This window comes from Dermacentor andersoni, chromosome 7 (assembly GCF_023375885.2).
Source record: "Dermacentor andersoni chromosome 7, qqDerAnde1_hic_scaffold, whole genome shotgun sequence".
In the NCBI taxonomy this organism is placed as follows: domain Eukaryota; kingdom Metazoa; phylum Arthropoda; class Arachnida; order Ixodida; family Ixodidae; genus Dermacentor; species Dermacentor andersoni.
In genome coordinates, this window is record NC_092820.1 from 128,147,176 (window position 1) to 128,219,264 (window position 72,089).

At 44.3% G+C, this 72,089-nt stretch overlaps 1 protein-coding gene across 1 annotated transcript; it reads right to left on the bottom strand.

Annotated features, from left to right (window-relative positions):
• Positions 1–7,514: 7,514 nt before the first annotated feature.
• On the bottom strand, positions 7,515–38,452 carry LOC129385371 (uncharacterized). Its single transcript, XM_055072009.2, has 7 exons — positions 38,220–38,452; positions 28,359–28,497; positions 24,841–24,864; positions 23,246–23,344; positions 13,626–13,727; positions 10,730–10,868; positions 7,515–7,627 (listed from the first exon to the last, which is right to left on the bottom strand). The coding sequence occupies exons 2-6, from the start codon at positions 28,444–28,446 to the stop codon at positions 10,774–10,776; spliced, it is 408 nt and encodes a 135-aa protein (XP_054927984.1). The 5' UTR covers positions 28,447–28,497; positions 38,220–38,452; the 3' UTR covers positions 7,515–7,627; positions 10,730–10,773.
• Between the last annotated feature and the right edge of the window lie 33,637 nt (positions 38,453–72,089).

A 72,089-nucleotide genomic window follows, 5' to 3' on the forward strand; every position in this document is an offset into this window, starting at 1 on the left:
CTTTGGGCGCTATGATTTCACACTCTTGACACTAAGCAAATGGTTATGCGCAGTACTGCGTTATTACCAATTAATATCAGGTATATCAGTTAATCGGCTCATTCGCGACTCACGTAAAGCCACGTCGCGCCGTACACCGGCGCTGGAGTTTTGTTCCCTGAGAATTTGGCCCCTTTCATTCTTAGGTAAACCATACATACTTTGTCATCTTTTTGTAAAAAAAACTAAAATATTGGCTCCTTCTTGGAATATGTTATCCTATCGCTTTCTATATCTTGTCGCATGTCCGCAACAATCCCCGTCGTCCTTGGGCCAGCACAGCACCAGATACGTCGACTTGCTCTATTAATCAAATCAAATGAAATTCAATGAACAGGTATCAGAATAGTAAAGGGAAAATATGAAGACTATGTAAAAAACGTTCGGCACTACAATTCTGGGATCCGACCTAGGCAAGTCTCTGGGGCGCAGTTTTCGTACGGTCACAATTTCTAAGCACTGGCAGTGTAACATGTGAAGATGGCTTTGCTGTCATACTTCCTCGGATCATTACTGAACCCAGGACCGTTTTTATTTTATTAGTTCTAATTAGGAAATATACATATATGCAGAAAATACAATGGCGCATCACTTGTTTTCGTCAGAACCGTAAGTTTCCTATAAGGTAGCCTGAGTATAGTGCATGCTGCGGCTGTTTTGACATAACAGTGCATAGAGAAAATGCACTTGCCTGTTTTTTTTGCTCGCAGAGAAGGTGGTGAAGACGTATAGTGCTGGACAATAAAATGCAATCTGTTTCATTGTTGCGACTTTGGAGGAGATGCACACCGAACGGATTCTTTGGAGATGCTGCAAAGTGTGCATTCTTATAACACAATAAAAAGTGCAATACCTATTCGGGCTTATGCACAGGTGCCTAAAATGTGCACCGTAGGAGATTCTAGGCTTGTGAAAAAAATGAACAAAAATCTGTGCTTGGCCGTTACGTTAGTAAGTATTATCAGTCTGAAACAATTATTGTATACATTACACCAGGCTAGTCAGCTTGGTGGGCTAGTCAGCTCATACTTGCAATATTTAACAATCGCATACCTGGGATAGGACCAATAAAGGTGGACACAAAATAAGTGCTAATTTCGAACAAAGAGGTATCGAGTTGCGAGTTAGCACTCATCTTGTGTCCACCCCCGTCTTTCCTACTAATGTGCGCGATTGCTTAATCTGTAAGTATGCAACGAATGTTTACACTATGTTCGCGTAGAAATAGTAATAGTAGGCACACAATGAAGCCGAGAACTGAACAGCCGGCACTAAAGCAGTAGACATATACACGCAAGTATTTTCATCATCCTCATCATCATGGTTACGCCCACTGCAGGACAAAGGCTTCTCTCATACTTCTCCAAATACCCCGGTCACGTACTAATTGTGGCCATGTTGTCCCTGTAAACTTCTTAATCTCAGCCGCCCACCTAACTTTCTGCCGCCCCTTGCTAGGCTTCCCTTCCCTTGTAATCCAGTCGGTAACTCTTAATGGCCATCGGTTATCTTCCCTCCTCATTACATGTCCTGCCCATGCCCATTTCGTTTTCTTGATTTCAACTAAGATGTCATTAACTCGCGTTTGCTCCCTCACCCAATCTGCTATTTTCTTATCCCTTAATGTTACACCCATCATTCTTCTTTCCATAGCTCGTTGCGTTGTCCTCAATTTAAGTAGAGCCCTTTTCGTAAGCCTCCAGGTTTCTGCCCCGCGCGTGAGTACTAGTAAGACACAGCTGTTATACACTTTTCCATTGAGGTATATTGGGAGCCTGCTGTTCATGATCTGAGAATGCCTGCCAAACGCACCTCAGCCAATTCTTATTCTTTTGATTATTTCCGTCTCATGAAATATGACTCTTTTAGATCATAGAAAAGAGAGAAAATACGTATGTCACGTTAAGTTCACTGCTCAAATGACAAGTTTTTTTCGGTTAAAATGTTCTGTCATCATCCTGCACATGTGTATACAACTTCTACCGTATTGCTCTTATTGCACTAAAGATTCGACTTGGTCAGACCTTGTACAATGGTAATTTCAAATGCATAATAATAACAAACTTACCTGAGATTTTGAAGGACATGTAGAACCTTGCGGAGTAAGTGGACGGGCTCTTTAGATGGTTTGTTTTATACTGCCGGGTACGTATTACTGTGTCTATGCGCAAGTGCGTGCTGACAACGGTGAGACGGTGCGGAGGTAGAAGAACGAGAAGGATACGATAAGGCTTTCTGTCGTTGGGTAAATTTGTTTTATTCGCGCAGCACGCCGGCGTTTCAATTGTCTCCCGCTACGTTGCGACCAACGTACAGCTGCGGTGTCCGTATTGCAAAACTGTAACTGAGACGCTATGAAATTTGCAGTCACAACCTCTACTGCACTAGGTCTTCATGGAGAGATGTCCGCGCCGCGTTGTTTAAGCATTGGGGTAAGATGGCGTTAGCGCTTGTGAGGTTGAGTTATCGAGTAATTTCGCGATGTATTTCGCCGACAAAGATGAAGCAAAAGACGAGTCGCATGTGGACTTGTACGCCATCTTGTTCCCGCTTATATTCCGAACCTGCTATCTTTTGTAAATATCGGCAAATTTGCCTTTTTTTTCTCATAACATTGTTGGTAGAGCTACGGCGTACGTGGCCTTTCTCTTCAAGTGAACATGGTGCTCTTAAGTTGTGCTGCGTTGGGCGTTACAACACGAAGTTACTTATTTTGTAGTTTATTCCAACCGGCGGACATCAAATTGACGTAACCGTCTACACATGCGCGGTCGGTGACAGACTGCGTTCTTTCAAGAGCGCAATAAAACGCTCTCTCGATTAGAGGAGCTGAGTGTTACTTTCGAAGTGAATAGGAATGCCTACCGCGACAAGTTATCCTTATCTAGTTAGCTGAGTAGAGGCGAGATGTGCGCAGAAAATGAGGTTTTGGCGGGGTCGAACTAGCGCATTGAATGTAGATAACAAGTTAAGAAAAGGTGAGACGGTGCCTGCGATTGGCCCGCTTCTTCATGCTTCATGCTAAAACGGATCCTCAGCGAGAAAAGTTGGCAGAGCGATGTCGTGTACCTGCCGAAAGGGCCCAACAACGTTATACTGCCACGGGAAATTCTTTATTACAGGCAAACAAATCCATTATGCCTGGCAGCTCCAAGTAGACCATGTCAGAGCATTCGGCGAGCAGCAATTTTCTAATAATTTCGACACGAAGCTCCGGCGTACCAGACATTCTTCAATATTCCATGCTGACATGCAGTCTTAATAACTTGAAATGGCCCACAAAATTTTGAATTTGAAGGCACAGCTCCTTTCCTTACAAGGACATAGTCTCCAGGCTGTACGTCTGGTATCTCGCTACTGTGCCTTTTATCAAAGTTTCGCTTCATGCGGCGCTTGCAGACCTCCTGTTCTTTGACAGTTTTCCTTCGGCGAGTTCGAGGTTCTCTAGGAGACGTAGCTCACGATCTGCAGGAAGTATGGGCGCTGTACTCGAAGTTACAAAATGAGGACTGCAGCCTAAAGCCGTGGTGTATGATCTGTTGTGATGTTTCCCAGCGGCCTCGAGACAGAACTTCCAGCCACCGGCAAAGTCTGGATACATCTTCAGATACTGTTTGATGTCTCGTATGGCACGTTCCGCTAGGCCGTTTGCTGTCGGGTGGTATGGAGAAGAATACTTTATCATTATGCCGTGCTCCTGTGCCCACTTTGATAATTTGGCACTCCGGAAAGCCGGCCTGTCGTCGCAGACGAGCGTCTTTGTGTGTTTACAGCATTCAGCTTTGAGGAGATCTATTACGCTGTTTGCGTCTTCTTTGCCAGCTTTAGCCGCAACCGTCCTTTGCACTCATCTATGCAGAGCAAGAAAGCTTGCGTTCGCTGGACTCCTTCCCCCTTCTTTTTGAGCTCCGCGAAGTCCAAATGAATTACTTCGAACGGGACGCTTGAATATTCAGGGTTTGTCATAACATCTGTCGATTGCTTGAATGTAACTTTGTTCACCTGGCAGAGGTGGCATGTGCGGATGTAATGGCTGATGTCGTTTTTCATGCCCGGCCATGTGAATCTCATGAGCAATTTCTTATAACTGCACCAGAAGCCATCATGTCCACCCGATCCAGGGGTGTCGTGGTATACATGAAGAATCCTTGGAATCATAGTTCGTGGTACGTGATACTTTCCATTGATAAACTGGAGCTCTTCTGTACCTTCCCATAGCTTAATATGATTGATTGTCTCTGGATTATTGCTTGATTCCTGTACAAGTAATCTTGATAGTGCGTAAGTGTCAGTGAGGAGTTGGCCAGGACGGTGCGAAATTACGAAATCAAATTGTTGCAGATAGTTCACCCATCTAGCAATGCGACCTCTTGGCTGGGCCATGCTCAGAAGTTGAGTCAGTGCTTGATGGTCCGTGAAAAGTATGAATTTGGCACCTTCCAGGTAAGTACGAAAGTACTGCACAGCTTTTAAGACGGCCAGAGCTTCCTTTTCTGTGGTAGAGTAATTTATTTCGGCGGGTTTCAGGGTATAGCTGTAGTACAGCACAACGTAGTGTTTGGTCTGATCAGCTTGTTTGGATAGCTTCTGGTATAGAACTGCACCGGTAGCATAATGTGATGCGTCCGTGTCCAGCACGAAAGGCAGAGAACAATCCGGTATTCGCAAGATGAGGTCCGACGATATTAGTTTTACAAGCTGACGATAGACAGGTTCGCACTTCTCGTCCCAATGAAAAGGCACGTCTTTCTGAGTTAAACGTGTGAGGCACCTTGTTCTCAGTGCATAGTCTTTGATAAACGCCTGGAAGTGTCTTGCAAGGCCAAGAAAAACGCGCAGGGAGTGCACATCATAAGGCTTTACCAGCTTGGAAATTCTCTCTACCGATTCTTGCTTAGTGCTCTTAGTCTGTCCATCAAACACCCTGCCAAGAAATACTACGGTATCTTGAAAGAACGCACTTTTCTTGAACTTGACTTTGAGTTGGGCAAGTCTGAGGGCATGAAGAACTTTTGAAAGATGACTACGATGTTCTTCCTTTGTCTTTGAGTAGATGATGATGTCGTCGATGTACGCATTGCAAAATATGCCCAGGTAAGGTTTCAGAATGTCCGTCATAATCTTCTGAAACAACGCAGGGGAGTTTTTCCAACCAAATGGTAGGCGGTTGTACTCAAACAAGTCAAATGGGGTTATGAACGCGGTGTACTTCTTCGTTTCTTCACTTAGTGGAATCTGCCAAAAGCCCTTGCAGAGATCTATTCGGGAAAAACAATGGCAACCATCAGTTTCGTCAATGATGTCGTCGATTCTCGGCATTGGATAAGGTATCAATTCAGTTTGACGATTGAGAGCCCAGTAGTCTGTGCAGAGGCGGAATGTCCCGTCTTCTTCAGGTGCGATAGTTATAGGAGAAGCAAATGGGGATACAGAAGGCCGGATGATATCTGCGTATAACATTTCTTGGAACTCTTTTTTCAGCTACACCTTTTTATCTCTGGACATATTATAGGGGATTCTACGAACCACTGTTTTATCTGCGAGCTCGAAAGGAACGACATGTGATTTCATTGCTGGAGGGTAGCTTCCCATGCATATAAGCTCTGGGTACTTAGTCTTGATGTCTTCCTGGTGAAAAATTAGCCTTGATAGACTAGGTTCTTCACCAGGACCTTCTGTTGTTATCGTGTCTTCGGCCATTACCTTGTCATCCCAATAGAGGTTTATCTTAAGTTTTTTCATGTCTGGACGGGACAAAAGAGAATCGTAGGTGACATTGGGAATTGCCAATACGTCACTGGTAATAGCATTTCCTTGAAATTCAATAGCCAGGGTTACCCATTCGCTATGCATGGTCACTGACCCATCGTAGGCTTGGACACGCATTGTTCTGCCAGCGTGCAGACGACTGGCATCCACTCGTGTCTTGTTGATAATTGATACCGAAGCTCCACAGTCATCGAGAGCCTTCACTTCAATGCCATCTACCTTAATGGGGGCGTACAATAAGCTTGACGACATCAAATACACTGTCTCACTGAAGCTCTTTTTCTGGGGCTTGTGATGCACGGTAGACAGATTATGTGGAAGTAGGTTGCCATGAACTGCGGTAATTGGTTCTTCACCATCCTCCCAGTCATGATTTACGCTTCCCAGAGATTTGCTTATGAAGCTGACGGCAACGACTCTAGATGCTCACTCAGCTTACGAGAATCGAGTTGCTCTGTTCTACCATCTGGCTGTCTTCTCGATGTTTTTCTTGGCACTGAGGTCTGAAGAAAGTTCAAGGTCATCGAACGTTCTTGGACCTTTGAGCTGGACATGACTACGGATCTCGATACACAACCCTTGCGTTATCAAAGCTACAACAGCAGAAGACGACAGCTTCGGTTCTGCAGAATACAATAGGCGACGCTTCTCAAGACAGTACTCAAGCAGAGAGCCACCTGTATAACTGAACCGTAGTGCCGCATCCCATCTGTGTACTGCGTTGCCTTCGAAAGCCGCTAAAAAGTTGCTTTTCCACAGTTCCCAACATGTTCCATGATCCATGAGTTGCACGTCATACCATTTCCTGGCTATACCGGCCAAATGGCGGCGCATATTCAAAATCTTTGTGTCGTCGGAGTGCCACATATTCTTGTCACAGGCGTACTCGAAAAACCACAGCCAGTAGTGTGCACTTTGCGAGTTTCCTTCAAAAACGTCTGGTTCAACAATGCTTCGTGCTGACTGCTCTCGACTAAGCGCTTGGACGAAAGTTCTCATTATTTCGATCTGTTGTATAATGTTCCTTTGCAGTTCCATAACACTCAAGTCTAGGCTCACCTTCCCGGCAGGCGTTTCCTCTTTGAGGGTGCCACGTCGTATGGGTTCCAGAACGAGTTCGCTCAGTGTCTGCAGTTGTAGATTCACTGTCACCGATCCTGTTTGCACGAGGGCTTGGCGGCTGATTGCAGCTTGTTGCAGCACCACGTTGATCAGCGCGGTAGAACTAACTTCAAGAGGAAGGTCCGTCGCTGGCACACCGTGCACTTGGTATCGGGTGAACACAACTGACTCCGATGACGCCTGGTCGACGAAAAACGTCCCCCGCATGGCTGGTCTTCGAAAACTGTCGGCTGTGCCAAAATGTAGCGTTCCTAGCTAGAACGGCACAGAAATCACATAATCTAAGTGAGACGGGTGTCGTCCGACATTTTATTCTAACTTCTTCCTTCTCACTTCTCTCCTAGCCCCTTTCTTCGTCTTCTGTCATGCGTCCAGCGGAGACCGCTTCATGTTATATTTTCGCAACGTCGCCACTTTCAACCCCGCAATGATACGTTGGAAAATGTAGGGAAAACTTGTCTTTTTGACAAGTGGCTGTGTCTATGATCACGGAGCTTAGGTATAGCAAACAATTTTTAAGAGTCGTCTTGAAACAGATCAAGATATAGACGTCTTGGCAAGTAAGGCACGAAAGACGTTTGACATGCGCTTGGAGACAATAGGTGGGGTTGTCGCCAATCCTTTATTGCGTGCTCATTTATGCGATGGCATCACTGCTTACCATCACCTCTGTCTCGTGATTTCTCGTCCGGTAAAACTGCAGTGAAAAAGCAAAGAAATAGTTTGGTTACTGAAACCAATATTTTAGAGGCCTGCGTCATACAATTTCAATGCGGATGACAAACATAATCATGGAACTGCTGTTACGGGAGCGAAACAGTCACAGCACATGGACCGATACAACTATAGATGGTAAGGACAGTAATTATGTCAGTATTTCCGTATGTTAGTAATTACGACACTAGTTATGTCAATTACCAGTCATTGATGCATCGCCTAATCAATGAGTATACAGGAGGCATACGTGGGCATCTGGAAAATATCTGCAAAGATTTAGCAGCCACCTTGGTTCTTTAGAAGAAAAGCATAACATTACCTATAAAGAAAGGGTCAGACAAGGAGAGACATTCTCTTTGATGCTATTCACTGCATGCTTACAAGTGTTCAAGCTATTAGACATGAAAGACCTAGGAGCGAGGATCAACAGCGAATATCTCAGCAACCTTCGGTTTCCAGATGACATTGTCCCGTTCAGCAACACTGGAGATGAATTGCAACAAATGATTGAGGACCTTAACCGAGAAAGTGCACGAGTGGGGTTGAAGAATAATATGCAGATTACAAAGGCACTGTTTAACCATCTGGCAAGGAATCAACAATTCATGATCGCCAACCAGTCTCCAGAGTAATAATAATAATAATAATATTTGGGGTTTTACGTGCCAAAACCACTTTCTGATTATGAGGCACGCCGTAGTGGAGGACTCCGGAAATTTTGACCACCTGGGGTTCTTTAACGTGCACCTAAATCTAAGCACATGGGTGTTTTCGCATTTCGCCCCCATCGAAATGCGGCCGCCGTGGCCGGGATTCGATCCCGCGACCTCGTGCTCAGCAGCCCAACACCATAGCCACTGAGCAACCACGGCGGGTAGTCTCCAGAGTCGGTAGATGGTTACACTTACCTAGATCGATTACTCGCAAGCCACCCTGACCACGCGAAGAAAATTTACAAAAAGATAATAATGGGTTGGAGTGCCTACGGCAAGCATTACCAAATACTGACGGCGAGCTTACCAATGTTGTTGAGAAAATAAATATAAAGTGCACATTCATATCTTTCCACTGGTGCTAACATATCAGGAACTAACTTGGAGATTTCACAAAGAAGCTCCAGAAGAAGTGAAGGATCTCGCAAAGAGCGATAGAGCGAAAAATGTTAGGCGTAACGATAAGAGACAAGAAGAGAGCGGAGTGGATCAGAGAGCAAACGGGGATAGCGGATATTATGTAAAAAAACCGGAGCTGGGCCGGCCATGTGATGTGTAGAGTTAATATCTGGTGGACCATTTGAGTTACAGAATGGGTGCCAAGTGAAGGGAAGGGCACTCTAGGACGCAGAAACTTAGGTGGCATGAGGAAATTAGGAAATATCCAGGTGCAAGTTGGAATCAGCTAGCGCAAGACAGCGGTAATTGTAAGTCGCTGGGGACAGGCCTTCGTCGTGCAGTGGGGATAAATATAGGCTAATGATGATCATGATGATGATGAACCGAGGTATTTAGAGACCTGGATTGGGAACAATCGGGGATAAAAGATAATGGAGAATGCCTTAGTAACTTGCGACTCGCTGATGATATTGCCTTGCTTAGTAACTCAGGCGACCAATTGCAATGCATGCTCACTGACCTGGAGAGGCAAAGCAGAAGAGTGGGTCTAAAAATTAATCTGCAGAAAACTAAAGTTATGTTTAACAGTCTCGGAAGAGAACAGAAATTTACAATAGGTAGCGAGGCACTGGAAGTGGTACGGGAATACATCTACTTAGGGCTGGCAGTGACGGCGGATCCGGATCATGAAACGGAAATAATCAGAAGAATAAGAATCGGCTGGGGTGCGTTTGGCAGGCATTCTCAGATCATGAACAGCAGGTTGCCATTATCCCTCAAGAGAAAAGTGTATAATAGCTGTGTCTTACCAGTACTCACCTACGGGGCAGAAACCTGGAGGCTTACGAAAAGGGTTCTACTTAAATTGAGGACGACGCAACGAGCTATGGAAAGAAGAATGAAGGGTGCAACGTTAAGGGATAAGAAAAGAGCAGATTGGGTGAGGGAACAAACGCGAGTTAATGACATCTTAGTTGAAATCAAGAAAAGGAAATGGGCATGGGCAGGACATGTAATGACGAGGGAAGATAACCGATGCTCATTAAGGGTTACGGACTGGATTCCAAGGGAAGGGAAGCGTAGCAGGGGGCGGCAGAAAGTTAGGTGGGCGGATGAGATAAAGAAGTTTGCAGGTACGACATGGCCACATTTAGTACATGACCGGGGTTGTTGGAGAAGTAGGGGAGAGGCCTTTGCCATGCAGTGGGCGTAACCAGGCTGATGATGATGATGATGAATGATGATCATGATGATGAAGACGTCAATATAATTGGGTTCTTAAGGAGTTGATAAGTCGACCAGTCGACCATTTAAAGTGCGATGTATTCAAGTGGCACAGATGTATCCTCTGATAAGGAACAATAAGGAGCCCTGAGAGCTCTTGTATTGTTCTAGTTGGTTTTGGGCCGAATAAATGACGGATGGATGTTAGTGCATTTACGTATTTTTCAAGCTTGCTTCTTACGTTCAACGCTTTCAGCAAGGAACAAGTGCATAAAGAAGTGTTTATTGCTGCGTAATTGGAAAACTTTATACTGAATAATATAGCAGATTCATATGTCATATCCCACGGTAATCTATGCGTTTACAGTAATGACATTCCTTACGCAATTACCCTGCCAAACGTTTCGTCACGCTATCCCTCAACTGGAAGCAAATACTATAGCCGAAATACCGACGACACAAAGCGATGACATGGCTTCCAGGTTAAACTTCATTCACGCCACGCAACGGCTTGTCGAAGTTGGTTAGCAGCACGTTAGTAAAGTTTAGGTACGTGGTATCAAGTGGGCATTGTTTGGGTCGGTGATGTCAGAAAATATACCACAATGTCCCCAAAATGCCTGTGTAATATTGAATGAAAGGGACCCACCATAACAAAAAGAAAAAAAAATACTAGAGAAGCCACACACGTATAGTAATTCTCATGTTATAGAGGGAAAAATAGCATTGTTACAAATTTCACTTACTTGCATCCTGAAGCCTTTTTAAATATCTGATGCACTGTCCCTTATTAGTCGGCAGACGCCAAGAGTTGTCGGGGATCTTTGACAGGTGATACAGAGCGAGAATGTCTCCATAGTGTGTCAAAATATCCTTGTTGTTGTCCTGGAGAAGAAAAAAAGAAAGAAACGTAAAGGTCGTACAACTGATGTATGTCCCTGCATGATATGCCGAATTCATTACACAGCTAAGAAACGTCATTTCTGAGGCCGAATTGAATTGAGTGGTTACGGCATGCGCGGCGAGGAAAGTAACTTAACCAATTCGGCTTCATAAGAGAGCAGTACAGTTGCTTAAATTAATAATAATAATAACAATAATAATAATAATAATATTTTATGTCCATTACAGGAAGAAGACCTCACCCTGCGATCTCATGTTACCCCTGTCCTGCGAACAACCGGTTCCAACTAGCGCCAGCAAATTTCCTAATTTCATCGCCCCACCTAGTCGTCTGCCGTCCTCGACTGTGCTTCCTTTCACATGGCACCCATTCTGCAACCCTAATGGCCACCGCTTATCGAACCTACATACTATATGACCTGCCCAGCTCTACTTTTTTATTATAATGTCGATTAGAATATCGGCTATATCCGTTTGTTCTCTGACCCAAACCGCTTTCTTTCTCATTATTAACGTGATGCCTAGTGTTCTTCGTTCCATCGCTCTTTGCGCGGTCTAACTTGTTCCCAAAGCTCCCTTGTCAGGCTCCAAGCTGCTGCCCCGTATGTCAGCACCGGTAAAATACGTTGATTTTACACCTTCCTTTTCAATGATAATGGTAAGCTTCCAGTCAGGAGCTGATAATGTCTTCCGTATGCACTCCAACCCATTTTTATTCTTCTGTGGATTTCCTTCTCATGATTATGAGCAAAATGAAAACAAGGTAAAAACTGGAGCCAACGTTTCTACCAGTGGACTTGTCTTTTTCACGGCGACAAATGCTTTCCTCGACAGTGGTGAATTTCCATCTCCCGCCTTCCCCGTGTTTTCTCTGGACTGCCCACGGTCAAGGTCCTCTGTAATTGACCTATGTAAACGTACTCCTTCAAAAACTCTAGAGGCTTGCAGGCGATCCTGAACTCTTAAATGAAAATAAATCGAATCCGGCCATGTCACTTGTTCTTGACAACGAAAGGGAACATATTGACACGTGTACTTATCTGTATCGGGTAACCACGTTTCGCCGCCTAACAAATGTTATCGCACAGCGCGGGACGCGCCTACATGTATCCGAAGTTTCTGGAAAGTTATCGATGCTTCTATCAGCTGTCTGTTGTCGCCGAACCTTGTATTATCTGAGTTCATCGCGTGCCGCGAATGGTGTAGAACTTTGTGGAAGGCACGCGGGTCCGAACGATTAGTCTGGAACATTCAACAACTGCTCTATAAAAGCCGACGCGCTTGACCCGCTGATCAGATTTCCGACGATCGCCGACTGTGTTCGCCGCTTTCGTTGTGCTATAAGTGTAGCCTGTTTTGTGGGCACAAGTTCGCCCAATAAAAGTTAGTTTTCTCGTTCACAGTATTGCTACTGTGTTCTTCTACGTCACCACCACGTGACAATATGTAGGGCGCTTTCTTATTTGCAAATTTTGCAGTGGAAGCGAACAGGATAGCTGAACCAGGTAGCTCAATGGTTGATGCACTACCATATGTTGATTTAAAAAAATAATTGATGCATTTTAGTTTTTTTTGCAGCCTCAAAAACCTCAGGTAGTGAAGCAGAGAATTCCACTTTTTCGCTGTTGTTTGTTGCACCTGTAGCATTGCCAGGCTGCAGCTAAACATGTTTTTCTAGGTTGCTTTTTTCTAATATGCAATATTACGGGCGGAAAAAAAAAACTGCTTTGTCTAAATGATGGACCAAAAGCGAAATCCAAGGTCCTCAACATGGCGTTCCTCATAGCCACTGCCTTGCTTTGGTATGGTAAAGGTCACCAAAAAGAATGTGAAGAGAACATTCATACTTAGTCATTTTCCTCTGGTGTCCTAGTGAAATTCGCCAGTGACTCCGCGCTGTTCTTGGTACATGACTATTTAGTTAAGTCTAAGATCATGCCAGTGCCTTGACGTGGTCGCACTTGCTAGGACGAGTACGAGCTCTGACAAAGTTTTTTCGCATTTGTAGGTCCTTCATTCCCTTCAACCTTTAATTCACCTTCAAACACCTTCAATCTTTTTCTTCTTATAATGATTCTTAAGGCTATGCTTTTGCAAGCACTTAGGCTGTGCTGACAGATTGCTTCCAATAACTTTAACACTTGAAATGTGCTTGCTTCTATTCAGCAGTTATAGCGTGGCTTCTAAACTGCTAAATTGGTAGGTGGACTCTTCTGTTTTGCTAAGTTTTCTTGATACGCTGCACCAATATCTTTATGAGATTCTTTAAGTCAAGAATAAATGCACGAGTTTGATACGGTTTCTTTTGCTTGTTCATACACCACGTATATACGCATATCTGGCCTAAAATAACAGCTGTTTTTTAGCAGTCAATATACGTCTATGAAACTTCTAAAACTAGTATTTCGTAACAATTCCGAATGACTACAGCTAAAACAAAACTTTCGCGGGAAAGGAAAAAAAGGGACCTACAATGACTTCGCAGATATTTTATCGCAACTGAACAGTGAATCACACTAGGAATGCATATATCGCCATCCTTGTAGGGATTTAAAAAAAATATGTATTCAACAAATGATTAGCATTTGCGGGTTAAATTATGCTAAACACTCATACGGAATAAACAAATATGAGCGAGTATTTACAACGAGCGGGCGAACTATAGGTACGACCATTCAAACCTGAATACAGATTTCCGTCGTAAGTTGTACCGGCCTACGTATTATACCACCCACTTACCACAGCTGCATAAGCATTCAGTAATGTCGTCTTTGCAGATGGGGACTTCAGGTTGCTTGCAGTAGCTTTTCCAGACGTCCTTACATCTGGCTCGGGCATGTACTAAAACATAAGATAGAAATGTATTGAATCACCTTAAAAGGTGATACAGGACTTCCATGAATTCTATCTATTTCCTCAGCCGTTTGTCACTAAATGCATGGTGTAGCATTCATCCACAAACATGAGAGGACTGATCCTTCTGACATACTCTGCGCAGCTGCATTTGAAATAAACATCTACTTGTGTGATTGAATTCTATGTAACTGAGCCCATTTCTCTGAGCTCGCAGGCTGATTCAAACGTTTTTTTCCCGATTGTCGAAGCCACGGTCTTAGAGTTGCTGAACTGCTATTTTACTCGAATGAGATCAGCTCTTTTCTACTCCACACTACCACTGCCGTTATACCGTATAGACTTGTGTGAGCGCCGCACTTTTTTTCCCCACAATATTTAAGAGGTATGGCCTTTATGTAGGAACGGATCATTTGTTCAAAATGGCACGAATGTGCCATTGCATCATAGGTCAATGTGTAGTTCTAGCCATCTAGTAGGGGAACGCGGAAGTGCGCTGCGCGCGAAAACTCGCCGATGCGTGCGCGCGACCTGGGGGCACCAAACGCGATTGCTTCTCGGATGTAAATTTTCTTTTCCAAATTGTGGGCTACCACATTGGGGGTGCTGCTCACACACTCATGCGGTCCTCACACGATTCTATACAGTACATTGTACCGGCTCGTGGAACTGTGTAGCATGGCGTAGTTACCGTGCTGTTCTTGTAGCTGACTCCCCCCCTCCCCCCTCCCAATTTGGTTGAGATATTCAGATCTGATTTCCCCAACGTCTTGGTTCAGCGAAGGTGCAGCAGCATTAATCAGTTGTGAACTGATTCCAAGAAAACAAAGCCATGATCCGACATGCACCTACTGCTGGTTAAGTCTTAGACAGTGGTGTACCTAAATAATTTCGTCTTACTGGATAGAATATCAATCAGTTTCAACGCTCCTCAAATTACGCGAAAATATACCTCAGCCGTAAGATGTTGTTACAAAGATGAAGCCCGATGCACAAATGTATTCCCAACTATTTGCATCGGGAAAAGTTACTGGTAATCTGGCAGGCTGGCACGAAGGTCACAGCTTCAGGAAACAGTCTGCCACTTCCTCTTCGTCTTCCTCTTGCGCGTACGGTCCTGTCCAAATGCACCGTAACCTAACCGCCGGGGGATGGAGCGCTCTCCCAGCGCTTCTTAGAATTACAGCGAACTAGGCAAACAGTACGGTTTTAAGCGGGACACGTGGACGACGTCAGTTCGTAGCTGGGACGAGGAGGGCGCGTATTCAACAGGCGCGATAATTAACCTAATCGTCGAAATACTCGGTAGGGCTCGGTATAGCGAGAAAGCAGTTTTTCTGATAGGCCGACATTGGGACTTTGAGTCCACAGCACAACGAGATTTCCGGGAGAGAACTCAAGGTTCTGGTGGCGACTGTCGTAGCTACTCTTTTGTGACGTGTGAGCCGCTGTAAGTCGATCAAAGGCAATCTGGCGAGCCCTCCTAGCCCGTCAAGCGCTCAATCTCGACCGGAGAGAGTCGTCCTTTCGCTGCTCAATAACAATGTCGCGAAAGTCAAAACTGGGCACTCATGAGCGTATTCCGTGGTATGTCGCGACACCGAAGGTTAGCAAGGTGTCAAAAGGCAGAGTGGGATAGCGACTAAACAAGAGGTAGAAAGGCAGAGAAAAACCCATGGTACCATGACGTGACATATTGTACGCAAATGTCACGCAGGGCAAAGTGCTGTCGCAATCGCGATGATCTGCTGAAACGCATATAGACATCTCTGTAAGGGTGCGATTTAGTCATTCAGTCAGATTGTTCCTTTTGTGGGCGATATGCGGTTGCGAGTTTAGTTCAGTGGAGAAGGAACGAAGTATGTCTTCGACAACTTGGGACAGGAAGTAGCGGCCGCGAGCTGTCAGTAGCTGCCTTGGCGCGCCATGGTGAAGAACCACGTCTTGAAGTAAACAGTTTGCTACATCTGTAGTACTGCTGGTGGGCAGGGCACGTCGCTTAGTCTGTGGCAACGGCTATCCATTTGTTTACTTTTAGGGATGTGGGGAAGGGGCCAAGAAGGTCCATGCCGACGCGGAAGAAAGGCTCCGTGGGGACATCGATTGGATGAAAGTGGCGAGCAAGTTGCGTGCATGGCCTCTTTCGACGCTGGCAGGAATCACAAGCCGTAACCTAACGTTGCACAGAGCGGTAAAAGTCTGGTGAGAAGAAACGACGTCGAACTATGTCGTAAGTGCGGGAGGTGCCAAGGTGTCCGGCAGTGCGTGCGTCGTGGATCTCAGCAAGAACAGTAGAACGGAGATGACGACGGACAAATAGCAGTAAATTTGGTCCATCAGAGCTGAGGTTGCGTCGATAAAGAATGTCGTCATGGAGCACAAACATTCTGGTTGAGCAATGTGATTGTTCTAAGTCAAGCGCTCACTGATCGACCGGAGAGAGCCGTCCTTTCACTATTCAGTAACGATGTCCCGAATATCAGAAATGGCTAGAAAAGAAGTGTCGACATCCTGTTGGTCGTTTTCAGGAGGATCGACGGGATGACGAGACAAGCAGTGGGTGTCCAGATGTAAGCCGCCGGACTTGTACATCACAACGAAAGTATGCTCCTTAAGTTTGAGTGCCGGGCGACCAAGGCGGCCAGTCGGGTCCTTTAGTGACGATACCCAGCACAGGGCATGGTCTTCGGAGATGACAAAAAATGGGCGAGTGAACAAGGGCGAAGTTTAGCCACTGGCCGCACAAGAGCGATGCATTCACGCTCGGTGATAGGAAAATTGCGCTCTGAAGGGGACAAGAGGCGACTGGTGTAGGCAATGACGTGCTCGACTCCATTTTGCTGATGGGCGAGGAGAGCACCTGTGCCATGGCCACTACGTCTGTGCGAACGTGAATTGGGGCAGATGGATCAAAGTGTCCTAATATAGAAGGCGTTGTTAACGGGCGGATGAGGGTGTCGAAGGTGTCGGCTTGTTCGCGGCCCTAAAAGAACGCCGTTATCTTCTTGAGAAGGTCAGTCAGTGGCCGGACGAAACACGCAAAATTTTCAAGAAACTGACGAAAATAGGAGCATAAGCCCACGAATCTGTGCACGCTTTGCTGCGCAAGGTACAGAAAAGTTCCTGACTGCGTGAATCTTATCAGCATCGGCATGTATACCGGCAGCACCATTTTGTCATCACTGGTGGGTATCCACACCATATCATATAGGTATAAGGTAATCACTTTTGAACCCTGCCATGATTCTTATATATTTAACACTTACAGATGTTGTTTTCTAACGCTTTAAAAGCTCTAACAGGTATGTTAGAAACATGGCAAAATTTGACATTACATGAAAGTAAAATGTCAGCAGTTTGAAGTGGAAGAAACATGAGCACTCATAAAATAACACTCATTTCTGCTCAGCAGGAATACAAAATCATTTATTATATACAGCTTGACAGTCTGTTCTGTGCAGAAGAACACATTATTAGTGAAAGTGCACATGCAACTCAGTGTCAGGGAAAAATTGGTACAGTAACGTTTGTGTGAATGCACTTACTGCTTTGGTAAAAATTATTGCTTCAAGCATGCAGGACCCAGATGAGCATGATTTTCGTGAAGCAGAACAGAAAGATATCAATAGGCAGTCTACTGGAGAATGGTAGGATGTAGGGTATATTATTCGACATTGATGAGAGAAAGAAAGCATTTTAGTTACAAACCATACCGTGGAAAGAAAACTGCGTAAAAAACACCAAATTACAACAGTTTAAAATTTTTGCTTTACTTTTGTGGCAGACAACTTGTTGTTTGCTTTTTGCACAAGTTTTTTAGGAGGTTGTTTGCTGCTGCACTAAAAGATGTAATGCGTGACTAGTTGAGGAGCTTGCCTATTAACGCAAGCATCCATGTCAAGAATATCATTGAGGATGCCATACAGAAGAGTCACTAATACTTCTTTCTGCTTAGGAAGTGCAAAGAACTGCGTGGCAAAGCGTGGACTTCCAAGCTTGTCGAGCACTATTGCTGTGGTAAGCAGGACATTTATGACAACTTCACGTGGTAACTTCAGCCCACTCCTGGTGATGCTCGTAATAAGAATATTTCTCGCAATGTCTGTCTCTGGATCATCAATTATCAGATTTTTTTTTTATAATTGGCACAGCCATTCCATTAGAGATGCGTGAGCGCAGCGAAACGCAACATATGCCACAGCAAGAAGCCCTGCCGTTTTCTTCTCAATATCGCTGTCGCTAACTGTGGCATAAAACTGACTTAGCTGCGAGTCTTAACGTTGACAATATTCCGCCATGTTAGCAGATCGTTGATGTATTGAGCTGTGCTATCAGCATGCTGACGGTTGCTATTATGAAGTGCTGCCACAGTTGATGCAGATTCTCATTGCCAACTTGACCGTTTGCCTCTCCATGTTAGAAGTATTTAAGGCTTTCAATGACTATGTCGGAGCAATCCTCAAAATCTCATTTGGTTCAGACTTATGCAGCTCACATAGCGTTGAATGATACTGTCAGAATTTTGGGTTAGAGTCTACTTTTTGGACCTGGGAACTACATGCACCTTCCTGCATTGCGTTGATTTAACCAGTTATTTCTGACACATTTCAACAAGTGGACAGGGCCCACGACAAAAAAAGAAACAAAGGTCGTGATTGGTCAGCTGGATATTGATAAGCTATATTTAGTCTCGAGGGTCTTGAAAACAACGACATTCACCTCATGTTGATCGAATTCTTGTGAAAGATATATCAATCACTTTAAACACAGTATGCTCAAGCTTGACAACTAGCATTCTCAAAAAATTATTCCAGCATTTTGCATCAATTGTAGCCACTGGTAAAATATGCACAACGTCCTTGTGATTAGAAAGACACACGCATAAAGACACATACTGTTTTTGCCAAGCTTGCAGTATTGACTGCTGTACCTGTTACTGATTCAGCTTTGAAATCAAAGAATGACTAAATATGGATTTCATCCAACATTAAAGTTACTACCTTTTCATGTTCTTTTATTGTGGTAGCAACTTTCTTATGATATCACAGAAAACAGGAGTTTTGCTGTTTTGTGGCTGGGCTAACTTGTTGAGCAGAGCAGAGACGACTAATTGTTTCAGGATGAGACTACTTTACCTTCAATGAACCTCTCAGGAATCGGTATGCGCGCCGCAAAAGGTTGTCCAGGAGAATTCAAAATACCAGCAGGGCTAACGAGTAGCGTGATTTTTGTTAAGGATGTGCTTCACTTGGAATTTTATGAACATCAAAATTTCCAGGTGCCATTTGTGTAACTGATGTTGCTGATCATTACATATGAACTCCTCCAACAGTACCACCATAGTTGCAAGCAGTTGATGAGCCCACTGAACATTGTTGAAATAATGAAAAGTACACAGAAACTCAACATGATGAAGTATGTCACTTAGTTGCCGCAAGTCCTGCAACTGTGCAAGTACAGTCACGCCATCAAGGTACACAATCCGCGTTTCCCCAAAATACACTTCCTGAAATGCTGTCTCGAACTATCACTGATGAACGCAGAGGCGCCCTGATCAACAGTAAAATCCAGGAATAGAACCTTCGAGTCCATGTTGATCACAGACCAAACGGTGAGGTCTGACAGCTTGGCAAACCATGAAGGAATTCAGAAAAGCTTGTAACTTTGGTCTGCTTCTCTTGTTTTTTTTTTCTTGCAGAGATTTTTCCATGGCAATGCGGAGCGATTCGTCCTAAACGCCTTTTCTTTTCTCCTCCGGAGCCTCCCGAGTGCATGCATTTTGACCAAAGAGGTATTAAGGGCAATTGTGGAACACACTCGGTACCGCATTCGGCTTCTGCCGGAAGACTTTCAGCGACACTTCGATTATCTTCCCCATCTTCGTGTCATTGTACTTCCACGTTTTAACGTGTTCGCTGGCCATAAAATGTTTCTCGCAGAGCTGAAACAACAGAAACAACTTATGTGGGAACGTGTTTCATACTGTCTAAAACGTAAACGGCTCGGTTAAGCTTTCGATGCAACAAAAAAGTATGATCACGTTTCAGCCTACGACAACGCAAGCCGACCGATTAAGCTGGCGCTGGATACCTACAGCCGCAAAAATCCGCACTGCGTTAATAAAAAGCCCCTGTACCGAATGATAGGCCATATCTTACCACTGTGCTCTTCGTAGGAGCAAAATCCTTTCGGGAAACTGCCCTCGTCCTTGCCGCCCACGGCACCGGATCGTTCGAAAACACGTGCACTCACATGCTCGAATCTCCCGCATAGTTCGACTTGCAGTTGAAAGCGCAACAGCAACCGAGCATTCTGGCAGTTTGTTCAAGTGCAACAAGACCGCACTAAATGAAAAATATGCATCTTGCAGACGTAAAAAGGACTCACGCTAACACGCTACCTGCCCAACGATATGTGAACGGGCGACTCCAACGACCAACTCCGATCACTGTGGCCGGCACGCGGGAAACAAAATCCAACAGAGACGCATGAAAATGTGGCTGCTTAATAATATTTAAACGATGTGGTGTGCACTTCATTCAGAATACAGTTCGCTAATTCAAACCGAATAGCTCAATGCTGCAACCTTTGGTAAACTTGTGCCCTAATTGTTGCAAACACTAAAATAATGACTTGTTTGGGTTCAATTTACAGTTACCGCTGAAGCCACTGCGAGCCATCCATAGCTTTTCTTATCCGGACTTGTCCAGCCTGCCCGCTCAGAATACAGGCTTTCGGCAAGGCTATAGCGAGGCTGTCACCGCCGATCCGAGCGATGATGTGAGCTTGGTGACGTAAGCACTTGGGCGAGGAGGAGGCGCGGGGTCTTAAGTCTTCTACGTGGTGTTGGCTTGAGGCGGCAACCGTACTAAGTCTACAGAACCTAAACGAGGTTCAGTTGATTTTGGAGCACAGCAGTGAATAGGCAGCTCGTGTTGGAGGAGGCCAGCATCGCAGTCCGTGCTGAATGGTCCCATAAAAATATCAAGGCAGAAAATCAAGTCACCAGAACACCGTTCCAGAGCAGCAAATAAAAAGGAAATGTTGAAACCAGCAACAGTTATTCGGGCAGTGAACATGCCAAGGGTAATGGGCGTTGCTGAATCAGTGACCCGGATAGCCCGACATGCAGCAAGTCTACAGACTTTCTTCGACCGGTGAACGAAGATGGTTGCTCATCACCGAGATATGGGCTCCAGTATCAACAAGTGCTGAGACACACCGTCAACTTCTACATCGACTATATTGCGTCTGGACGGCGGGGTGAGCGGCTTTCGCGGAGACGCCGCAATGCAGCGTCACCTGCGGGAGTTGCATCCTTTAGTTTTCTGAAGGCATGCGCCCAGGTCAGAACGATGGGGGCAGGCGACGGAACTGGGGTGACCTGGACGAGGGGCGACGACTTTGCAGTGAACGGGATTTGTGACTGCTCGGCGATGGTAATCGATGGCGCCATGCGGTCGCACCGTCAGTGGCGTGGATGGATATGGTGAAAACTGCCTTCTAGACGAGGGCTGTTCGAGAACGGCATCGAGGGCCAGTGGTTGCGGCAGTATCAGGCGACATGACCAACGCGGCTACAACTGAAGCAAATAGGTCGGTCATACGGTGTTCGCCACTCCGGCACGTTGCGAGAACCCCGAAGGATCCATTGATTTTGAGTATGCACGAGCGAAGGACTTTCGGTTGCCCGAGAGCTGGCCATGGTGCAAACTTACCGCAAGACGACATTGGCGAGTTCTTAGCGCACAATAGCCTGAACAAGTGGAACCATAGGGGCGCATGTATGGTTGACAGCTGGGTAACGAGCCGCGGGACAGATGGCTTCCAGCTGACGGCACACGACATTCGTCAACTGCTTTGAAGGCTGCTGCGACCACGAAGAGTCCTGTTGTTCTGCGCAAGACGATGTTGCAGCCGTATTGGGAAGTCGTGCAAATGACTAATAAATACAACGGCTCTTCACCTGCTCCAAACGCTTGCACTCCGTGATAATGTCATTCACCGAAGTACAGTTCTAACATATGAGTAAATTGAAGGCATCATCGGCGATACCTTTTAAGACAGGCCCGGCTTTTTCAGACTCCGTTATTTCCGCGTCGGCTTTGCGGCAGAGTGCCGAGACGCCTTGCATATAAGCGACGTAGCGTTCGGTGGACGTTTGAACTCGTGTTGCCAACTCTTTCTTGGCGACGACCTTCCAACCCAGTGGTTTTCCGAAGAGATCTCACAGCTTCTGCTTGTACGAATTCTAGTCACAGAGTTCTTCGTGGTTTTGAAACTACGCTCATGTAGTTCCCGCCAAGAAAAAATTATGTTCGTCAGCATCACTTTGAGATCCAATTTGTTGTGGCTGCTCACCCGATTATAAATCTCGAGTCAGTCGTCGACGCCGGTGCCATCTGTGCCGCAGTATGTTCCTGGATCTCGCGGATGCGTGAGTACGACAGTCGACTCAGGCGTTGCCGAATTGGCATTGTCTCGTTGCCGAACTAAGCGGCGGCCACTGCGAAGCTCCGTTCTGAATCGTTACCCGGCACTTCCACCAAATGCTACGAAGAGGAAGCCCGACGCAGAAATATATTCACAACTATTTACGTGGGGAAAAGTTAGCGGTAATTGCGCAGGCTGGCGCAAAGGTGACAGCTGCAGGAGACAATCCATCACTTCCTTTTCGTCTTCCTGCTGCGCGCACGGTCCTGTCCAAATGCACCGTAACAATATTTGCATGGTAACGTGACCTCATGCTCATGTAACGGATGTTGTATTGCTTTGTGGAAACGAATGCGAAGAAGAAATGATGAGTCATCAGACTGCAGTGATTGTGTTCTTCTAGAACCATTACACGAACGGTCACATCATAAAGCAAAAGCGCAAGCGCAAGTGGATGACACTACATCCACTACATACCAGCAGCCGTTAGTTTTATATATCATAAATTGTCTTCTATACAGTAGATTCTACGAAAGTTCTTACTCTGTGATTACTTGATTACTGGATAATGAATACAGGGACAAACTAATGGTCATTATGTACGACAAAGATCCGCATCTGAGAAAATTTAGTTCGTTCAGATGCTTGTGTCACACGCTGATAATTATACTTACCGAATCTAAAGAGCGAAAAAAATTCTTAAGGACGTCTTGGTCATTGTTTTACCTCCCCGGGAGGTGACATTGTTGTCACACTATTTTTGATGATACTTAATTCCAGGGAGATCTTTGGGAAGAAGGCGTATAGCGGGACCATCGGATTTTTGTCTAGTTGAAAGAGTGCAGCATGTGTTTGTGGTAGTTAATTGAAGAAAAAAATGTGCATTAGTCATGAGCCTATAAAGAAAATGTTACGCAAGTTATTTTTATTTTAAAACGTCACTCGATTAAAACATTTATTTTTCCCTACCTCTCCGGCAGGAGTCTATGCCATTTGTCGTGATGCGGTACACATTCTCAGCAGACGCAAAGTTTTGCTTCTGTCGACGATTTAGAAAATCTTAAAGTACTCACTGCACTTCGGAGGGGATTTTACGCCGTCTGTCAATAAGCAGACCCGTTTTTCTCCCAAGTTACATGAAGTAAGGTTTCCGCAAAGAAGTGCTGGTTTCGCTATAAGGGAAGAAGACACATATGAGTGAGTAACAAGACTGAACATTGCAGAGGCATGTCTATAGTTTGTTGTACATATACCGCGTGTTCCAAGGTATTAAAAATCGGCAGTCCGGGGAAAAAATTTAATATGTACTTTGAGCGTTCTGTAGGAGCCGCTAACAAGAGAATTTACGCAGTAGTTAGAAATACGATATTGTCAATTGTCAGATTTGTCTGCTAGGCCCATTGAATATATGTAGCGATTGGCAAAGGGCTTATGTTGCTGGTACCGCAAGAGTTTAGAACATAATATGTGGCTACACAGTACCTACACGGGTTTAGACATGCTGCAAAAATGTGCAAAAGTCTCTAGATTAGAATTTAGAGAGCACAAGCAAATGTAGCTGACATCCGTCAGCGAGGGCGCGCGCTGTCTAAAATCGCTTCTGACGGTTTCCTAAAATTACTAAATTACTAAATTGCTAAATGTTGCTAATTATCATTCTAAATAATTACTTTGGGATACATGTTTTAATCGTGCAATTGAGATCACTAAGCACTGAAAGCACAGCCCGAAACTTTGTTGCTAGCAATCATTTTGAGAAATCTGAGCTGAAAGCAAACTGACAGACGAATGGCTTTTCTAACATTTTGTAGAAGTTTATTCTTTTGCAGAACAGAAATATGTTATTCAGAACAGCAACAGCTTATTCTTCATGTTTAGGTACATAATTGTCAAAGCCAGTGCAAGGCACTAGTATTTAGTCAGACTGTTTAGCTTAGACTACCAGCTGACATCAGTACTTGAAATACAGAAGGTCTATTAAAATGTTTGCGTAAATGTTGAGCTTTAAATTAGTATTATTAGTTATATAGTGCATAATAGTTTCCTCTAAGATCTTATATTTTAACTACCTTGATATAGTTTACCCAGAAATAGTCGCGATAGCCGCTTCTTTTGCATGACCCGTTGCTATGTTCCTTAGGAGCGTTTTGGTCAATGGCGAATTTTGTTTACGGCCCTATGGTTAACGTGAAAAACCTCACAGGAAAAGTACGCAACTGCCACATTTTACGACCTCCAACCATTACAACTATTTCAAAAGGTGTATCGAGTACTTTCATGCCGCGAGGCTCACTAATAAACATATTCTGCCGTAGTACAACGTATTTACCCCTAAACTTGCTTAAAAATATGACTGAATCCAACCAGTGGCTGGAGACTATGGAAGGTAGCTGTATAAGTATTTTTATTACCTACTTGTTTTGCCAGTACACTTCTGGAGCAAGCACTACGGGTCTGTCGAAGCACAGTAACTAAGTACACGCGCCATGATATATCAGAAGGTGATTAATTCCCTGTCACACAATAATGATGCAAGAAATTGCCTTAAATTTATTGTAAATATTGTAATTGTATGCGTACAGGCACGCACTGACGTATGTGATCATGCGGATGAAAAGCAACAGATTGTAAAAGCTACTATTGTGTTGATATATAATAAAACGCTTACCAGAACTTGGACCAGTGGTTGGTGCTGTAAGGATCAAGCAGCAAAACAGACAGAATTAGCACTCGGGAAGGGGGGTAGGAGGGTTGCTTCTTATATGCAAAACACAAATTTATACATCTGGTTGCCAATGTTAAAGCGCAGGCATACTAGACAAAATAATATTTTTTCTGGATAAGCCCAATAGTAGCCGCGCCATAACAACTTCCTCTAGAACCATCAAATGCTAACTGTGCTACGAGTTCAGCTATAAAATGCCTCGCCGTCCCAGTTAGCATTTTACCATTCTCTGTTAATGAAAACTACAAGAACAGTAGGAAATCAAAGGCTGGTTGTCACAAAGAAAGTTGTAAGTTAGGGCATTGAGCTACCAGAACTTTTGTTGTGACACGTTGTCTCACCTGATGCGTGTTCGTGCAGCTCATCATTAAGTGGGGGGAGGGGATTAGGAAGTTGAAAGGGACTATCTAGGCTGCAGACGCTGAATACACATTTCATACACCAGTGTAAACAACGAGGGTTGTATAAAATGTTTTTTATATTCAAGTACTAGCCGACTTTAAAATTGCAATTATTGATAGAAGAGCTAAGGTTAATGTTATTCGGTTCTACATATTGAGTGACTGCAGAGCACTATTGCGAAAAGAAATGCAAGAATGCAAAAAAAAGCAACAACATGGCATTGACACTGAACAAGCCCGAAGTAACCGCTCTTTATTCCACGCAATCATTCTCTATACAGTGTGTTTCTGCGAAACCTCATGTAATATTTAAAATAGCAGTTATGAAATAAAAGGCCGGTTCCTTCGGAGACATGCTGTTAGCGGTGCCAAACACAAAGTAGACGCGTACTACGTAATAATTAGTCGCTAATTAAGAAATCATTAATTATTTTAAACTTGGAGTTCAAGCGGGATCATCCTAATTGGGAAATTGAAGCGAGCTCTCCCCCCGTACAATCCGTACGTCGCCTCCAGTGTTCGAGGGTTCATTCTGCTATTGTACCCGCATGCGTGGGGAGCCGGCTGAGGTTAGGAAGAGGCCACGGCGACAATTTATTGAAGCCTGCCGCCATGTTACACCTGATTCTGGTGAGCGACAGGTGAATACAACTGCTGCGGACGGGGGCGCTGGCGTGATCTCCCACGTGTAAGTCCTCATAGCAAACGCCTTTTTACGCAGCATTCAGGTCGATTGATACACCACTGCACACGTTTATCGAGGCCTCCTATCGTATCTTCTCCAGAATTATTATGACCTCATCCTCCGTTAGCAAAATTAAAGGCGCACTGACGCATATGTGGACGCCAATCTGACACATTGTGAAGGCTTGGATGCTTTCCTTCACTCTTGCATTTTTTGACCATATAGCTGATGCTCCCGCATTAGGAATTTGGTTAGCACTCGCATCAGCTGCAAAGTGTAGCTGTGTTTCTCTGATGACGTATTTGCTTACGGTTATGATTATGTCCGTGTTGACGCGTGTGAACGCGTCGCCGACAAAAGCTAACAACAAAAAAAGAAACTCATTCAGAACGATAGCCGTAGAAAAGAGGCTTCGTAGGGGATGCTGTCAGATATACATTCAAGGTTCGTCGGAAAAAAATTACGGATATAAGAACTGCGCACAGTTCAGCACTTTGAGGGAGGCATTGACTTTCTTAAGGCGCACGGGAAGAGGGGAAGAAGGCGTCTGCTCTCCTCGCTTCCGTGGCGGACGTAGGAGCGCGGGAAAATATGAGCCTTTATAATTCCCAGAACCTCCGCTCACTAAAGACTGAATACGAGGGATTAGTTTAGGGTCAACAGGACTGCATATATATAGGGTCGTGTTTGGTACCGGTCGTGTCAAAGCAGTTCATGGAAAAATGGGATCGAGAGCTTCAGTCGGAGTTGCAACACTTTAATGTGCCAGCATGTTTCTTCTATGCAGATGAACTTTATTATATTTTCCCGCTAATTTCGCTCACCACGCGGATGCAGAAAATGTTGTGTCTATGTTTACGAAGACGATCCAACGCCCAGAATTGACAAACATACTACCAAAAAAGTGCGTTCATTAAACTTTTGCACGTTTTGACATCAGAAAACAAAAATCACACATGTTAGAAGTACGCGCGGATGGTGGATAAGGTTTTTTTTTTTACATTGGACTTGGGATACTTCAAGGAAGAGAAAGGAAGCGTAGTATATTCAAGCCCCCTATCGTGATGACACGGCAGCTTCGGCGTAGCGCTGCTAAGTCAGAGGTCGTGGGTTCAAAATCCCGGCCAGGGCAGGCGCATTTCAATGGGGCGCAATACAAGAGAGCCCACATATCATGCATTAAGTGCACGTTAAAAAATCTCAGGCGGCGAAAATTAATTCGGCGTCCTGCCCTCTGGCGTGCCTCATAACTAAATTGTGATTTTGTCACGGAATAATAGCAGAATTCATTTTTAATTATTCAAGGATGCGGAAAGGTTGCAACAACTCTTGGGATCATGCTGTGACTTTCACTTCGTGGACCAAATTAACAAACTTAGAAGGAGACGGTATCTTGATGCCCTGATCCCATCTTCTGCGGAGAAACTCTTGTAGAGCCCACCGGCGCCGCATCGAGGGGCACTTTGGTCGGCGCTCTCAGCCGGCCGCAAATGAAGGAAAGAATAAAGATGCGCAGCGAGTGCTCGAGGCGCAAACTCGGCACGCGCAGTGTTGTTCTGGAAGCCGGCCAGCTGGTCGCCGCAGACTCCACTCGGCTCTTCGCCTTCGCTCTTCTACCGAAATGAATGTACGGACGACGGTAAGGCTCATTGGCCGCCGTCACGTCTTCCCACAGCTCTTTGGGATGATCGGCGATTAACAGAAAACGGATGCACTTCCAAAGTAAAAATGAAAAGAGTGGCCTGTCGTAACGACGTACCTTCATAATATATGTATTGTACTGAAAGAAAGTGGCCAACATGGAATTCCTAGGGTTTCATGACACCTAAGAAAATAGTTGACCTCTGTCGCAGTGTATTTCTAACCAGAAACCTTGCGAGGACGAGCGCAATAAAATGAAAAGCAAATTGTGGCATGTGATAAAGAAGTAGCCTACTGTGTTCCACTTCTATAGTGCTCCAAACACGCTTCGTGAGGGTGTTTCCATACAGCTGTCAGCCAGAAAGCCATTCAAGCCACTGCTCACGTACAAAAGTGATTTTGGGTGCTAATACAAAAAATATGCTTTGCCACAAGGTAAACAGGACCTTTTCAGAAAACAACTACTGATGCTGTTGTTGATCTTTGATCAACAAGAGCAACAAGAGAAACTTTGATCATGTTTATATTTCTTCTGTATATAAGGCATATTGCTCAACATAGGCTTACAAAACGTGCTGAAAAGCAAGAAAGCTTTTCCGAGTGAAAGAGAAACGAGTCGAGAATGCATACCGCAACTGGGGCATTGTGAAGCCTGCTAGCCTTCTTTAAAAACTTAAGTAAGGTAAAAAAAGTTCGCATTCAATTAGCTACTTATAAACCCAGCCCGTACTTACCTTGTCCTTTCCGCCTTGATGCAGGTTCCTTTGCGGCGATGCAAGCGGAGTACAGAAGGGAAGCCGAAATTATTGCTGCCACAATCATTGGATAGACGTAGATATTCTGGAGAACTTTGCTTGAACTGTTATCCAATTGCTGCACGCAGAAACGAATGAAATATAAAAATTTGTAGCTTCCTGTGCTGTAAAATAATCTCAATGGCAAAGTTGTGTGCTTCGAAACTTTGCTTACCAAATGGTTAATCAAGTATGGTCACTTAATTACTAGAAAATATGTGAAAGTATGCTCGTAAATAACGCACCACTGAGTTTTGCGCTGCGAATTAAAGGAGAGTTCTGCGCCCAATACAGAGCACTGGCCGTCCTTGTCATTCGTGTAAAAGTCCACACGAAGAATAACAGGCATTGTTTCGATTCAAGACGATGCGTATTCAAGTGCCTGTGTTCAATACTCTTTGTTTTCCTTGGAGATTCGCAGAAAGCCAAATAACTCCAGATGCTCCCTAGTTTATCTTTGGAGCTCTTGGAGATGCAAGCGCAAACATGCCCTTGCCGCAGTTTCCGGTTCCGAAGAAATACGGAGAACCCACGTATCCCATAGATAAGGCGAAAGTTTGTCGTAAGAGAGTTGCCGCAAATCGGAAATTGTGAATTTCGCAGTTAGAACAGCGTTAAATGTTTCGTGAGACATTAGTGAGACATGTGTGAATATTGTGAGCTTTCGACATTTTGTGCCATATCGAAATCGGTAAACGCACTATTAATTGTTCCTTTGCCTTATGTACAGGTGATGTGATTCCCAAGCAGTTACAAAATGAATGTTATATAAACACGACAGATAATGGTATTTATATAAACGTGTCTTACCAAGAAAGTAAATACGACAGTTTTTTTTTCTCATTTTGAAAAACTTGCACACGTGGCATCTTTGAAGGCAGGCGAGCAAGACCCCGAACCACGTACTGCTAATCAGGCTAACCAAAAATATAAACAATATATCTGCACTGCTACGCAATTTCTTAGGCAGAATAATAAGCCAATTGCACTGTTGTTACATTGTGTTTAGTTTTGGACTAACATATTTCTGGTGATTGCATCATTTTCTTCCTGAATAAAGCGTTATTGAACCAGCGCAATCGGCGACGAATCCCACCATGTTTGCGGTCATATTTCAAACATATTTCTCTACTCAACTTTGGAGGTTAGGCCAGGTATAGCAAGTAGAACGAGCCTCACCTTCGAGTTCATAATATATGAGGCTTGCACTTTATAATAATAAATGCTGCTCGCACTTGATTACCGTGTGGCACAGCCGACTGACTGCTGTTGTCAGGTAACTAGATCCGAAAACGGTATGTTGTTTGTGTATTAGGGGAGAAAAGGCCAGCCTCCCGTGTTTCACCCGCAGCTTTATGCTGTTGGTGCAGTAAATGTGTCCATCAACCTGAAGTCTATCACACTCACTAGATTTGCCGTTGCCTATGACTCGGTTCATGCTGAACGTTATATTTAGCATGATTTCTCAGCTTCTCCCGGCCTTAAAGCAGCGGGCCGCGTTTCACTGGATTTGAATGACGGGGTTGGACCTCGAACTTCATCATTATTATAAAGCTTCAAAAAATGATAGCACGCAGTATCAATGAATTCCCTAATCTTTCTTCGCGAATAAAGAGTTTTCAAGGAAAATTCGGCAGTGGGCGAGTTGGTTCGACATGACATGAGTTTTCACATGCATGTTTCTGACAACCACGATAAAGGAACAGAAAAGACATAAGGTATGCAGATTCTACATACGTGCTTAAAATATGTGAAGCGAAGCTTTTGTAAGACGGGTATGTGAATACTACACAGACGTGGTTTTCTCTAAAATGAATAGAATTTGCGCTTGCCGCTGAGCACGCTGCTCTTGTTCTAAGTTCGTAGCGAGGTTGAATTTTATAATCAGAATCAGTCCACAGAACACTTAGACAGGGTGCTTGTACGGTTCCTCAAGAAATACCTGGAAATTTACCTTTTTCGACACCTCTCGAATGATTGATGCATAAAATATGGTGGCTTTGTAACTTCCGCTGTCACCAGTTTCGTGAAGCATGGCCCCCATGACTGATTTTATTTAATCACTGAGCAGTGCGTCCGAGAGGCGCTTTCGAAGGCGAATTTGTATCTTTTAATTGAGACACAAGGCATATAACAGTGCAAATTGTTATATTGAAAGATTCAAATCATAAAATGTGATTTTGCTGCAATTTGAGGAAGAAAGCAGTTCTTAGCTTATTTAAAATAATAATACGGGAAATACTCAAGCTTCGGTATAAAACTATATGTGATGCGTGCTGTTGTCTCTATTTTCGTCCTATGCTCTTCACAAATCAATACAATGTCTGTACTTTTTGTTTGCACAGTACCCATCTTTAATCTTTGTTGCTTGTTCCTTTGAAAATGGCTCATACTCCCATCTTTGTTGTTTTTCTACGCTACTGTTTATGCAACACAATGTCAAGATGCTACGTGCAAATTCAAACCCCAATTCGGAAGGCTGACACATCAACGCAACGAGGTCGAGAGGACAAATGCGATGGTTGGTGTTTGTAGCGAAAAGAACGTTGAGGCGAGGTATATGCAGAGGATTGCATGGTACGACACATATGTAAACACAAATAGGGTTGCTGCACCATTTTCTTCACTGCGACACATAGCCTTTAGGGGAAGAGAAAACGTTTATTTGTTTTGTTAATGTGACTTATCTGTTGCATACCACTGTTCTATATACAACCGTTCATGATTAACAGTTGGCCATGCGTGGGCGCCTAGTCAGGTGGCCAAGAAGAGGGAAGGCAAAATATAAGAAATTATGCATTTCTATGCCTATTTACATAGATATGTAATGTATGTTTGTGATCAGTTCTAAGAATTTAGTAGGAATCAGTAGCCATGTTCAGGAAGGCTGTGACAGTCCTAAGTCCCCGATTTTTTGTGCATGCGATTTAGTTCGATGCTTTGCAGCAATCCCGTTTTGCGGAAGAACGCCTGGTGCAAAAGCTCAAGGAGAACGTCGAATTTTTACAGCGAAGCTGTGTATGGCTAGGGTTCCATGTATGTTCCATGCTTGTGCGTTAGCAATAAGAAAGGTGAGCGTGGGCCGATCCCGCAGATAGTGCTATACCGCGCCTACCCGCGGTGGAGGTGAAGCAGGCTTTAAGCACTGCGACCTTATAATGGTAATAATAATAAATAATAATAAATGAAACAAATAAATTAATATGCATTGTTTCAAGTGGATGGGTATACTGGAATCGTTTGTGAACAGCACATGAACTCACGAGCAGGAGGCATTGCCATATAATGGGGATTACAAAATGTATGTACAACCAACTTGGCCCGCAAGGGGACAATGCCACCGACTGTGGGAATGTCTGTGCCGTACAAACGAAAGACGGAATAATTATATACACCCAAGCGTGATATCGAGATGTTCATGGCCACGTACTTTGCATTACCACGTTTTTCAGATGTGTGGATTCTTGCCCGAAGTAATGATAATAGAGCAAGGGAACTGCTTGAAGCCTATCACATAGGCAAGAAAGGCAGCTTGTGCGTTAGCGAAACTTCGATATCATTATATAAGGCTGAGATGAGGTTTCTTGTGCGTTGTGTGTTATGAATGTTTGATTAGATGTGTGAATGAAAGCTTGCCCTGTGCGCATGTCTTGACTGACGGTAGATATGTGCCTGCGTTCTGTTATAAAACAGTTGCGAGTGGCGCCCTGTCCCGTTCTCTTCTCTTGTGTGTGTCCGTTTATTTGGCGTCTTTATATTTTATAATGAACAGCTACCAAGTAGCCCAACAAGAAGTGCTTTTGCTTTGCATAAGTTAGCCGTGATGACACTACCCCTGTGATCATCAATGGAAACTTCAATGTAGATATTTCAAAACGAGACTAGAAATAATTCGCTTACTTTGTGCTAAAAGAGTTTGGTTTCAAGTGCCCCGCCAATTCATGTCGCTGAACTACTCAACAACGGTGGTGTATAGATCTCACTTGGACATTAATGTGTCAAGTTTTTCTATTTCTGCAGCTTTGAGGTCCAGGTAAGGAGTACCGTAGGTCGTTCTGCTAATGATGACGGCTTGAATGACTCTGACCGCATCTTGTTCTTTCAAGCTGTGTCTTTTGTTTCCTACCCGTGGTACCAAATTAGCTACTGGTTTAACGGTTTGTTGCAGTTTGTGTAAGGTGGAGGCAACCCATCCGTGCTTGTGTATAAGTAGGCCGAGGATTTTCAGCGACTTTAGGAATTTGCACTCCAGTCATACAGGATTATGGCTCTGGGATTTAACCTTTTCGAGGTCTTCTCCTCGCTCTCGCTTTTAGTATGCTTTGTTTCTAACCAACACAGAGTGACGGATGCTGTGGGAATAGCAGAGTAAGTTGTGTGACATCACCTACATTACAGTGCATGCAAAAACAGGCGACACAAAAGTTCTTTATAATTTATGCATCACTAACACCATATGGACTGTTTACGAAAGTGGGAAGAACTTAACTTTCGCAAACTGTTCTAAAAGATAAGATGTCAAAGGGAACTAAAAGAAATTGAGGTAATACGCAAATTACGTTGCCACATCAGCCGCTGTGATTACGTTGGATAATATGCACTGGACTGAGTTTCCATAGTTGTTTGAAAAGGGATGGAATAAAACGAAAAAAGGAATGGTTTGTGTGCGTTTGGTATAATACTTCAAATTCGAGAAGGAGCATTATAAGTTCCTATGGGTGCGCGAAATAACTGTAGTTAACTATGCAGTTTATAGAGAGTGCCCCAGCAAATCGATTGCTACTGTACCTACGCAATCGAGGGCTGGATGAATTTATTTGATGACATTTTGCTATCTTGTTGTACATATAGCTTAGAACAAATTACTCGAATGAATGTTAGCACTAGGTAACATTAGCCAAGCTGTTAAATAAACTGGTACATTATGGGATTATCAGACCTACGGTGCCCGGTTATCAATCTATTTCTACCACCAGGAAAGCTTTTTGTGGAATAATTACCTGTCTAAATAAAGATTATAACGGTTAACCATATTCGTTTTATATTAAGGGTGTGAATTATTAACGGTTACTCTTTCGTTCGCAAGAACCCATTGAGTAGCTTTGAGTGCATTAAGCTCTTCTTAATTATTTCTTTCACGCTTTACTTATAGCGCGCGAAATACAAGTTCCCCGTGATTATGCTCCCACGTGCCATGATACCAGTGGGCCCACAAGCTATTCGAAGGAACTATCTCCGCGTGTTGTCTGGCTCGTGAACAGCATTGGCGCCACAAACTACCGTGTAGGTGTTGGCTTTCGTTGACAGCGTGCTGCTTGTAGTGCGGGACGATCGCAGCCTACGAAATGATCACGTGGTTGGTGAGCCGGACTGTGAGGGGAGATAGTTCCTTCAGTTACTTCCTCAGCGTAGTTATTTTGTGATGACGGTAGCCTGAATCACCGAGCCAGCACATGCATCAGGGCGGCCTGGTCGAAGTGACACACGCCGGCGTGCTCTGCGAGATCTGTCAATGGCTACATGATCTATCAAGTGGTGGTCTAGCTCGTCATGCGATGCGGCACACTATGAATAATGTCCAGTGCTGCTTTTGCTGTCATGGAAGCAAAAATATTACGCGGAATCAGCGGCATCATGTTGAAAACGAGAATATTCGCCGGAGATAGTGCAGAAAGCTCATCTCTCATGATGCGGCTGCAAACTAGCTCTAAAGGCGGTCTGAAGCAGCACTGGGCAGACACGCTATAAATTACCCAGTCTCCAAAAACCTTCACCCAAATCAGAACTATGACCAAGAGGCATAAACGCTCAGATTCATGCGAGCCAACCATGCAATCAAATGCGACTGAGGCAGAAGAAGTTTGACACGCACTTTCGCCAGCCTTAGCATTTTTAGTTCCCAGCGGGCCACTCACAAATCAATGAGCATAAGTATTAGAGAGACAACATATAAGTTACGTATGTTTGAATACACAGAAGCTTTCGCTCTACTTGGTGGTTAATGCTCTGTTTATTCATTTATTTATTTGTTAGCCATATTTCTTTAAAGTAGCCTAAGCATTTTAATATAACAGAGGGCTTGGGAAATGTTGTACGATTCAGCAAAATTATGTCACAATAAAAGCAATTTTAGAAATAAGCAGGAGACAATCGGTGAAGTGGAGTAATCAAAAAGCGACATACACTGTGAGGTATCTATAATATTAAGAGAAAGCATTGCCGACGATTGCGCAACGTACTAAACTATCATTAACATCGATGGAGAGCACGCGACAAATATTGAAGAATTAATATGGAGCAGACGAAGTTAGCTGTTAAATGGAAATGTGCTGATTTTATAGATCCAACAATAAGGATAGCCATATACCAGCGAGACAGATAGATTAGCCGCAGAGACAAAATAAAAAAAAATTGCTGTGAACAACGTGTTAATCATGAACAATAAAATAATTATAAGCCAAGTTTGTAGCAAATCATTATACACTGGTTATAAAGTTTTGCAGCCTGGGTACAAGATTATGGTACTGATGGTACTGACGGTGTGAGGCAAGTGGAATCACTGCATGCAGTCGGAAGAAAGGCGTGTCAGTGAGTTAAAGTACGCGTACTACATGTTGGACCATCCACCTTTTGCTGGTGGTCAGTGGGTTCTGGGATAAATGCAGGTGGTTTTAGTAGCACGAACGTTACCCGCTTTCTCATGGCAGTGTCCTTTTCAAAAATATTCGATCGAAATATGCGCAGTAATCTCGCATGGGATAAGAACTCAAAGAGAAACCTGAACCGCAAATATGGAGGTGGGATGTCGCAATAATTAATTGGTGAATCACAGTGGCACCAGCTACTGCGAGTAAACTTACCGAAATTGTGGCACAGGTTGTAGCAAATCTGTGTCCGAAGGTAAATGTGTGCGAACTAAATACTACTCTTGCAAAAAAAGAAAGAATAGCGTGTGTGGACTGTGTGGTGTTTTGCGTTGCTCAGTTAAACACGTGGCACCTTTGCATGCTTGTTGTGTTTGGGATTGGGAAAAATGAGAAGCCGCCTCGATGGGAGGAGTCATCATACTATGCAAGCTGGTGACAAAGTTTTACAGCCTGGAACGGATTCAGATTATTGCGTAGGTGGCGACTAGGGCAATATTGTTTAGTTATATGTTATATGTGCCATTACATGAATATAATTTATGAGGTGCAATAAGGTGTGAAAGCTTGCACTGCATTACGAGCAGAAGTAGGACTAGGTGGAACTTCATTTTTGTAACTCTCGAGGTTTGATGATAATCAGAGAAAGCGAAGCGTGCGGAGCAATTCTGCACATCCCCCATTTCGCTGAATGTTCTAAAATTACCTGGATGACATATCGACGATAAGTACTTTACTCGTGAATGCACGTGAGTTGTGTAAATTAGCTTTTTAATGAAGGTCGGGATGAAAAAAAAAGTTTTTTCCCAATAGCCCTAGTGTGCGGTTGCGCTTTAAAGTAATATGACTAATAGAATGAGGTGTCCAGGTAATAGTAATAGTAATATGAAAGAATACACAGAGATATCATTTAAGTCAATAAAGTGGAGCATCATTGAGCAAATATTCCAGACATGGGGATGAACTTCGAGTAAAATTTATCGTCTTGCGTTTTGAAGGATTTAGGTCCAAGTGCCATTTCTTGCACCAGTTATGTATGCTAACTAGGTCAGTCTAAATTGAGGCAACCTCGCTAGGTTATTTTCAGGTTTATGATGCAGTCGTCAGCTAACAGACGAATTTTGGATAATAGGTTGATTGGCTAGTAATTTACATAAATTAGAAGGAATAACGTACCGAGCATCGAACCTTGTCAGACGCCAGAAAAGATTGTTGCTGTAGATGTGCCAGTCCATTACCAGATATAAATTGTGCACGGTTACTGACAAAGGCACGAAAACAGCTAAGCACGTTAGCCTCTACATTAGGCAGACCTTCCTTAAAAAGTAGAAGCGAATGACCAACAACGCCTTCACAAAGGATAGAAAAAAAGAACAGTCGGTGATTGACCCAGAATCGACAGTCGGTGGTTGACAGATGCAAATCATTACTAAATAAAAGTAGTTGTGTCTCAGAGCAAAGTGATTTCTGAAAACAATGCTGCTCCGACGTTAATAAAGTAGTTATACCGTAAAAAAACTCACTAACTCAGTAAATATAATTTGTTCTAGATTCTTGCATGCTACTGATGTTAGTCATTCAGGACGAAAGTAGCATGCATTATCTTTTCCCCCTGATTTAGGAACAAGGATTAGCTTTGCCATCAACCAACCAATCGCTCCGAAGTTATTAGGAAAAGAAGCACTGTATCCTGTAGTGCTGATCAAGAAGTTAGCGCTGATGCCGTCTACACCAGACGAAGATGAATTTTTCAAATTTCGAATAATGGTTCGAATGCGTTAGGAAGGAATAATCGTAGGGTGCGTGGGTAAAAAGTTGGAAGTTGAACGTAAGGGGGCGTTGTTAGAGAAATCTGTGGCGCAAGAGATCTGGGGCACAAGCGAACCTGAAGAGCCTCAACAGAGAACGCTAGGACCTTGAAATTGCCTAGTATCTACTAGATCTTTATTAAAGATTAAGGTTTAACACAATAAAGCAAACGCGCATTGTGGGCTGTGGCCTCATGAATTGATTGAATCGTTTCTGTTAGTATTCTACCGAAGAAAATTGAATAACGAGAACGTATGGAGTAAGCCACGGGATATATTTAAAAATATCAGGGAACTGATGGTATAGGCATTGAGCGAAACAGTATACATTGTGCTTGGATAAATCGAGCCATTCGATATATCAAAATATTTTGGGGAAATTGTGAATCTGCAGCGAGAACACTTTGCAATATTTACGAGAGACGCACCGACACCCATTTTATCGCACTCCAGGCACATGGCTTTAAACAGCTCCGTAAATATTTATTTCCGCTTAACTGCGTCACTACCATGCCCATTATGAGGGATATTGTAAAAGCGGTATCTGGCGTATAATTGCTAGCTTTGTTCTCTATAAACAACGAAACATGCTAAGAGGTAGCATGGGGCATATGAAATTGATTTCCTTTTAACATTAAGCAGCACAAAGTAGCAAAAGCTTTCCTCACAGTCTTGTACAATTTTAGAGAGGGAAATAATGTTTTCTATTACTCAAAAATTATGCGATGTAGAGACATATACTTTTCACAAATACACACGATTAAAAGATATATTGCAGTTTAATGGGAGTACTTGCTATTTGTAAATTGCTATCCTTTAATAATTGGCCATGAATAACACAAAAATTTCCAGTCATAAATGGCAGCGATAATGAACCAAAGATAAATCCTTCAATCAGATCAATCAGAACACCAAAGCAATTCGAAAGAAAAAGAAGAAACCGTGCTTTATGACTGGATAAAAAGATTCACATTACAGATGTGATATTTGATATCGGCATATTAGTTATGAGCGTCCGGATCCAAAAGGTTTAGAGTATTCCGGTATACCGTTGTAGAATACCATTAATGCAGGTTAACTTCGAAGCATGTGAGAGTTACAATAGTGGCTTAACCAATTCTTCCGTGAAAACCTCGTTTTCAGTATTTTTTTGACTCCATCACATTTATGCAGGATTGTGCACGTAATCGACGAGATATATAGGATAGCAAATGGAATTCCAGGACTGCACCTCGGAAGATATTCGGTTAGAAAATTTAGACCCAGAATAAATTTTGCATAAGAAAAATGAGGATAGTGAATAATGGTGATAAGTGCCTTCACCTTGCAGTGAAAATAAAAAGGCTCACAGCGATTCCGAGTCCACGGAAAAAAAGGTACTAAAGTTGAATTACTCTTCCGATGACTGAAGTGGCCGACAAGCTTATGAGAAATATATGGCAGGGTAAAAATACGGACTCAGCTGGCCAAAGGTTTTTCGACAGAACAATATCTATTGTTCTCAATAAAGTTGTTTGTGTTAACCTATCTCCCGCAATTATTCATATCTTTTCGTGTTCTCGTCCAATGCGACCGTCACTGTAAAAAATGTAGCTCTTGTTCACGGCAAAATCTGCTGGTAATTTGTGACCGAACACTTTTGGGTAAGTAAAGAAGGTCATTTCTGTAGAACGGACGGCAACACAACAAAACGCAATACAAAATACGAGTGTTTCGTATTTAGAAACGGACTCTGTATGCTGAATCTTTGCTATACGGGTTAACCGCTAAAATACAGGTGCTTCCCGTATTCAGACAATGGAACACTCTGTATGCTGAATCTGTGATATACGGTTTGTCCGTTAAAATACAGGTGCTTCCCGTATTCAGACAATGGAAGACTCTGTATGCTGAATCTGTGCTATACGGTTTGTCTGTTAAAATACAGGTACTTCGCGTATTCAGACAACCGAAGAGTCTTACAGAGGGAAGACAGCATACAGAAGAGTCTTCTTAGCGAAGACAGCATACAGCCTTCCCGTATGCTGAATATGTAAAATACGGTTCAACCGTTAAAATACAGGTGCTTCTCGCATTGAGAAAACAGAAGACTCTGTAGGCTGAATTTGTACTCACGGTTTGTCCGTTAAAATACAGGTGCATCGGGCATTAAGACGACGGAACACTTTGTATGCTAATTCTGTTCTATACGGTTTGTCCATTAAAATACAGGTGCATCCCATATTCAGACAACGGAAGACTTTGTACGCTGAATCTGTTCTATACGGTTTGTCAATTAAAATACATGTGCTTCCCGTATTGACACAATGGGATACTCTGTATGCTGAATTCTGTCTGCACGGTTCAACGGTTAAAATAGAAGAAGCTTCCCGTATTCAGAAAACAAAAGACTCTGTACGCTGAGTTTGTACTGTAGGGTCGGTCCTTTAAGATACAGGTGCTTCCCATATCCAAACAACAGAACACTATGTTTGCTGAATCTGCACTATACGGTTCAACCGCTACAATACAGGTGCTTTCCGTATTCAGAAAACAAAAGACTCTAAATTAAATTATGGGGTTTTACGTGCTAAAACCACTTTCTGATTATGAGGCACGCCGTAGGGAAGGACTCCGGAAATTTCGAACACCTAGGGTTCTTTAACGTGCACCTAAATGTAAGTACACGGGTGTTCTCGCATTTCGCCCCCATCGAAATGCGGCCGCCGTGGCTGGGATTCCATCCCGCGACCTCGTGCTCAGTAGCCCTACACCATAGCCACTGAGCAACCACGGCGGGTGAACAAAAGACTTTGTTCGATGAGTCTGTACTACACTGTTTGTCCTTTAAAATACTGGTGCTTCTTGTATTCAAACAACGGAAGACTTTGTATGCTGAACCTGTACTATACGGTTCAACAGTGAAAATACAAGAAGCTTCCCGTATTCAGAAAACAGAAGACTCTTAAGGGAAGACAGCATACAGAAGACTCTTCTTAGGGAAAACAACATACAGCCTTCCCGTATGCTGAATCTGTAAAATACTGTTAAATCGTTAAAATACAGGTGCTTCCCGTATTGAGAAAGCAGAAGACTGTACGCTCAGTCTGTACTATACGGTTTGTCCGTTAAAATTTATAGTACAGGTGCATCCCGTATTCCAACAACGGATGACTCTGCATGCTGAATCTGTACTATACGGTTTGTCCGTTAAAATACAGGTGCTTCCCGCATTCTGAAAACAGAACGATATGCATCCTTAATCTGTGCTACACGGTTCAACCGTTAAAGTACAAGTGCTTCCCGTATTCAGACAAAAGAAGACTCTGTATGCTGAATCTGTTCTATACGGTCCAACAGTTCAAATACTGGTGTTTCCCGTATTACGCTTTACAGAGCCTATTTATTATTTAGAGGATCTACTAAAATTCTGTTCACGTTTGTGCGTCCTTGGCACTTCTGTCCTCGGTATATTGGGATTCGAAGTGCGAAGGACGCACAAGCGTGAACGAATTTCATCGCTGCGCTAGCTGCCGGGATCAGTCACGCAAACATCTGCTTTCGGAAAGCTTTTCCTGTGGTCCTGAACGCAGGTGATAGCGGGGCTAAACCCAGCTAATGGTGCAGCGATGCAATTCGGTAGATGCTGGCGCGTCCTGGGAGCTTTTGCCCCCGTTAGTACATATCATTTAATGCAAATGTCCTGAGGGCAGCTCATAGCACAATCTGTATGCCGTTATTGAAAAAATTGTCTGGCCAACATATTGAGAAAGCTGAAAAGGTAAAATACCTTTCACTTGGTTATACGAATGAATTGGCTATTATATATACAGATAGGTGCAAAAATTCAGTTGTCAAGTTGTTAATATCACAGCAGCAATTTTCTTTTCTTCGACCACTCGTCTTGCACACATTCCTGGTGATAGTTGTTCTTGACCCCACGTGCCTTGCAATGACAAACTTGTTGGTGTAAGGAGAAACAACTAGCATAGGTGAATTTCCATCTTAAAAAAAGCGGCAAGAAAGGATAATCACAAAACACAACAAATTGGTAACTTAAGCGTTAGAAAAAACATGAAGACGGATCAACATTGTTAGCACAAGGGATGTTGCTGTAGGCAATATTGCGACAAAGGTACTTGTCATCATGGCAGCAACTGTTTTCCTTGCCAGCGGTTTTGTGTATGCAGAACTCTCTCACCCCTACCGTCCTTGGGGGAGGCACTGGTGCCAAGAGTAAGTCAAGAGAAGCTGAAGTGTTCAGATGAAGTCGGGAAGGGAGCGTTTAGCAGTGATTGTGATGAAACGGGTAGGGGCACTTCTGTCAGTTCTTACAAGGCGTAGGTAGGGGTGACCAAAACAGAAGAGGATCTGAACCTGTAAGCATGCCTTAAATCCAGTAGACCTAGTCTTAGCAGAAATCAGACTAAGATTTAAAAGAAACTTTTTGGGCATTCCGAAAACAAGCAATGAAGAATTAAGAAAAATAAGCTGCGTATTATGATGTGCTTCGTGAAGATCAGTGGAAATGGAAAATGAAGGCTTATTACAAATACGAATTTTGTCGTAAGAGGATGAAGAAAAAATGCATTGAATAAATATTAAATAAATAAACACATCATAATTAAATTGGCTATGACCATAAATAGCACAAAACTGCCCGCGAAAGAAAAAAAAAATGGGGCGGGCAATATGATAACCAGGTGCAATACTTAAAGTGGACAGCTGGGCTAGTTGGAAAATCAACATTTCATGCATTTCCAGCGCTATAAAAAAATAGGAAAAAGGAAGAAATAGCAGAAGGGGAAAGACGCAAGGACAGGTCGAACACCTGTTTTCAGTTGATTGTAGTACATGAAAAGGTGCGCGTATTATGCACATTCACTAATCACGCACCACCAGATGGCTAAACATTAATTGCAGCGCATGCTTGAAGGCGCTTATGAAAGATGCATGGCACACATGTTCTCATGCATGCAACCGTGTGCTTTCATTGACAAAACACTGAAAGCTGTACTCATACACTTTCTTTTTGAATACGAAAAAGCTACGAGAACCAGACGGCACTTGCATCTGCCCAGAGCATGTGTGCTGCTAAATATTGGTGTGCATTGGCATCGTTGCAAAGGTTCACTATGTGACGTGATCCCGTTAGTGCCCGGACTTGTACACGGTGTTCTCTCAATTTGTTGTTAATGCAACGACTGGTCTGGTCGATGTACCATTTCCCACATGCCAGGAAGAGGTGATAAATGACACCGGTACTACACGCAACGATAAGTGTCGCTTGTTTCTTCGTGCATGCTAGCCCGTTGTGCTCTCGGTCGTTCACTCCTCAGCGCATGCGAGCTAGGTTTTCTGGCGTTGAAAACAAACCACACTTGGCTGCCATGCTTTTCAAGCGGCGCGACAGGTGGTGCACATAAGGCACAACAACCGACCGTTTACTCGGCCGAGTTCGCATGCCTTTTGCTTTTGATGCTCTGCACTTGCTATCTCTGAGGAAGTCCTCTAGCACAGAATCGATCATCTGTTGGGGGAAACCCGCCCTGGTAAGACGTCGGGGATGCTCTTGCAAGCTCACAGCCGCCGGTGTTCGCACGATGCATCGAGGCTGAGCGCAAGCAGGTGGCCGGTATGCCAGGCTTATCCACCTTTCAGTGAGCCGAATCGTAACTTAAGATTCCATTTTTTGACCTTGGATGATACTTCAGCAAATGTGTTCTCCAAAGGAAAGCTAACGTCAAGGAACTGCAAGCAATCGTCGACAGACATCTCCTGAGTAAAACTGAGACCTGGTACAGATCACTCGAATACCTCAAGAACATTGTTTTGAATTGTCCGATTATCCGCAGAAGCTCCTGATTTAACAACCACGTATTCGATGACATGTAAAAATTCGCTCCACTTTTGATTTATGACACAGGGGCTTTATGTGCTTGTCACATTGGGCTCACAACAGATGGCACAGAAACAGCACAACACAGCAGCCAATACAGACACCGTTCACTTGAAGAAATGATTCTCTGTTAAAGCAATAAAATTAGACGAAAGATAAAAATTAAGCATCTCAAGGATTCTATCAGTACATAAACCAGTAGAGTTCATAAAATATATGGGTTCACATTCTTCGATAAAAGTTCTCATAGCTCTGAGTAAATCAAATCAGGCTTTGGAACCGAATAAAGAAGTCAACCACATCAGTACAAAAGGCAGATACGCTTCGTGTGGAAGACCATTTCTTGATATAAAAGTCTAATTATGTCTTTAATTTCTTCGCGAGCAATGACATTACAGAGCTGCTATCAGGGTGGCAATGAGCTTGTAAGAGCAAGCCCAACGTCTTAGAGGGGCCGGTTTTTCCCAATGGATCATCGCCTCTGTGCTAGAAGTCCTCCTGAAAAAGGATCAAAAGCAAACGGGCATCTGGACTCGGTCAGATAAACAACCGATTTTTGTGTCTTATGTGCAGCACCGGTCGCACCGTTTGAAAAGTATGGTCTCCAAGCGTCGTGTCTTTGTGCTGTTTTCAGCGCCAGAAAACCTGGTTCGATGGGTTGAGCAGGGAACAACTGAGGCCACAAAGGTCCAGCATGCACGAAGAAACACGCTACCCTTTTGTTGCGCGAAGTACTTGGGTCATTTATTACATATCCCTGTCATGCGGAAACTGCTACATTGGCCGGACATGTTAATGACAAATTGACAGAACACTGTGTGCACTAGGGGGATCCAATCCCTTAGCGGAGCATTGTGAAGGCTGCCACTGCACACCAATATTTAACAGCACACGTGTTCTCGGCAGGTACAAGGACGAAACGTGCTGTCCGAATCTGGAAGGTCTTTATTTAAAAAGAAAACAATGGATGTGTCAGCACAGGTTCTGTTGTTCTGTCAATGAAAGAACGCGATTACCTTCATCAGAACCAGTCTACCATACACCTTTGATAAGCGGCTTAAGCATGTGCTACTATGCATGTTCCGCCGTCTGTTGTTGCGTGATCAGTGAATGCTTATACATACCACTGTTTTTTCATGTACTACAATCAGTTGAAGACAGGCGTTTTACCTCTCGTTGCGTCTTTCTTCTTTCATTTTTCGAATTTCTCTGAAGCGGAGGAAATGCGTCCAACCAGGTGCAAGATTACAAAAGGTTGAACGCTGTTTATATTCATGCCCCGGTTGAAGACCCTAAGTTTCTGTCTGTCTGTTGAACGTCTGTCTTACTTCAACAAAGAAAAGGCTCATTTTTCAAACACGTCTAAGTTCAGATGCTGTTCCAAGCTTCAATTCTATTTTATTGAAGAAAATATATAGACATTTGTACTGGGTAAGAATTCATTCAGCGGTACCATCCACAGGTGTCAGCGTAAAATTTAATGGCCTCAATAGACCCCAGTTCTTGGTAAAATATTAGATATTTATTTTTCAACGCAGATGTATTCACATGATACATATTGGTAGCAGAACTAGCAAACTATATTATAGTTCTGGCAAATATAAAAGGTGAATTTCGGCAACAATGATTGAGAGATAGAAACGGAATTCTACAATACTTCGTCGACTCATCTAAAAAAGTGGCTAAAATTAATTAATGTACCGGCCCCTACACATAATAATTACACACCACGTTGACGCTCATGGTGTCAATCATATTGCTGTAGCAATATGCATCAATGGAGGAGAATAAGGGGATCAGAGGGCTCTATTCCTTTTGTTAGAACATCATGTATGTTGCATTCATGTTGCATTCGAACTCCAAAAGAAGAAGTTTGAGAGATGGTTCGCGATGCAAAAGGAAACTCATGACATTCCGTGCAGCAGAACACGAGGTGTCATGCACACAAATGCACTCTTTCATGTAAAAGGACATCCTGCAGTCAAACCTGCAGACATACCAACCTTAGAATTAAAAATAAAGCAACACAGTGCAAGAAAAGTGTTAAATTCGTTGAAAAATACTAAAGAATATTTGTATATTCAATATATTCATTTTTTATTATTGTTCATTACAGATTCACTCACCTTGTTTTCTAGGGTGCTGTAAACAGGCCCCATGCTTTCACAGTTGTTGCAACAATGATTTGTGCTGCAGACAAGAAGAAATGCTCATGAAGTTTATGGATGAGTATACCCCACATTGACACTCCACTTCATATTCCAATCTCGGGGAGGATGCGTACTCCAAAGAAGAAGAAACTAGTGTACCCTAACGATTGCTGTTTCCGGCGCCTGGGCACTAGCAGGCCCATATAATATGGCAGTTGCAATGATATTTATACATGCTGTAGTAGTGTGCCGCTGTACACAGCTGTAATACATTAAGGCAATTTAAAACTGTATAATGAACTTATATCATACGATGTGATTGGAATGCAATATCCTGCATATGAATTGAGCACTATGTGGCGTTCCATACGATGAAACACCTTTGAAGCCCCTAAGTCGCCACATAGGGTGTGACGAGAGGTGAAGAGCATCTTCTGTGTTAACTAGTGCAACCGTTTGCTTAAAGCGTTGCAGAGTGCATTTGGTATCAGTTGTTAAGGTTCTTATTTTAAACTGCATACAGCAATAAGCTCCATGCACTTTTGAAAATGCAAAGCCTCTTTTTTGTTTAAAGGTCATTACACATATGGCTATAACATGTACAGCATGATCTTCGTTCCCCAACAATCAAAGCGAACAGCACTACCTTATCTCTCATGTGCCTTCTGTCTCACCTTTGGTGACAAAGATTGCTAGATGCTGTGGTCGGCAGTGAAACTAATTTCTGGAGTATATAAGGTATTAGCGACTGCATATTAAATGCATGATTCACATCGAGACCCCTTTGGAAGTATTTAGTAGTCTGAATTATCAAGAATTCGATATTCAGGTGAGAAGACAGATTTTATTCCACTGCAAGAATGGCTTCACCTTAAGTATTCCTGCGTTTGGTGCTATATTTTTTGTTTAGTTCAGTTGTAATGTGTATGCATCGTCAGCTATATCGCTTGACATGCTTGATTGACTGCGTCCCCAATTTAGGCAACTTAGTGTCCGCAAATAATCTTGCAGATCATACGAAGAACTTGTTCAGCAGGAGTGTCTTTAACATTCGCACAATCCGATGCTTTTGATAGCATATCTACGAAAGGCTAAGGTACATGCCGTCTATGATCTCGTCAGCGAGTTTTCCGTAATCTTCCACAAGGTTTCTTGCGAAGAATGTAAATTCGCATGTACGGGAGAAACAGGGAACTTAAACGGGTAGATTACGCAGCATAATAATGATGTCAGCAAGAAGCAGGCATCAAGAAGCGCTGTAGCTTGACACGCACAGACCATGAAACACAAGAATTATTGGGATGATTTAAAATTGTGGAAGTGGAATGTAATCTGTCTCCTAATCTATATGTAAACTCTGATTATTCAGTCTACTACCACTATCTTCACCAGAATCAGATAGTGCTCATAATCATTGTCCTATATTTCCAAATAATTCTGGAAAACATTGAAGCCCTCATAAGCAGTTTTCTTCACTGCCAGTTCTTTGTGGAAAAGAGGTGTCTGCATAAAGACCATACCATCGACTTATTTCCCCTTTTTTCGTATATGATGACTGAAGAATTTCATACTCAGACTGTACTGAGATTGCGCAAGCTTTATGCTCTAAGCTGTTGATTTTCTTTCCCTTTGCCACCATTGACCCACCTGGTTAGCTAGGTAGGTAGAAGAACTGGAAGAGAAAGGTGGTGGTGCCGAGTTGGACTTGTGCCCCAGGGAACCTTTTCATGGTCACTGCAAGAACAACTGCCTGTGGCCTCAGCTTCTGTGGTAAATTGCTGTGGTCTCGGCATCTTTCTTGAGGGCCCCGATCATGTCTAAGAAACCTTGGTGCCACAGACTGCACAAAAAAGGATAATTTTGTGATTTAAGTCTTTTTCATAAAAGAACACGTTTAAGTTGTATTCGTAGATATGTGACAGGTTCCGGGTGCTGCCAATTTTACTTTATTCCACGACAGCATACTCATGATCGAGCTGTGGCCATACTGAGTTTAATTTAAGTCGCATTTAATTTTTCAAGCGCAATTATATACCCACGCCAGGAGAGAGGGAGAGAACACGTGCATGTGTCTTGTCCCATCTGGACCGTGAATCACTCAGCTGCGGAGATAGTTATTCTCGTTGTCCGTGTATGCAATGTGATGGTGAACTTATACGCTTCGAGTGAGCGCCTGCCTAATCTTTCTTTCATGTCACGCTATTTTCTCGCTATTTTCCTTATTGAAGCCATCCCGCATGTATGCCCGTATGCTTTAGTCGTGTATTAGGAACCAGTGGCTTTGCTTCCCTAGTGATTAGGCACTTTTTCAAGCCCTTTGACAGCAATTTCTCTATTGATGCAAGATCAGTGCCATCCTTCCAAGGCAACGTCACTACATATCTTTTGTGACATGACACCATTGTGTGAGAATATTTTGTAACTTCATTAACTTTCTTTGTGCTTTCGCCCGCGTCCAACATCTTAAGACGCTACAGCTACCCAAAACAGCGCAGGAGCTCTTCTGACAAGATTGCTGAACTTTTCACGACACAAACCAAGACACATGTTCTTGCGGGCTGTGGCTTCAAGCGAATAGTGCATCGTTGAAAAGCTCAACTTGCTATACACTTTATTACGATGAACAATTTCTTGTGTTCACACCATCAATTATCGCCTATCAATATTGCAGACAGTTCTAGCCGTTTAAAATCACTTGCAGTTAATGCTTAGTCTGACCAAGTAGATAACCCAAAGACGGGGAGCACTTTGTGATCTTTTGAAAGTTGGACCTCAAGAAAAAATTTACGTAAGTGCATGTAAAAATTACAATTTTATAAGGTTTGCCATTGATAAGTTACATTTATTTACTCCGCAACGATTACTTCAATCCTTTTTTTTTCAGTAAGAAAGCACATGTAACCTACTATTTTAATTAGACAAGCAGTAAGAGGCGACGCAGATTTGAGCACTTAAATTTGGTGCGAGGCATGCAGAACACCTGCGGTCGTGCCATGCAGCGCCCACGTGTATGGTCTTGTCCAGACAGGCAAAGCTAGGTGCACGGCCGAGGCTTCAACTTGCTCTGTAATGATTCTTTTCATTGGAATGCTTCGGAACATGTATGCAGCATTCAAATTTAATGCCACACGTCTAGACGTATCACACGTGTCAAATGAGCAGGCAGCATTCGAAGAAGCTGCTGACGCATATCGCTTACTGAAATCCTTGAACTCCTGTGGGAGAACGTCTTAAAGGTTCCGAGACCTCTTAGCTACTTCATTTTCGCCTCTGCACTTAAACTTTAGTGGTATGACTGTTATAAAAATGAAAAAAATCTGCATAAGGTCACATATTGCTCCTGTTGTATGTGACCTGTGCTTAACTAGAAAAAAATCTTAAAGTGTGCTAAAGGAATTGGTTTCTTCAGGCGATTTACACGACTGAGCAGTCATGTAAACGACAAGGTGCAGAATATTTTTACCGCAGAGCACAGTATGTTTCACTACATTTGTGAGCTCGCGATTGAGGGTGGCCTTCAACATCTCCAACTGAGAATTCCATTTGACAATAATTCAAGGTGCTGGGCCTTTTAAGGCAAGGAACAAGAAAATATTCTTGGAACATGGGTACTCCAAAACAGGGAAATAGATTCTTGCCGCTGTATCTTTGTTGAGGCGACGCGTATTCATGGACAGGCGCGTACGTGGCCACAGGAGAGGACAAACTGAAAGGGTTGCTAAATGAAGTGCGAGTGGTTAAGCTCTTTATATACACGGATGATTTTCTTGTTCGCCATGTTGCAAGACGATCAACCACTCACGCAAAGGATAACGCTCTAAGGTTGTTCACCACGAAACCAAGCGAGCTTTATTTGTGAGCTAGGAATTGTTGAGTGGCTTCGATACCTAGAATTGAGCATTGCCATCAGCAACCAACGCACGTGCTTGGCTTATCTTGCTGCCTGCCTCTGCGCACTCGAAAATAGTAAAAAGCACTGTTCTCACTTTGTGTCTGGTGAAGGCGAGCAGTCATTCATGTGAACACACATATAAAGATGTATTCGAGTTGATGTTCATAACAGTTTATAATATTGCCTTCTTACAGGCATCCCTGAGGCTTAAGTTTGGCTATTTGGACAACGCGTAAGGACCTTGAACAGATAGACATACAAAATCACTAGGTTCATTGAAGCTTTCGCGAAATCTTCCCATTATTCACTCCATCATAATCAATGACTGCCACCAAGAAAACAGCTTGATGTAACCCAACAGCATCGTGCTCTGCCACCGTATACAGAGGGAGCGGAAGTAGACTACAACAAGCATTGGAAGCCTTCCCATGCGATCAAACGTAACGTTATACCAGGAGCACTGCGACAAGAGTCTCTGAATGGAAAATGCTAAACATCAATATATAGTACTATTTAAAGTACTTCCTCAGCCACTAAGTTAGAAATGATATTTTCCAGTGAACAGAAATGTGATCAATCATTGTAAGAAGTGGAAATATGTTCCTGTTGTCGACTCGAGCCTCGAGTGTTTATCTCTGCTGGAAATTCGTCAAATGGGCATCGGAGAGCAGATTTTTTAAATTAAAAATGATCAAATGGCCCATTGAGCGAAAAAGCCGGTGTCTGTAGCTGCAAAACTCCTAAATTACCATTGGCTGTGATGCCTGGTCATGCATGCGCCTTGGCAGAGCACAGCGGGCGAAAAGGCCGACCTGCTATCGCGCTGGCTTGCCAGGTCCTGCGTGAGAGGAGAGGGCACCGCCTCGACGTAATGTCACCCTTCCTCTTGGAAGCCCGTGTTATTCGCGTGTTCCTTATCCAAGCAAGCTCTCGCCTGCGTTCTTGCTTCGCCGTGATAATCCCTATAAAGGAATAAGGTGTAAAAAAGGTTACAGGCCTGCGCGGCACACGCAGCCCAGTCACAGCGTAGGCTGGAGTAGCGGAGACATCGGAGCGGCATTTTCGCCACCACGCACTACAGGGTCTTCGCGGCGAAGACTCGTCGTGTCGTTTTCACGAAAATTATCTGAATTTTCCGCCCAACGTCGACGATGAGTGGCGGCTTGTGCTGCTCTCTGCACAGCGGTTTGCTGAGCCCGATGTTGCCTGGTTGCGGCCGCGTGCGTAGCTCTACGATTCACGTTTGAGCAGCGCTTCGTACTTTGCGAGGAGGCGCCATAACGTGTACCGAAGAGTAAATACAGGTATCCAGACTTCATGGCGCACATGTCACAACCCTTGACCCGTGGCACCGTGCGTTCATGTTGTAGTTGATGATGATGATGATGATGGTTTTTGGGCATCCCCTTCGAAACAGGGTGGGGACAAGCAGTCACTTAGCCAGGTTGATTTACCCAGGTCCAGCTACATGCAGCATGCAACTGGTAAACGTCGGGACACCTGGTGGAATATAACGGAAGTGTTATGCAAATTTTCTACGTATCACTGTTACGTGGCGCGCATGTCACATAGCGTGTAGAATGGTACGATACGACCTTAATGAAGATAATGATTTAATAGCATTCGTTTCTGAGACGTGACGGTGAGAGTCAACTAGCCTGCTTGAATTAAGCAGGGATGTCATGCATGTTGGTCTTTACAGCAATATTTATAGATCTGCATAATATTCCTTTTCTTCCTCAGGACTTCTCCATTTACCTTGTATGGTTACCTTAGCAACTGCTACGTGTCATGCCTCCTGATGTAATAATATGTAACTACAATGTAAAGGGCGCATGTATAGACGCTACGTGGCGCGCATCTCACATCGCAAGACAAGTGGCACGATAGGATGCTAATTGCGATAATGATCAAAATTTATCGGTACCCTCTCTGAAACGCTACGGTGACATAGTCACGTAGCCAGCTTAATTTAATTAGGTACACAATGTATATATTTTTGTAGCATTCTTGTATACATCTTCTTAAGCTTTTTTTCTTCCTCAAACTTTCTCTAACTATCTCGTAGCGCTACATGGGCATCGGCTGCACGGAGTTTTATCTGGTGCAATAATATGCAAAATGTGCACGTATCGACGATACGCGGCGCGCATGTCACATCGCGTGTCTCCTCGCACGCTATGACGCGTTTGAAGGGCATTTTTCCGCTGCATGCAGTAAGCGCTGGCGTGGCTCAGTGGTGTAGTAGCTGACTCGCGCTCAGCACGCCCTGGTTTGTCCCCGGCGGGGAATGGCTAATCTCATTGCCGAGGATCGCGGTTACGCACACCGGACACCGGCTGCAGCGGTGGTGGTGGCGGCGGACACCATCGCTAACCGAAACGCTATTCAAGTGAGCCCATAACAGCTTACGCTGTGAAAGGAAAACAAATCAAGAAATAAACAGTGAATTTTGAATCTACGGCCCCACGCTTAGACGCCAAGTGTCTTACTAAGTGAAATAAACCGGCGCCTCCTAGATAGCAGGCCTGTGCGCTCCTATTTATGACATCGCGCTACTTGGAACGAGATTTTCATTGCCAAGCCCGGCATGACGAAAGCGATGACGTCAAAATCACCTCGACCTACCACGCAACGTTCCCATTAGATTCTATGGCAGTCGGGCAAAGTAGCATGATGTCACACATCGAAGTGCACGAGCCTTTGCTATCTAGAAGGCGTTGGCCAGGTGTCTCAACGTGCTCGCTTGTCTGTGAGGAGTTAGGTCAAGGTACCGTTCAGCATTCACATTTCATAGAAGTGCTCAGTTGTCCTCGGATGTTTTGTATTTGGCGTTTGTTGAAGAAGCCTGCATTTGTGCTTTCAGTATGTACCAAAATTTGGCATCAAGATAGTTAAAATTTATATATACCCATACTTTTTATACCTATACCAGGAGAGATAGACAGAACACGCGCATGTATCCTATCCCATCTCGGACAGTGAATCATTGAGCTGCGGATATAGTCATTATCTTTGTCGGGTAATGCAGCGGATGGTGAACTCATATGCGCGTATTGAGCGCTTGCTAATCCCTCTTTGTTCTAGCGCTATTTTTCATGCTATTTCCCGTAATGAAGCCATCTCGTATGCATACCTGTATGCTTTAGTCGTATATTAGGAACCAGCTGCTTTCGTTCCCTAGGTGATTAAGGAGTACTTAAATCCCTTTGACAGGGATTTGTGTATTAATAGAAGCTCAGTGCTATCCTTGCATGGCAACGCCGCTACATATTCTGTGTGATATAAAATCGTTCTGTGATAATCTTCTGTAACTTCATGAACTTCATTTGTGCTTTCGCCCACATCCGACATATTGAGACGCCCCAGCTCCCCAAAACAGCGTAGCAACTCATCTGACAAGATTACTGAACTTTTGAACACACAAACCATCACACATGCTGTTGCTCGCTGTGACTTCAAGCGAATAGTACATCCTTGAAAAGCTAAACTCGGCATACACTTTGTTACAATGAGCAATTTTTTAGGTTCGCACCATCAATTATCGCCTGTCAATAATGCACAGAGTTCTAGGCTTCTAGAAGCAGTTCCAGTTCAAGCAAATGCCACAAAGACAGGAGCACATTGTGATATTATGAAAATTGGACTTTAAGAAAAAAATGTGACTAAGTTCATGTAAAAATTACAGTTATATTAGCTTTGTAAGTGGTACTTTTCTTTCCTCTGTAACGCTCACATTATTTCATTTCTTTTCTATAAGGAAACACATGTAACCAACGATTTTAATTATGAGACAAGCTGTAAGAGGCGTCGCAAATTTGGTGTCAGGTATCCAGAACACCCGCTGGAAGTGCCATGCAGCAGCCTCGCGGATTGACTTATCCAGACAGGCAAAGCCGCGTGCACGGCCGACGCTCTGAACTTGCGCTTCTATGATTTTTTTTTTAGTGCTGCGGAACATGTATGTGACATTCAAACTGAATGTTGCACGTCCAGACGCATCGCACGCATCACACGTGGAGGTAGCCTTCGAAGAAGCCACTGACGCATATGACATAGTGAAGTTAACGAGCGCCTGTGGGAGTATGTGTGAAAAGTTCGTAGACCTCTTACGCTACTACATTTTCCCCTCTGCACTTTAGGTTGAGTGGTCTGACTGTTATGAAAACGAAAACATCTGCATAAGGTCACATATTGCACCTGTTCTGTGTGACCTGTGCTTAACTCGAAAAAATATCTGAAAGTGCGCTAATGAAATTGGTTATGAGCAATTGGTTATGAGCAGATATGAGCATTGCCATCAGGAATTAACGCTGTACGCGGAAGTAAGAAAAAAACGGAAGACACTTTGTCCGGACTAAAGTGTGAAACGGCAGAAGCCTGACACCACTGCCAATGACGATTTGTTGCGTCGGAAACACTACGGAGGCACACAACTCGTACACTGTTATGTGAATGTTACATGAACCATGCCTTGGACGTACGACGTCCTGTATACCATGAGGCGTTTGATGTTCACATGAAGAGCGGCGTCATTGGCATGGTGATTGGGTAGCATGACCACTGTGTTGCCGTCGTCAATGGGCACGTTGACAATGGGGCCAGAGATCGCCAGTTGCCCCGACGTGTGGTACAGCAACTGCCGGATCTGCATAAAGGGGATGCGGGGTGATATCAGTCTCTCGCTTACCGCGTTCAGGGGGCCTAGATGTGCCGGCTTGGGTGGGTAAACGTAGCCGTTAGTAGTCGAGAAGTTGGGGATCTTAGTGGCGAGAACCGATTCTACGCACATTCGGCACACGAGGAACGTTTCTACGTGCCGCCCGGGGAAGTACTGCCGCAGTAAGTCCTGACTGTATGCGCGTGCTACACAGAGGCCCATGGTGAACCACAGCTGATCATACACAGAGAACGTGGCGCCGAACTCGTTCTGGACGAAGTGTCTGTTAAAGTAGTTTGTGGCCACCTGGGGCTGTTGCAGCAGCGTTTGTCGATCAGGAGGACACGCGTCTTCCATGGCGGTGTCGGGGTGTATTTGGCCATCCTCATTATTCACTTTCCTCGATTGACTTGTACTTGCTCTGCTTGCCGCGGCAAGATGGCGCTCACGGCGTTTCCGAGCTTCATTTACCTTGGTACCCGGAGACGCAGCGATTGGTTCAAACGGATTGCCTCTCGTGTTGGCCCGTCGCGTCCCTAGAGTGAGTGGTGTCGGACGCGCCTCGATGTCCCGATGCATGTGACGTATACGCTCAGCCTCTCTTGAGCGCCACTTGCGTTCAGTGGCTGCCGCACGCCGCGTTATAGGAGACATGGGTTTGGGGAGACGAGGCAACCTTTATACACGATACCGCAAAGGAAACTGCCGCCACCACCGCAGCCGCACCACACTCAAGCAGACAGGTGCCACGCGCGCCTCGCGACAGTGACGTCAGGCCTCCACAACGCCGAATCGGGAGGCAACCTCAAGCGCCTGACGACAGCGGCTGCCACGCGTGCGGATGTGATGAGTCATTCCGCGCGGCGCCGAACCACCCCGACACCCGCACTTGAAGACAGTGACGGCACGCACGCGAGCCAATCAGGAGGCGCACACATGTGCTTAGCGACAGTGACGTCACAACAGAGGAGACCAATCGGGAGGTCGGAAAGCTGTGACAGTTTTTGCTAACGGCGGATGATCTTGACAGTGAGCTAATAAAGGCTTCCGCCTTAATATGGAAGTATAAGAGCGGACAAACTGAAAGGGTTGCTGAATGAAGTGCGTGTGCTTAAGCTTTTTAGATGCACGTGTGATTTTCTTGTTCGTCAAGTTGCCAGATGATCAACAGGCCACAGAAAGGGCAATGTGCTAATGTTGTTTGCCACGAAACAAAGCGAGCTTTGTTTTTCAGCTAACGACTGCTGATTTGATTCGATATCCAGATTTGAGCACTGCCATCAGGAATTAGCGCTCTACACGGAAGAAATATGGAAGTATAAGAGCGGACAAACTGGAAGTGTTGCTGAGTGAACTGCGAGTGCTTAACCTCTTTAGATGCACGGGTGACTTTTTTGTTCTTCAAGTTGCCAGATCATCAACAGGCTACACATAGGGTAATCTGCTAGTGTTGTGGACCACGAAACAAAGCGAACTTTGTTTTTCAGCCATCGATTGCTGATTGGCTTTCATATGCAGATTCGAGCACTGCAATGAGGAATTAGCGCTCTACACGGAAGAAATATGGAAGTATAAGAGCGGACAAACTGGAAGTGTTGCTGAATGAACTGCGAGTGCTTAAGCTCTTTAGATGCACGGGTGATTTTCTTGTTCTTCAAGTTGCCAGATGATCAACAGGCTACACATAGGGTAATCTGCTAATGTTGTTGACCACGAAACAAAGCGAACTTTGTTTTTCAGCTAACGCCTGCTGATTGGATTTGATATCTATATTTCAGCACTGCCATCAGGAATTAGCGCTCTACATGGAAAAAATCTTGAAATATAAGAGCGGACAAACTGAAACGGTTGCTAAATGAACTGCGAGTGCTCAAGCTCTTTAGATGCACGGGTGATTTTCTTGTTCACCAAGTTGCCAGATGATCAACAGGCTACACATAGGGTAATCTGCTAATGTTGTTGACCACGAAACAAAGCGAACTTTGTTTTTCAGCTAACGCCTGCTGATTGGATTTGATATCCATATTTCAGCACTGCCATCAGGAATTAGCGCTCTACACGGAATAAATCTTGAAATATAAGAGCGGACAAACTGAAAGGGTTGCTGAATGAACTGCGATTGCTTAAGCTCTTTAGATGCACGGGTGATTTTCTTGTTCTTCAAGTTGCCAGATGATGAACAGGCCACACAAAGGGCAATGTGCTAATGTTGTTCACCACAAAACAAAGCGAACTTTGTTTTTCCGCTAACGACTGCTGATTGGATTCGATATCCAGATTTGAGCACTGCCATCAGGAATTAGCGCTCTACCCGGAAGAAATACTGAAGTATAAGAGCGGACAAACTGAAACGGTTGCTAAATGAACTGCGAGTGCTTAAGCTCTTTAGATGCACGTGTGAATTTCTTGTTCGTCAAGTTGGCAGATGATCAACAGGCCACACAAAAGGCAATGTGCTAATGTTGTTCACCACGAAACAAAGCGAACTTTTTTTTTAGCTATCGATTTTTGAGTGTCTTTGATATCCAGATTTGAGCACTGCCATCAGGAATTAGCGCTTTACACCGAAGAAACATGGAAGTATGGAAGCTTGCGGAAGTTTGCTGCCATTTGTAATCACGATCTCCAGTCTACATAATGTGTAATGTACAATCAAGAAGCCTACAGTCGTCCGCAGAGACCTTCTTCAGCGCTCCGCAGCAAAATAAAAGGTACATCAAGATGACAGGACATGCGAATTTGTCATTCACTTGGAATGCTTGTGGAGTTGTCAGTGGCTTTGAGTTTAGGGCACTGGAAAATGTAAAGCGGTATACTAAATAATAATCAAATTAACATTTCTGCCCAAAGTCTGGCATTCCATCTCTTATAGACGACATAAAATTTATAATTTCAACCTTTACCCTGTAAGGAGAGAAGGTGAGTGCCTCTAGCTTAGGCGATGCAAGCGTCATCGAATTTTCCGGCGCGCCACGGTGCCTAGGCAATTTATGACACGCTATAAGTATCCGTACACTTACAGAAGAAATGGAGACAGTTGGGTTAACAGGCCATGTACTGATGCGTAGCTGAGCATCGTCATTCTGCACGTCCTCAGCATCACTTACTTACATTGGTACGTTGCTTTCATCTCTGAAGATGACTACTACGTTGGGGACGATTTTGACGTGGCAGCCTTCATAACGAAGTTATTTCGGACACTTAGAAAACTTGCATGCATGGTCCCTGGTTACTTGACAGCGACAAGAGGAAAAGAGGCAGGCTGACTTAGAAGTTATAATTTGTTATGGTACAGGTCTGTCCTTAAGCCATAACGATTACAGTTGGAGAAAATAATGCATTTGTTGTTGCTGTTCCCGCCAATCAACTTCTAATGACACGTAAGGTCCTAGGCATTTGTCTGAATCTCTCCGAGGCCTATGCGCCTCTTGTAGCACACGGAGCATGGATGTAGGCTGCAGTTGGACAGAATACTCACTGATAGAATAGAATGTGTGAAAGTGCATCTGTCCTGGAAAGTCGCGCACGTACACAACGATTCGTGTTATCTAAAGCAATACGAGATAATTTCCTGTCATAGTCTTAGGTACCACCGCCTCCGCAATGCAACTAATTTACCTCGCACACTTGCGTTCAGCGCGCACGACATTCAAAAAAGCTATTCAATTTATTAGATGTCGGCAGCCATGTACAAAGGGTAAATGTATTGGTTCAGAAACTAATTTCAGGATGATTAAATGTGGCGGAATCACAAGTGCTCGCGGCTGCTGCGGCGAGTGAGCTAGGCATAATTGTTGGATGGAAGGTTGTCAGTGAAGAATTCTGTAGACGGTGCCTTATTTCGAATTGTTAAGCACTCACTTAGACGTGTTGTGACTCATAGCATTCGGGTTAAACGAGGGAACACCGTAAAAATGCGTTTATTTTTCACGTATCGACGAAGGTACGATATTGGCCAATCGCGCCTGCAGGGATTACGCATCTGGGCGTAGAATACGTGGCACTTATTCACACGCCTGTCCAATTCGCGTAGAATTATCGTGTTACCAACTGAATGGCAACGATTCGTACGGCGGACGCAATGCGAACATTGCGCGTACTCTGTGTTCACTGCTTGAGCCCCCTCTCGCCAATGTGCCTCAACTGTTGTCTGAGGTGCCGTCAAAGAGGGGTATCTATGCAGTTTGCAGCAGTAATCATCGAAGCAATGAGATGACATTGCCGAAGCAACATCACTTCAGTTGCTTCTTCATGCGGGGTCCTGACAGCAACGGATATATTTTGTTTACAACAGTGGCTCAGCTAAGTGTACACAAGGAAAAAGAACTCCACTTCGGTTCCTATATTAAATGCTGGCCAATAGGCACGTTTTCATGTTCTCCGTCATGACTGCTTGCTTCGCTCCCAAGTTCCAACCCTCTGCTTGGCAGGGGGTCAGGGGCGCTATAACGTAAAACTATTCCAAAATTTTTGGTTCCAATTCTGCTATCAGCCCTCCGCGATTGGTCAAAAACTTTTTTGGACCACCCCCATTTCTTCCGTCTGTCACGCGACGTCACGAAAACCTCGATGCCTACCCATCTGATATGGCGCGTACGCACTGATTATGCATGATTTGACCGAAAAACGAAAAACAGTTTTTTCTTGATTCGACCCCTTTTCGCCATTAGCCACCGGCTATTGGTCAAAAGTTTGCGGGCTGCACCTACTTCACCGGCTTGTCAGGCGACGTCACAAAACAGCGAAAACCCACCCCGTCAATGTGACGTGTGCGCATTAAAGATGCATTAATATGCCGAACAAAACTGAATTTTCTTCTGAATAGCCGCAGGCTGCTCCGTTCAGAAAGGAATAAAAGATGGCTGCTGCCAATCGCTGAGGCTCTGGCTACTCGCACCTGCCGAATAGCATGGGTTTATTTGCGTATAATAAAACGTCTTGCTTGGCTGTGTAACGTTTCCGAGCACTTTCGGCATGTTTATGACCTCATTCTGCAAACTCTTCTTTGCTGAAGATCCAGTTTAGCATCATTCTTAAGCTTCCGCTGCATGCCGCCGCGATTTTCGACCAGCCACCGCAAGCTAAGTAAGGGAAAGTGGACCAGTCGCCGACGCTGGCACGGCCCTCTTCAGCCGGTTACCGATTTTCAGTGCGCTGGCTCTGCCCTATTGAATCCCTCCCCAGTTGAGCGTGCTCCTCGCGTCTTGAGCAGCCAATTAGATACGGCAAGTCAGTATGTGTAGGCAATGTTATTCGTTTTTCAAACAAACAAAAGGGACCTCCTATGAATGAGGACAGCGTTTGATTCGTCCGTTCAGACAAGCCTGCGGGTGACCGCCCGAGGCTTGAGTCAGTGGTTACGCAAACTTGACGTCAGGAGATTTGAATAAAAGCATATTGGAATAGTTTTACAGGTCTTCTATAGCCATCATTTCAAATTGTACGAAGACATTGGCCTGACTTCCCAATTACTACGCTCACGATTCTTTCACGAAAAGGAATCTTGAGTTTCCGCTTACGACGTGACGCATGACCTATAAATCATGAGAGAGGCAAGACAAGTGTCTTGTATAAGAATGTTTAGTGTGACATTAACAGAGACAGGTTAGGACACCAGAGGAATCTTTTTGTAAGTGGTAATGTGAAAGGGCATCACAGGCTAAACTAACTGATTTCAGCGATGTGGCCAGCAATGTTGAGCGAGTGACGCGTCGCACACTGAACATGTGCAAGTTGTTGGGTGTCTCTCTCGGTACGCTTTCTCGTTGCGGACGTGATTTGAGATGCTGCAAAAGTACCGACGCGTTCCATGGCCGTCGAGTGCTTTAAAACGTACTCGAACACAAGGAATGGCTGTGCAATACACAACGTTGAGCAGAGGAAAGCTGAACGCATCTTTTCTGTCCCAGCTTTCAGAGCGCAATCTTGCACTGTGTCACAGCAGGCAAATACGACGCGGACCAGGCAGCGCGCACAAACATGTATGCTGCAGTTATTAAGCTGCACAAAGCACAGTTCAAGAGTACAGTAACTTGCTCATGCAAGATCTCCTTGACAAACGGTTTCTCGGTCTCACTATAACCTACAAGTAGGGATGGCGCACGAAAACCGAAGGTAACTAGTATTTAGGGTGTTATTCTCGAGCATTTATTTTCGGTAGTGGATCATCTTCAAAACATTTCGTGCGTTTCCATATCGGACGCGCCGAGGTAGACAAACTAGAGGCTTTCTGACTGTAGAGTTTCATATATTAATTACTAGAGGGAACTCTGGAGCAAGTGTCTATGGGAGCTGCAATCGGGGCTGTTCAGCCCGGATAGGAATGATGGCAAGTGTATGGATTTGCCTAAGCTTTGTCTTTCTGGTTTGGACTAGCTCCGCGACTTTGTAAATTCGTCAATTTCAACAAAGTACTGTGTAATCAATAATTACATAAACATTATTAAAATTCTTTGATGGCAGGATTCGAACACAGGACCTCTTGCACAGACGCCCAATATTAAAACCATTACGCCACGGACGCATGCATCGACAAGCGACATATAACGCCCTTATGAATTTATCGCGGGCAACCCAGTGCCTTCAGACGCTTGTCGCGTTTCGATATGGCAACCTCGACAAGATGAACCGTTGCAATTAGTAGCGATTGTGCGGGTTTTCAGCGTCTTCTGCACTTAGAATTATAAGTGTATATTTCTCTGCAACTTACGACAATGAAGGCAAACAATACGTAATAAATGAATCTACAAGAACGTCTGAATCCACAAGCGCGAAGATCAGACAAATCCATCCACTTGCCATCATTCCCATTGTGCTTCAACGATTGCAGCGCCAGAGTACGCTCTAATATATCGTAGGAAACTCTATGTTTCTCACGCAGTGCCAGAAACGCTGTCAGAAGAACCGCATGATACATCTGTCACCAAGCAGAACCTGACGTGGCGGCAACGGTGTAGATGCGGCACTAAGGCATACAGGAATGCAACGCCGCCAGAGCGAAAAGGGGGAAACTTCATCGCGGTTGCAGCACGGCCTGTCTGGCTATGAGTTTACGCGCTCTTTGCGCCGAGCCCACGGCAGGGATTGAGGGCAGACGCGAGCCTCAGCTACTTATAATCTTTTACTACAGAGGGCGGTAGTTCTCTTACAGAGGGCGGTAGCTCGACGAGCGCGGCGTTTCCAGCATGCTAGGCAGCGGCCGGTGAAGTCAGATACGTTATGTCGGAGAGCTACAATCGCTAAAATTTTACTCTGTGGTTTAAACGTGGGCCGCAGTAGCGCGGCTATCAGTTGCTGCCACAGCACGAGCGCACAAGTGCGGACGGGCCGAGTGCTTTGTAGCTTGTCGAAGGCGCAAACTCAGCATGCTCGCTTCAGTGAACCCGAACTCTAATAGGCCAGCGTGCTGCTGGGGAGCAAACCTAGCGCGCGATGCACCCTTTTCCAGTGGCTCCGGCGGGCGATAGGACATGTTCTATTCCTGCGCCAGCCACACTAGACAGTAGAGCCTCCAGTTGCGGCTTACGTAGCGTAACTGGGCCACTCGTGGATCGTGTCGGCGTTGAGGCGGTACTATATTCATGCCTTAAGCTTGGCCACGCCAACGCGCTGTTCTTCGAGCGGAGGCAGAAGGTATCGAGGCTCTGCTTGTTGAATCTAGACAACCAGATAATAGTGAAGCGATTTGAATCGTAGAATACATCGGATAAAAAGAACATCGCGGGCGCGGCACCAGCGTTGGCACAGCGCACGAAGCAGCTAGCGAAGTTTACTAACTCTGTGGCTAGCAGAGGTGCGGGATCTGTTCGCCGATACACGGGAAAGGCATACATGCAAGGGAAGCAGGCGACCCAGGCGCTGCTTCTATACATTGTCCATAGTACGTCACTTCCGTTTACTGGCAATGGCGGCATTCTTATCAGCTTTGGTATGAAAAATATAATTTTTTGCGAGCGTTTCGTGAAGTGCTCACTCGCAATTGAAGCATGAAATTTTCCACAGGGGCTACTGTATTTATGAATTATCTGAAACCGGAATTTTTACCAGGTGCAGAATTTCATTGCAGTTGGTCTTTAAGGCTGGCCCATCTTTGCCGGAACCGGAACAAATAGCTTGCTTGAGGGCCATGGCCATGTCTAAGAAACCTTGATGGAACATGCTTACAACGGCGCATTTCGAGGACAGGCGCAGACCATTCATGCATTTTTTCTCGGTCCTTTCGTCAAAACGCGCCGTTAAAACCATGTTCCATTTAGCCAAATACGAACTAGCCCATCTAAGTCTGCTAAGAAACCCTGTCCTCACAGACTGCACAAACAAGAATAATTTTCTGAACTCAGACTTTTTCTTAAATGAATCCATTTAATTTGTATTCGAGATCCGAAGCACCGCACGTGGTGCTACCAAGGGGATTAAAGAAAATTTATGTATAACGTCCCGTGGCCTCCGGGATCAGTTCCGGCAGCGCATGCTACCGGAGCTGATCGCGGAAGCCACGAACCTCCTTGGGTGCCACCTGGTTCGGCACTGTGCGAACGCAGAGAGCAAAAGGAAATGGATTTCTTTGCGCTTGGTGTGTCGTCTTCTCTCACGTCCGTGTCGTTTTTTATGTCGCGCAATATCATGTAAGTAATGAAATGGATTTCATTTTTGCACTTATGCTGCAGCTGCAGGAAATTTAAAATAATTGCATGAGAAATAATTCAGCACCGAAAGAGGAGAACACTTCCTTTCCCGCTAGGTAGTACATTTTGTACGAAGTGAGAGAGAAAAAGCAAGGAGAGAAAAGGCTCGGAGGTTTGCCAGACGAGCAGCCATGTAGCCAACCTCAGTGCTGCTTTGCAGTGTACTGAAATTCGTTGATAAACTGTAGTAAAATGCTAACTTCGGCTGGTGGGCGCATGTACTGAACTACGTCAATTATGATTTGTGTGATAACTTATCACCATGCATATATAACAAAGCTCAAGCAAGAAATGGTGTCGCCTATTGGGTCCAAAAAGAAACAGAGAGAATCGTTACGCCAACTCAGCACTGAGCACTTTCTCTTTTCTTTCTTTCTGACTGTACAGAGAGTACTAAACTGTGAACACAAAGTAGCCCATATAGGCGTTTTCACAGCTGGTAGGTCTTTTTTCTTCCCATGCTCAAAATAATTACTTCCACGAGAAGAAGTAAGAAAACCTAAAACATTATTTTACCCCCTGCTCACATAGCGGAACATTAAAGGTACATTGCGGTAGTAAAATGCGGATTCCCTAAAAATAACTGTGGCGTATGTCCCTCATCTTCGGTCACCTTCGCGTAGTTTGCACACATATCAGTGCAAATTAGCGACCTTAATTTATTACTTCGTGCGTGCTCGCCGGTCTTGTTTCAAGATGAAGCCCCATATGCTTACGATGACATCTTGCCGTGAGCATTGAAAACACAGGAGCAGTGCAGATTATGCTTAATCTTAGTGTGTCAATGAATGCACAGGCATTGAGAGAGATTATATATTTTAGAATATTATTGGGGGATTGAAACCAAGTACTGTACAGTTGAGTAGATCCCTTTCGCTCTTGGGTTGTTTCTCACATTCAAAGATTTCAGCTGGTAGCACTACTTAGACATATGGGCAGCCAATTCTCTTCGATACCATTTGTTGCCAATTGTTCACGAAATTGTAGTAATTATACCATTCCTTACATTTCTCTTCTGATTTATAGCGCATACAACTTTTTTGCGGGTCGCGCAACAATGCATTTCTCATCGCATTAGCATCTGAGCGGCGCAAGCTTGTTTGCATTGACACGTATACCCTACGCTGTTCACTTTAATATATGTACTCTATTACAAACTGCAAAGCGCTGACACCAAATAATGAGGAAATATTGCAAGCACACGCACATATGGCCGCATATGATAGTGTCACAAGGGCCGTATGCGCGGCCATCTGCTACCGGAGTTCCTGCTTCGAACACCTCGATGCATCACAAGGCGGTGCATCTTTGACAGAACTGTCGGCGAGCAGTACCGATGACGCAGATGCCGTCAGTGGCATTGATGTTAGCCTACACCTAGCGCCGGCGCAGAGGGAGAGTCTTCTCAGCCTTCTGCACTTTTTTGAAAGTTGTTTTGCTTCCACTTCTCAAGTAAAACAGATTCCGCTCACAAAACACCGCCTCATTACTGTGCCGTCTGTGAGACCCGTGCACCAACATGCCTACAAGGTTTCTCCAGCAGGAGCATAGTGCCATTCATAGCCAAGTGAAGCAAATGTTCGAAGACGACATTATACAACCATCCACTAGTTCATGGGCATTACCGGTTGTGTTGGGAAAAAAAAAAAAACGACAGCCTACGGTTATGCGTGGATTACCGCAAAGTCTACCATCTCACAAAGAAAAGACGTTTATTGATTGTACCGCATCAGCGGGTCCTCAAATCGCCTCCGGCAAGCTTGCTATTTTTAGTCCATCGACTTGCACCGTGGCTACTGGCAGGTTGAAGTGGATGAGCGCAACCATGTAAAGGCGATTACACCGGACGACGTGTATGAGTTTAAAGGGACCCTGAAAGGATTTTGACGATTTTGTACAAACGTACTGAATCCTTAGGGTAGGTCCTTCTGACTATTAATTGACGCATCTAAGCGTGTAATTTATTAGAAAATTTTAAAAATGTACATCGCTGCCTATCGCAGCACACTGCTCGGCGGAATTTTCAGCCGCCCCTACCCATATGACGTAAATCACCCAATTGATGTCAGTAGCTAGAGCTATCCGATTGGGTGCCCAGGACGCGTCATCGATAATTTTTTACCTTTATGGTGAACAAATGATGTTCGTAATAGTTGGAGTGTTAGTTAATTTGTTTCTACAGAAGAAAGTAACATAAATAGAATGCAGAAGAACAATTTCTCACTGCACTTAAGCACTCGCGGCACACAGCAAGCGTCGTCTACTTGTATTATAACGTGTTCCTTTTTACGAGAGCTCCGCGGTCAGAGTCGGTCTCAGTCCTTTTGCGAGCACCATGATTCGACTTTGTTGCGTTGTGGGCTGTAAACACAGTGACTGGCATTATGCGAAGCTGGGACATCGTGTCCCTCTGAAAGGCAGCAGACGAGCGGACTAGCTGCAGCGCATCGGACTGCCGCTATCCGATCGGCGCCAGGCTTATTTCCCGGCACCTAAGAACAAGTGGAAAGTCCGACGCTTTCTGGGGCTTTCAGCCTACTAATGTCGCTTCGGGAAGAATTTTTTACACCTTGCTGAACCACAAACTCGGCTTACGAAGGACGACGCCCCTTTTGTTTGGGCCCAAGAACAGCAAAACGCATTTTGGGATCTCTAGACTCGCCTGCAGTCTCTCCAATGCAGGCCACTTTGACGCGGATACCGCCATAGAACTACACACGGACGCAAGCAACATTAGCATCGGGGCTGTTCTTGTGCTGCTACAACAAGGTGTCAAACGAGTTGTTGCGTACGCCAGCCGCACTTTAGTATCTGCGGAGAGAAATGATCCTACTACCCAAAAGGAGTATTTGGCCGTTGTGTGGGCTGTCGCGAAGATTCGACTTTACCTGTACTGCCGACCTTTCCGTGTGGTATCACCATGCTCGTTGTTGGCTGGCGAATATAGAAGACACCTGAGGACGCCTAGCTCGATCGAGCCTTTAGCTGCAAGAGTTTGACCTAACGATTGGGCTGCGCACAAGATGAGGCAGAAACATAGCGAAGTGGACTGTCTGTCTCGCGCTCCCATCGGAACTGGCAGCACCGATCTTGAAGAGGACTGTGGTTTGCTTGCGGCTCTGGCAGTATCTGATCTAGCCAAACAGCAGTGACAAGACTTACAGCTGCGACCACTCGTCGACTACCTTGGGAGACTGGCAAGCTCGTCGGGAATTCGCACATCACGTGTCATATTCTGCCTCCGCAACGACGTGCTTTACAAGTACACTTTTCAGTCAAATGACACCAGCCACCTCCTTGCTGTCCCCTCAGGGCTCCGCGAGGATATCTTACGCACCTGTGTGGGCGACCCTTCACTTGACCACTTGTGCTTTACACGCACATTGACGAGGATTCGCCAGAAGTAGTGCTGGGCTAAATTACCCAAGTCTGTGAAGCACTATGTGAAGACGTGCCGTGATTGTTAACGTCGCAAGATTCCGACTATACGACCAGCCGGTTTTCTCAAGCCTCTCAATGCTCAAAATTTTCCTTTTGGTATGGACTTATTCGGTCCATTTACGATGTCTTCTGCTGCTAACCGATGGATTGTGGTAACCACTGACTATATTACTCGGTACTTTCAAACTAAGGCAGTTCAGCGAGCCACCACCTCCGACATTACGGTATTCTTCGTTCATTGCCTCGTTCTCCGCCATGGCGCGCCAGCCGTGGTCATCACGGATCAGGAAACCACCTTTACAGCACAGCTTGTGCACGAAATCATGCAACTAAGTGACAGTAGAACATGTGGGGTTAGTTGGTTCATAGTTTTCAAAAGATGAAAAGCCAACAGAAACAGCACTCCAATGTAGAAACAACAACAATGACAGGAAGCGCCTTGTCCTGTCATAGTCGCTTCATCACTGGTGTGCTGTCTCAGTTGGCGCTTCATCTTTTGACCACTAAGGGGTCCTGCGCACCGAAAAGCTAGTGCGTACCATGCGCAAACGAATCATATCGACCGCAAGACAATTGCTGACATGCTGCCTGTGTACGTCACCGATGACCACAAGAACTGGGGCGATGTGCTTCCATACATTGCATTCGCTTATAATACTGCGCTTGAGAAAACCACAGGTTGCAACCATTTTCCCCTACTGTACGGACGCAGAGTTACCAACATTATGGACGCAATGCTATGACCTGACGCATGCACAACTGCTCTCCCGATTGCCGACTCCTTCGCCGAACGAGGAGAAGGAAGGTGATGGTTTGGGCTACTTGGTTTTCCATTTTAGATTGTGTGGTATAGCGCGAAACAGGGACAAGGGATGCAAGCAAATTTATGTCGTTTAATTTTTATGTCGTTTTCCCTCTGTTTTTTTATCTATAATGCCTGGCAAGGCAATAAAATTTCACTTGGCAGTAGCGCTTGTCCTCGTTTGGCTTGCGTCCCTTGTCCCTGCTTCGCGCTGTACCCCACAATATAAAAAGGGAGAAGAAGCTCATCAGCTCGCGGGACTCCATATTCAGTGTAAGCAAAGTCATAATGTCCACCGTGACAACCTTCGCCACAGTGAGGTGCTGTACAGCCTTGGCGATAACGTCTGGGTGTGGAGCCCTATAGGTGAACAAGGCCGCTCAGAAAAACTCCTACGCCATTACTTTGGTCCATACGTAGTTTTATAACGTCTAAACGATGTCAACTACAGAGTGATTCCAGCAGACACTTCACGGCGCTCCCACTGTAAGCCTTTGCCCGAAATCGTGCACGTAATTCACATGAAGCCCAATTACTCACCATGACTTACCTGTTCTGTACTTTCGTGTCGACGCTACTTATGTGCTTCTTTCCTGGCTTTATTTTCTTCTCGACTTGTCTTTCTAGTGACCTGACTAACTCATGTTTTAGCATCGGGACGATGCTGCTTCAGGGGAGGGAATACTGCCACGCGTGTTCTACGTGTTTAGTACATAATCTTCATCATCACACAGGGCACCAATTTTCAGACTGGTTGTATGTAGAAGACGACGTAAACGACGTTGGTTGAGTAAAGGTGCCCCTAGTGCATATGGACCTTCCTCTCTCGGTGATTAACATTGCAAGTACCCTTGGTCGAGCCAAAAGAAAGTGTGTCAAATTGTGCATGATTAGGTCATTGCTACTGGGAGACTGTCATGCCAAACACCTTTTCCTCATTATTAGCACTGAATCGCGTTCTTTTCGTAATATAGCTTCTTCGTCAGAAATTGACATGACCTCTTTTCAAGAAACGAAAGCAACACAAAAATAATTCATAATCGCTATTATTAAGTGTAGGTGGTAGAGATCAATAAGTTAACAGCAGGCAAGAACTTCATATTTTGTTTGCATGGAGAACTATAGCCAATCACCCTCGTGGGTATACGTGCCATAATGTTGAAGAAAGGAGAAGGAGAAGTAAAGATGCCGTTCGCTGCCAGTCAACATCTCTCGCCTTTTCTCTTACTACAATATATTTACACGATCCGTTCTTGCAGGTTTCGGCAGAAGGCTCTCAGAGTGTACATCGATTTCTAATGAGTACATATATATGCGCACTAAGTAACATATTGCTAGATTAGTAAAGTGCTCATTTAAAAAGCGTGTGTAGCTTTCCTTGCAAAAATACAGATGTTCTCATAACAAAAATGCGAAGGTGTGTCTCTTTTGTGCAGAACAGAGCAGCCTATATCATTACGTGTAAAAAGCCCGTGAAACAATTAACGAAGTGGAATTTACAAATTCGAACAAAAGCTTTTGCCATGCCTTTACAAAATGACATATTATTCGTTTTCTTGCCTGCAGTTCCTCCGTATAATGACGGGAAATTTTTACAGTGTAGGTCAATATATTGTCCCTATCCGCAAACTAATAACGCGAGTGTTTGTACTTCCTTCTTGCAACCAAAAGAAAAATGGCGGTGCTTTATTTGTTAAGGGATGATTTTTCGCTTTCATGCAATTACCAATTACCTGACGATATGTGCGCAACCATGATCATATGTTTCACACAGTGATTGCTATGAAAAGCGGCGCATACCAAGGGACACATACACAATGACGAAAGTTGATGTGAAAAAGGCTGATTGAAAATGAACGAATATCCAGTGTACCGGACCCAGTGACTCAAATGGGCGTGAAAAAGGCTAGGCGCGTACATACGCAAACACATACACAAATACATACATACAGAGAGAGAGAGAGAGAGAGAGAGAGAGAGAGAGAGAAAAGAATTTATAGTAAGGCAGGGAGGTTAACCAGACGTAGTTCCGGTTGGCTAACCTGCACGGGGGAAGGGTTAGCGGGCAGAAAAGGAGAGATAGAAAGGGGAGATAAAGAGAGAGAGACGAGCACCCGGGTACCCTCTAGGTTCCTGCCGTCTACAGGGCCTTCACGGTAGAAATAAATTTCAGCATTGCCATTGGTTGGGCGTGTTGGTAAACTGAACGCATATTTAGCGCCAGCAAACAAGGACGGAAGGGACGGAAGGTAGCGCATTGTGGTGTCGTCTCCCTTCCGTCCTTGTTTGCTGGCGCTAAATATGCGTTCACGGTAGAGTTTAACACCGCCCCCTTCCGCTCTATACATAAATACATACATACATACATACATACATACATACATACATACATACATACATACATACATACATACATACATGCATGCATGCATACATACATACACACACACACATACATACATACATACATACATACATACTGTCAGGAGTGACAAGCACAAACAAAGAAAGAAGACGAGAAAGGGATACTACGATCGATGGCACGCAAGAAGAGGCTGGAAAGAGAAAAAGGAAGATGGAGTGAAGCGAGCGCGAGGGACTGCCATCCTGGAGAAGGGGCGCATGCACACAAGGACGGGGTGGCCGGGGCGCAGCGTTCCAGGAGAAGGTGGCCGATCGCCACTCTGGATCCTGCCCCAGTAGGCGATGCAGCAACGACCCGCCCGAGTACCAGGATCGGCGAGCAAATGACCGACGCCTCCGGAACTACCACTGGCCCGGACCTACCTAAGATGGCATCTGGAATGGCATTTGGATGGCAAACAATGGCATCTTCCAGATTCCATTGTTTCAATCACTCACTGCGAGCGTTTCCGTGAGCGTTTATATGCACATTTTATGAACTGAGACTGAATAGTGATGCATTCTCTTGTTCTGCTAACTGTCACTTTTCTTTCTTCTTGTTCATGCTCATCACGTATTTTATTGTATAATCCCTTATCACTCAATGCTCCGCCCTTAGCCTGTGATGTACCTTTAAACAAATAAAAATGTGGCATTTTGTCAGAGAGCCGTAAGGTTCTTTCCACAAAAAATGCCATTAGAAAGAACCAGAGCTGGACTGCCGAGGAGTGTGAGCCTGAACTGTATTTCTTAACCGCTTGAGCTGTGTGTAACCTCATAGGCAGCAAGCAGTAGTAAAGGTTATAGACAATTTTAACTTAGTTCTTTTATTGTCAGAGGAGCTGCATTCCAAACGAGCTTTTTCGGGCCTGCATACATAAGTTACCTTTTGCATTCAGAGATAGATGCAGCCGCTTAACGCGAATGCACTTAGACTTTACGGTATTGAACACTACGATACACTTAAACAGGAATGACAATGTTGTGCGCCAACAGAAAGTGACCGAATAGGTTGCACAAAGCGGCGTAGACCAGAATACTACTGATGGGAACTAACGCTTGAAAGAAATTTTTATCAGCGATGTTTATTGCTTTTGAATACATCGGAAGACGTACTTTATTGCCAATACTAGGCAGACCGAAGACGATTTCGAAGACGCAATGAAACGACAAAATCGCGTCAAGGTGATTACTTCCCTTAGCTGTGGCAATTTATTTCTATCTACTTTTCAGCCTAGACGATTCGATGCATTATACAGTCTCCCATTGTCTTTGCATCTTCTTTTCTGAAACACTTTGTACTTTATGCATAAATCGACATGCAAAGAGAAAATACGTTCCCGGACGCCTCATCCATATTTTTGCAGGTCTTTGTGACGCACATTTTCTGTGTAGTCGGTTTTAAACATGACCCAAAGTATGTTTCGGAGTTTAATCGAAGTCGTGGGCACGCAATGTTCGCATTTAAAAAGCCGTGAACGCCTCATTCTGGCGCAGTTTAAAACTGAAACCGTTATCCTGTTCCTCTCATTTCGTTGTCCGCTTCTGACCGCTATCGCTTTGATCCGAGCACTCTTTACATGCGCACAATGGTCCACTTCGACTAATAGGTACGAACAACATGTCAAGGTAGGGAATACTATTCGCTTTGAAAGAAAGCAAAATGGACTTCGTGTAGACGCGGAGAGCCTGATTCGACTGTTAAAGCAACGCTGTAAGTCACAGCTTGAGCTTGCGTCGGTGTTTATGTAAATTTGTTGTTTGGAAATTGGAATAAGGACATATTGGAAGAGCTTCACGTTATATGGCCCCATATTCATGAACGAATCTTTGTTTAAAGTTCGAAGTGGTTATTCTAATTGTATGCCTTCAGCTAACACGACGTACGCTGTTTCCGGGATCTGCCAAGTTTTCTATGATACTCGATCGCCAGTGTAGGCAATTACCATGATGGCATGACCATGACCGCATGACTACGACGCATTGAGGACAATGAAATGATGCCGGAGGAATGATTCGGCGCAAAGATGAAGTTAGTGTAATGAAATGAGCAATCATTCTGAAAAGAGAAGGATTGTAGAAGGACGACAACGTGACGATGACGGTATGTGAACAAGGGCATGGCGATGAGTCTGACGATGATAGCGTGATGACGACAGTCTGACGACAATGTGATGACTGTATCACTAGATTCAAAATCACGAAGCGAGAATGAATAAGGTGGAACAATGATGGCGATGTGACAACAAACGTATCAAGGCGACTCTTTGACGACTCCGTCATGACAACGGCGGCATATTCACGATTCGATGATGAGAGCATGACTGCGATGCGATAAAGAACGAATGTTATCAATCAAATGACCAAGGCTCTATGACGACAATGGCATAATGACAACTGGTTGAGGATTCCGAAATAACAAAAATGGCACGAGCTCAGCATGATGGCGACGGAATGGCGGCAGTGGGATGCTGACGACTATGTGACCGCGAAGGCTTGGCGAAGACTGCGTGACGATAATCGAATGACGAAATTTAAATCGCTGCGAAAGACAAGGAGTGTATCACAAAATTGCAATGACAACACATTTGTGACAATGGCCCCATGACGACGTTATCATGGCAACGGTGGCGTAATCTTAATTAATGATGGTAAATGATGGTAGCATATTACAGTGAAATGACGAAGAAGAAATGCCGTCTATGGAGTGACGAAGATGGTATGACAATGATAGCATGCAGAAAATTGAATGACGTTCCTGAAAATATCACAATTGCACGACGATAATGTAACAACGATGGCATAACAGCAATGGTATGCGGACGTGACAACGACAGTACGATGAGAACCGGATGTGGAAAATGAAGTGACGAGAGTGCAACGACCACGAGAGCATCACGACCACGACCACTTACCTAGTGCCGAAAGCAAAGAGATTTCACCCACCCGGTCGGCGTAACAGCCTAGACAAATAGCTAAAACGAACTTGCCGAGGATGACAAGGTCACCTTTGGCGAAGATAGGTCCTCCTATCGAAAAGTCGGCCAACCTTCCTGATGTACTTTGTCTCTTTTATAACTTTTATACCACATCAGATAGATAGATAGCAAAATAGATTGAAAGTGCCATATCACATTAGAATTCACGTGCAGTCTAGACTAGAACAAAACACTCTCGTACTGTGACTCAGTGATTCTTCTCCAGTGTAGTCAGGAGGGGGGCTACTGTAGCTAATCAAGCACTTACTCTGAGAGAAGGCTCGACCGATTTCATGGTGGTTGGAATCTGTGTTAACAGAGATTCTGCCTG

What these genes read in the sequence shown, in the direction of transcription:
- LOC129385371 (XM_055072009.2), bottom strand. Translation starts at nt 28,446, where the DNA reads ATGATTGTGGCAGCAATAATTTCGGCTTCCCTTCTGTACTCCGCTTGC. An exon ending in ATCAAGGCGGAAAGGACAAG is followed by an intron (nt 24,865 to 28,358) that starts GTAAGTACGGGC and finishes TGATCCTTACAG; the next exon opens with CACCAACCACTGGTCCAAGT. An exon ending in AACCACTGGTCCAAGTTCTG is followed by an intron (nt 23,345 to 24,840) that starts GTAAGCGTTTTA and finishes CTTCCCTTATAG; the next exon opens with CGAAACCAGCACTTCTTTGC.